This window comes from Rosa rugosa, chromosome 2 (genome assembly GCF_958449725.1).
Source record: "Rosa rugosa chromosome 2, drRosRugo1.1, whole genome shotgun sequence".
In the NCBI taxonomy this organism is placed as follows: Eukaryota; Viridiplantae; Streptophyta; class Magnoliopsida; order Rosales; family Rosaceae; genus Rosa; species Rosa rugosa.
The window spans coordinates 29,091,778-29,162,988 of record NC_084821.1 but is presented as its reverse complement, the minus strand read 5'-3'; the positions used below and the strand labels follow the sequence as shown (position 1 = coordinate 29,162,988).

General features: G+C 39.2%; 6 protein-coding genes, 1 long non-coding RNA gene and 1 pseudogene across 8 annotated transcripts; 1 reads left to right on the top strand and 7 right to left on the bottom strand.

The window, feature by feature from the left end:
• Nucleotides 1-18,018: 18,018 nt before the first annotated feature.
• Nucleotides 18,019-19,823, bottom strand: LOC133732599 (uncharacterized). The gene is made up of 2 exons (XM_062160181.1): nt 19,683-19,823; nt 18,019-19,106 (listed from the first exon to the last, which is right to left on the bottom strand). Exon 2 carries the CDS (start codon nt 18,745-18,747, stop codon nt 18,133-18,135), a length of 615 nt encoding a protein of 204 aa, XP_062016165.1. The 5' UTR covers nt 18,748-19,106; nt 19,683-19,823; the 3' UTR covers nt 18,019-18,132.
• A 7,325-nt stretch (nt 19,824-27,148) lies between these two features.
• On the bottom strand, nt 27,149-30,053 carry LOC133730620 (uncharacterized). Its single transcript, XM_062158174.1, has 6 exons — nt 29,862-30,053; nt 29,703-29,744; nt 28,249-28,767; nt 28,048-28,113; nt 27,748-27,867; nt 27,149-27,385 (listed from the first exon to the last, which is right to left on the bottom strand). Exons 1-6 carry the CDS (start codon nt 30,051-30,053, stop codon nt 27,287-27,289), a joined length of 1,038 nt encoding a protein of 345 aa, XP_062014158.1. The 3' UTR covers nt 27,149-27,286.
• Nucleotides 30,054-33,595: 3,542 nt separating this feature from the next.
• LOC133733656 (non-specific phospholipase C2) lies at nt 33,596-37,920 on the top strand. The gene is made up of 4 exons (XM_062161304.1): nt 33,596-34,188; nt 35,522-36,126; nt 37,175-37,354; nt 37,466-37,920. Exons 1-4 carry the CDS (start codon nt 33,713-33,715, stop codon nt 37,774-37,776), a joined length of 1,572 nt encoding a protein of 523 aa, XP_062017288.1. The 5' UTR covers nt 33,596-33,712; the 3' UTR covers nt 37,777-37,920.
• A 2,957-nt stretch (nt 37,921-40,877) lies between these two features.
• Nucleotides 40,878-42,235, bottom strand: LOC133732433 (uncharacterized). The gene is made up of 2 exons (XR_009857127.1): nt 41,176-42,235; nt 40,878-41,077 (listed from the first exon to the last, which is right to left on the bottom strand). It is a non-coding gene; the product is annotated as an uncharacterized LOC133732433 (long non-coding RNA).
• Nucleotides 42,236-45,970: 3,735 nt separating this feature from the next.
• LOC133734124 (hydroxyproline O-arabinosyltransferase NOD3-like) lies at nt 45,971-51,532 on the bottom strand. Of its 2 annotated transcripts, none has more exons than XM_062161761.1 (9): nt 51,378-51,532; nt 50,301-50,850; nt 48,771-48,838; nt 48,479-48,680; nt 47,944-48,041; nt 47,768-47,837; nt 47,595-47,666; nt 47,247-47,360; nt 45,971-46,249 (listed from the first exon to the last, which is right to left on the bottom strand). In XM_062161761.1, exons 2-9 carry the CDS (start codon nt 50,718-50,720, stop codon nt 46,187-46,189), a joined length of 1,107 nt encoding a protein of 368 aa, XP_062017745.1. In that variant the 5' UTR covers nt 50,721-50,850; nt 51,378-51,532; the 3' UTR covers nt 45,971-46,186. The 2 variants fall into 2 exon arrangements, with proteins under 2 accessions (XP_062017745.1, XP_062017747.1); XM_062161763.1 differs by having other exon boundaries at nt 51,395-51,531.
• Nucleotides 51,533-57,213: 5,681 nt separating this feature from the next.
• Nucleotides 57,214-58,212, bottom strand: LOC133730619 (uncharacterized). Its single transcript, XM_062158173.1, has one exon. The coding sequence runs from the start codon at nt 58,210-58,212 to the stop codon at nt 57,214-57,216; it is 999 nt and encodes a 332-aa protein (XP_062014157.1).
• A 3,869-nt stretch (nt 58,213-62,081) lies between these two features.
• LOC133730617 (uncharacterized) lies at nt 62,082-64,467 on the bottom strand (annotated as a pseudogene).
• A 1,433-nt stretch (nt 64,468-65,900) lies between these two features.
• On the bottom strand, nt 65,901-67,229 carry LOC133733156 (AT-hook motif nuclear-localized protein 23-like). Its single transcript, XM_062160767.1, has one exon. It carries the CDS (start codon nt 67,099-67,101, stop codon nt 66,082-66,084), a length of 1,020 nt encoding a protein of 339 aa, XP_062016751.1. The 5' UTR covers nt 67,102-67,229; the 3' UTR covers nt 65,901-66,081.
• Nucleotides 67,230-71,211: the final 3,982 nt, after the last annotated feature.

Here is a 71,211-nt window from a genome sequence, read left to right as displayed (position 1 = left end):
TAATACCTTCTTTATGAGTTCATAGAGATGCTGAAGAGTGGAGATTGAGTAAACTGTCTCTGCCATTAAAATATATAATATCATATTCTGCATCTGGACTTTGCCCTGAACTAACATTAACATCCTTCTCATTGTTTTGTGCATAGGGAAGAAGGTTATGGACTTCACGCCAGTCCGCAGTAAAAAAACAAATTTCCACCCCCTTACCACACTATGTCTCTTGCAATGTTAGGGGTTGGAAGCTTGGAACATTTGCATTTACATTGGGTATTGTGAGACATTGCAGGACCTCAGCATTGAAGTCCTAGAAATGAATAGCAGCTGCACCCTGATGCAACATCAGAGGCTTAAGGAATATAATCTAAGATGCTAAATTTACAAGCTTAAGAGACAAAACCTAACCTCAAGGCAGGCAAAGATACCAGGAAGTCCATGGCCACAGCCAAGCTGGAAAATTAATCAAGGAGCACAGTAAGGCATACAGAGGAACGGGTTAGAGGAGATAAGTGACGCTAAATTGTTAAGAATAGAAGCCTTAGTCTCATCAATACTATTTCTTTATCAATTGCAGATTCACCACAAAAAAATTAACACATATCTCAGACCTTAAAAACACTACAGCCCAACAAAAGCAACTGCACAATATCAATTATCCAAATTGAAGCAACCCCCAAATATTGGTCTATTGCAAGACTCATGAGAATCAATGCTAAAGATGTGCACGAGGCAGCCATCATCAAGATTGTTTATAAGAAGAAGAAGAAGAAGAAGAAGATGATGATGATGACGACTTTGATAAGCTGATTCTCTTTTGAACAATTCTCTTCCACTTTGTTTGCCTCATCTCTTCTCCCACCCCCATAGCTTTCTCTGCTGCAAAAGATCAAATTATCCCTAAATTTGAACCAAATCTAAACCAGTTATATCCTTTCTGATAAAATGAAACCCAACACAACCAAGCTCTCAATCCTTTCATGAAATAGATATCAGGTGGTAAAGCATTACCCAATCACCACTAAGCTTCTCAAATTTCACACAACCAACAAAATATTCCAGATTTGCTTGATTTATAATATCCTACCTTCAAAATTAGTATAAAACATCATCCACATCTTTTTAATATCAATCAAATCATTAAACCTTAAGAGCACCAAATAGAAAAATCCATGAGACCCGTCCGCAATTGAAAATAGCAAACAACACAAATTCATACTATCATATTATCAATACATAAAGAAGGCCATTAGATAAATCAAACTCATACAAGAATCGTTAGATGAACGAATACAACCGAGCCATTCAAACAAAAATTCACATACAAAAAAAAAAATCGATGAAGAACAAACCCTAACCTCGAGCTATGAGACGAATGCGATAAAGGTATTGGAGTCGAAGGTGGAAAAAGGTTGGGTCTTGGACGAGGATTGGACCTATATCAAAGTTGAATGGAGTCGTCGTCACTCAATTACAGAGTCTCACCGGGACCTCTAGTCAACCAGCTCCGGCGTCACCAGAGACTTATCTAGATGAGTCATGGAGAGAGACAGCAAGGGATGATTAGGGATCTGAGGGATGGGTTTCAGTGGAGAGAGGGTGAATTCCACTGGGTTTACACTTAGGTGTGGAGCTGGGCGCGCTTCGATTGGATGAGGGATTTTCTTTTGAGTTGGACGCGAAGGTTGGCTATGGATGAAGAGGAAGGTATCTGTGTTTCGGGGAGAGAAGGAGACTGATGAAGAAATTGTGTTTTCATGGTGTTTTGTATGGCGTTGGAAATAAATGAAGTAGGAGACACAAGTTGATAGCCCGAACTTAAGTCGTCAAACACCGGGCAGTTGGCTCTTTTTATTTTGTATTCATGAATCACACAACACATAAATGAAGTTATGTTGTCTGATTCTGCACATTTAAGTTTGAGCTGAGGCAGCAAAGAGGGGAAGTTCCCGCTTTATGCAATCAAAGTTTCAATTTTAAGGGGGGAATGAGTGGTTTTTCGAGGCACATCCAAACCTCCCAATATATCTTCCTTGATCAGACAATACAAAAACAAAAATTGTTGTATGACATTTTGCAAGCTACACTCATACAAAAGATATAACGATTCTGTTGTACAATATAGTACAAATTTAAGGCCAAATCTGAGTCATGGTTGGGGGGAAATCTGCCGCTCATTTTTTTTTCATTCACACAACGAATCGTTTTTGTAAGTGTGGTGCAATTACCTTCTTGCTAAATTTTTTTGAATTTTAATAGCCTTATACAACGCAAGTTTTTTAAACGTGTTGTATTATTCACTTTCTCTCATCACACAATGAATTTTTTTTTTTCGTTGTGCAAAAAGTGTTGTGTGTTTAAGTTATTGGTGTAGTGTTTGGGTCTAGAAATCAACAATGTAGCATCATGAACTTTCTTTTCATGCATAGCCATGAGGAGAGGTTATAAGTGACAAGTATAACTGGCCAACAAGAATATTTACTACTCAAAGAGCTGTGGGGATTAAAGGCATCAGATGAGAGTGCGAGTCTATGGTTCCTAGGATCATTACCAAATTCTGGCCATTTTTGGTCTACTAACTTCCATTTTTGGTATAAATCTGAAAAAGGACAGCTCAAGGTAGGAAAGGGACAAATGGTCTACATGAGGAGTGTAATGCAACCAGATAACATGTATAAACTTACGGGTTCTACGGTGGTAGGTGGAGATGCAGTTTGTACAGAGCAAGACAAGACTAGGCTTTGGCATAGACGGTTAGGGCACATGAGTCAGAGAGGGTTGCAAGAATTACACAAAAGGGATCAATTGGAAGGTGTAATGAGCTGCAAACTTGAATTTTGCAAGTATTGAGAACAAATCCAAATGAGTATTGGACTATATTCACACAGATGTTTGGGGGCCTACACCAACAAAATCAAAGGGTGGAGCCAGATATTTTGTCTCTTTCATAGATGATTTTTCGAGGAAGGTTTGGGTATACTTTATGAAAACTAAAGACCAGGTTTTCACTTTCAAGGAGTGGAAAGCTGAAGTTGAAAACCAAACAGGCAGAAAAATCAAGTGTTTGAGAAGCGACAATGGAGGTGAATATAGAGATAATAAGTTCTTACAGCTGTGCAAGGATGCAGGCATCACAAGACACTTTACTGTTAAGAAGACTCCTCAACAAAACGGTGTTGCAGAAAGGATGAACAGAACTCTCATGGAGAGAGAAAGAAGCATGAGACTTCATGCGGGGTTGCCTGAAACTTTTTGGGTAGAAGCGGTTAATCATGCATGTTATTTGATTAATCGATCACCTTTTAGGGCTATTAACTTCAAGTGTGCAGAGGAGGTATGGTCAGGAAAGCCAGTTGATTATTCCAACTTGAGAGTGTTTGGTTGCAGTGCTTATGCACATATTCCCAGCGATGAAAGAACCAAACTGAAACCAAAGTCCCATGAGTGCTTGTTCATTGGCTTTGAGAAAGGGGTGAAAGGTTATAAGTTGTGGGATATAGTCAACGACAAAAGAGTGATCAGCAGGAATGTAATCTTTGATGAGAAGACTATGTCGTTAAATGAGGAGATTAATAGCAAGACGGAGAAGATGGTTGTTGTTGAAAAAGAAGCAATCAAGATTTCATTAGCAAAACCATCAGATGAAGATTCCCAAGCTCAGGTGGAGCAAATTGAGCAAGTAGGGAATGATCAAGGAGCTATTGAAGAAACAGAGCAGCAACAACAGTCACCAGTTAGGGCTCAGGTGGAGCAATCCCCACAAAGGGGTCGAAATTCCCCTATCCCACAAGCACCTGAGTCATTTAAGAGATGCACAGCACTTGACAAACCTAAGAGGAATCCAAGAAAGATACAAAGATTTGGGTTCGAACAGGAAGAAGATGTGATTCATGCTCTGAGTATAAGTCAAGGAGATCCAACTACTTATCAAGATGCCATAGAAAGCGAAGAATGGGCAGGTTGGATTGGTTCTATGACAGAAGAGATGGAATCTTTGCATAAGAATTCCGTGTGGGAGTTGGTTCCTAAACCCAAAGAAAGAAAACTTGTTGGCTGCAAGTGGGTGTTTAGGAAGAAAGAAGGAATACATGGTGCTGATGCCATAAAGTACAAAGCACGTTTGGCGGCAAAAGAGTATTCGCAGAAAGAGGGAGTGGATTATGACGAGATTTTCTCTCTGGTCGTCAAACACACTTGAATTCGGTTATTGTTATCCATAGCAGCTCAGTATCATATGGAGATTGAGCAGATGGATGTGAAAACTGCATTTCTGCATGGGGGCCTCGAAGAAGACATTTATATGTCGCAGCCAGAGGGTTTTGTCGAAACAGGAAAAGAGGATCTGGTTTGTCGGTTAAAGAAGTCCCTATATGGACTTAAGCAATCACCAAGGAAGTGGTATAAACGTTTCGACACATACATGCTGAAAATAGGCTACACAAGGTGTCTATATGACTGCTGCGTTTACTACCATGTATTTGAAGATGGGGAGATTATTCTACTACTTTTGTATGTAGATGACATGCTAATTACATGCACGGATATGTCGAAAATTGAAGAGCTTAAGAAGAAATTGGGAGCTAAATTCGACATGAAGGATCTAGGAGCTGCACAAAAGATCCTTGGAATTGAAATAAGGCGGGATAGAAAAGCTGGTAAAATTTGGCTGTCACAAGAAAAGTACATTCTGAGGGTACTTGAATGCTTCAACATGGATGCAGCTAAGGTTGTTTCTATCCCATTAGCTGCACATTATCAGTTAAGTGCAAAGCAAAGGCCATCAAGTCAAAAAGAGATTGATGCGATGAAGGATGTCCCATATGCAAGCACAGTAGGGTGTCTCATGTATGCGATGATTTGCACAAGACCAGATTTAGCTCAAGCATTGAGCGTTGTCTCTAAGTACATGTCAAATCCGGGTAAGCCCCACTGGGAAGCAGTGAAGTTGATTTTGAGGTATTTAAAAGGGACTAGGCAGCTTGGAATCATGTTTGAGAGAAAACAAGAAGTAGCATGTGTGGGTGGTTTTGTGGATGCAGATTATGCAGGAGACTTAGATAGAAGGAGGTCCACAACAGGTTATGTTTTTACTTATGGAGGAGGACCTGTGAGCTGGAAATCAACTTTTCAAGCAGTCACAGCTCTATCTACTACTGAGGCAGAATATATGGCATTAACAAAAGCTTCAAAGGAAGCTATTTGGTTGAATGGGCTGGCAAGTGAATTTGGAATTCACCAAGAAGGCGTGGTAGTGAAGTGTGACAGTCAAAGTACCATTCATTTGGCAAAGAATCAAGTGTTTCATGCAAGGACAAAACACATTCATGTTCGCTATCACAGGATCAGAGATTAGGGTAGAATCTGGAAATATTATTGTGGAGATAGTTCACATAGATGACAATGCTGCTGATTGTCTTACCAAGCCCGTTGCTGTAAAGAAGTTAAAGCATTGCTTGAACTTGCTCAGTGTCACAACATGCTGATTTGTGGTGGAGCACCTCCTCACTTGAGGTGCGTTGAGGCAAGAAGAGTCTTGCCAAGGTGAAGGTTCTTGAAGGTTTGTTCGGGATTACTTCAAGAAGTTCAAGACATCCTGAAGGTTGCAGCAATCGTTTTTGGTATCAACTCACCAAGGTGGAGATTGTTGTGTTTTTGGCTCGTTGATACAATCTAAAAAATTATGATGCAGGATTCAAATCCAAGTCTAGAAAGGAAAGAGGTTTGCGCGCAACTTTTCTATAAGTTCTAGGAAAGTTAGTCTTTCAAGTTCTATTAGGATTTGTATTATAGGCTTTGAAAAGCTTAGTCTATTAGGGTTAGGAATCTTAATCCCATGTTGTATCAGCAGCTTCTATGTCCTATAAATAGGAGATGCTGGGGGTTTTCTGAAAACGGAAGATAGAGAGTGCAGAAAACTGAGAGTCAAGGTGATAGAGAGATAAGAACTAGTCAGGAAGGTTTGAGGGATCTATAATAAGTACTTGTAAACACTTAAATTCTTCATAGTGCTAGTGAATCTCTCAAGAGAGATCACGAAGTGGACGTAGGCTAAAGTTTTGGCTGAACCACTCTAAAATCTGCTGTGTTGTTTATGTTTCAGTTCATCTATTATTCTGATTTTGCTTAGGTAGTAAGACACAACGATCCTAAGTGGGCTTACACAATAAATAGAAAGCCCGAGTTCCAAGTAGTGGATGCCTTTAACTTTATCTATGCTTTTCTTGCATATACTATATTTTATATGAGGCCTCTTGCATGGTTTTGAAAATTATCTGTTTTACACTTGAAATGGTTTGCGTGGTTGGATTGATGTGTTGGCAATTGATGGGGATGTAAGGAGATGTTTGTTCCTCCTTGAGCCACCGGTGGTGGGCAGTGTGCACCATGCCCTTGTTATTGAATTATCCCCTTTGTCTCTAGCCTTGTGATAATTGAATTTCCGGAAAGTGATTGGCTAGATGGACGGTTATGATGGAAGTTGTGGAAGGAGATCAATTGTCGTGGAATTGTAATTACGTGGTGACGATCACGTGGAATCGCAAACCGGTTTTTATCTATTACTTTTTCTCAAAACGATAACTCATGTTCTTAAACTTAGATATGGGGGCGGGCATGGGCAATGACTGGATGTAGGAGTGTGAGATCCCAAATTTTGAAGTTAGTCAAATTTTTTTTTTGAGGTTGGATATGGAAAGTAGACATCGCCACGAGTTCGCAACATTTTTCAGTGAATTTTTCTGGTTCCCGAGCTATTTTTAAGGAATTTTTGAAGTTTGGATGCAAAACAAATTAGGTGACGACGTGGCGACTCATTATTGGCTGAAAGCATGACTTGGTGGCCAAGGAGTAGCAGCCATACGTGCCACTTACAATTACAACAGTCATGGGACACATGTCATTTGTTTAGACAAAGTTTGCTATATGTTTGACAAGTGGCATAAGAAGGATGGTGAATAATTTAAGTGTTGACACATGGTTGTTTCTTATTAGTCATTTCTCCCTATATATAGGATTCAGCCATTTCTTCTTCCGTACCCATTTTTTTCGGAGAGAGCTTCTCTCTCTAGCTTCTCGATCTCTCTATTTTCTCTCTCTAAAATTTGTTTTAGGCATAACTTTTGAACCGTAAGTCCGATTTAGGATCCGTTTTTGCCTACGGATTCGTCTTGACGAGCTCTTTCTATTGATGGAAAGAAAATTCAGATTTGGTGAAACTATTTTTTGACGACCTAGGAGGCTTGATTTTATTTTGTATTGTTCACGATTATCGGAAATAAGGTAGGGGGATCTCGGGGAAACTTTTTATGATTGGATGTTGATTTTATGTGCTTCGTGTATATATTATTCTTGTTAATATTATTTTTATGATTTGTTTGATAATATTTGAATTACATGTACTGAATGTACGTTGATCGATGTAACTATGCATGTTTCATGGAGGTGGTTATTCATCAACTGTAAAGGTATTGGGGGAAAATTATGATTATTTGGTGTTGTGGGAAGTTATCTTTTGTGTAGTTGAGTCTAAACATTGTAGGGATCAAGCTCAGGCGAGCTCGTGTGCATATTTAGGTTTAGAATATCGGCGGTATAATTGTCGATATATTTGGGTGATTTGGGCTTGGAGATCAATGTTTCGGACAAGATGACTAACAAAAGGGGGTTTGGGGAATTTGATTGAGTCAGGGGATTAATTTATATGTTTGGATATTCAAGTCACAGTTGCAAAACTGTAAAATACACGGTATGGGACGTGTAGGCTTGCGTATTCTGGTATATGAATTAACGGGTATATAAATGGAGTTGGATTGCATCATTGTTTGATATGCATGTTATAATTGAAATATATGATGGTATTATCTTTGGTCAATTATCCATGAGGAAGTTTTATGTCCCTACTGAGCCACTGGTTGAGCTCACCCCTTAACAGATTTTGCAGGTATGGAATCAAGATACTAGGGCAAGAAGTTCTGATATGTATATAATGTCAATGGGTTGTGAAACTTGTGTTTCCGTTATGTTTGTTTGGAATAAAAAATGAGTACTAGTGTACTATGTGATAAGGAATATGTAATATATGCTTCCGCTGGAATTTTGAGATCTTGTTATCTAGTTTTAGTTCACGATTTATTTATTTTTTTTGTCACATTTTGGTTATAGAAATATTAGTTCTATAATTAAGATGTGATTCACACCTTAACTCGAGATTAGAAAATTAGCTCGAGTCGGGGCGTGACAAGGAGCCTAACCCCTACTTTAGTTTGTTTTCCAGGCTGTTGTTGTCAAAGCTTGGGTACGGAGGATAATCCTTGGAAGCCACAATTTGTTTTATTTAAAGTTTATTTTTATTTGACATGTTCGATCTCATTAAATTTTTGTAACGATATGTATGGTTGATGATGCATGAGATTGCTTACCACCAAAGTGGAACTCTAGGGTTAGAACCTCCACTTGAGCTTAGGTCCTAGTGGGTAGACCTAGAAGACTCACGTAAATTACCATTCAATGAACCTAATGTAAACTTGGGCTAAGAACTAAAAATGATGTAGGTTCTAAATTCAACACAACACCACCTTCCTTTCCTCTTCCTCGCCTAGTTCGTAATCTTGTGGTTACAAGCCAAGCCCACTATGCAAGCCTAAGAATTTCGGGCTTATAGATTTCTTGTTCTCCAACCTAAAGGCCATGTCTCTTTGAGGAATTCTAGGCCCAAAGGACTTACTCCCTAAGTGTCGCGGATCTAGGGTTCCTTGGGGAGGCGGCGCTGTGGTAATCCGGTCTCCGGGTCGCCACAATAACCAATCCGCAATATCAATCATAATCACCATATTTGTTATCACCACCTTGGTTATACTATATGAAACCACACACATTTATAAGAAAATCTCAATCACAACCCATACCAATTCCACACCAAAGCTCCATTCTTCATAACATAAACGCATCATTTAATTTATATAAATATGTAGTCATCTACTCAGGAATGCCACTAATACGAACTATAGTTCACAATCACAAAACTCGAGAAACTCATTTTTATGCTTAAAAACTCATTTTCCATACCTGTGAACCGCAGTCATATGAACCGTAGTTGATCGAGTTCATATCATTTAAAACAAATATTCATTTCCTAAAACGATTTACAATTTATCAATTAATTCATAAAAATAAGTAAATCCATTATTAAATGAACCACGTGAGATTTACTTACCTAAAATCCAGCTGCGTCTTCAACAAAACAATATTAATTATAGAACACCCTCTGTCAAGTACATAATAAAATAAGATCACAACTCAGCATACGAATCACAAGCAATTTAAAGTTCGAAACCCCCGTTCGAACAAAAAATACCGATAGTAACGCCAATTAAGGCGAAACCTCATCCGAGACCACCTAAAGTCTCCGGAACACTCCTATGATCAATATGTCAAAGCTACAAATTGATCGAACTACCATGTCCTCACGGATCAATAACCGAGACAATCGAAAATGGTAAAAACCCTAACAATTTGATACGAACTCCGAAAATTACGTATTAAATATCAAAATGCTTGTATCGACGAGTAGATGATAAATAAACCAGAATTTGCTCTTGACATGGCCGGAAACGCCGCCAAGTGCCGTTATAGGTGGTGGCACATTGTCGTCGGACCGAACTCAAAACTACCTAATCGAACCGTCCAAAAATGTACACAATGAAGAGAGGAACAACTTTTATACCTGGTGCTAAGTCAGATTCAGCTCAGATTGTCCTAGATCAAGCTCCCAAGATTGATTAATCGTGGTCGTCTGATCTGCAGAACCGATATGAGCCGTTGATCTTCCAACCTTGATCTTTCGCTCCACACGCAAAATCGTGCTTCAAGGCTAGCACAAGAGTGATCAAGAGGAGAAGAGGAATCCAGAACCGAGAGGATCGGTCAGTGTGATGCCGGAATCAGCAAAATCCGACCGGGTCGGATTCCACAGCTCTGATCCGCCGCTTATGGTGATTGTCGTAGCCGTCGAGCACCAGAGTGAGGACGGGGAGGTAGTGGTGAAGAAGTCTGCGTTAGTGGCTTGGTCGGAGGACGCCGGAAAAAGCCAGAAAATCCGGGTCGGGTCGGCCTGGTTTCGTCGATTCTGAGGAGAGAGAACGGAGAGAAACCGAGGGGAGAAAAATATAAAAAGAAAAATTCTGGGGTTTTATGAAAAATCCCAGAATTTTTCTTAGGATTAATTTCAGTTTACCCCCTGAGGTTTGGAGGTGTCATTATTTCACCCCCTCTACTTTCAATTTTGATTTTTTACCCCCCAAACTTTCCAATTTCAATCAGCCGTGTCCAATTTCTCCTATTCCGTCAAAATTGGACGTTAACTCTGACCTTTGAGAGCTAAAATGGTCATTTCAAGATAAAAAAATATAAAAAATATAAAAATTCCTTTTTTTTTTTTTTTGTCTTCAACCTATACACCACAAGTTATAATAGGTTTATAAAAACAAAAAAAAATACTCTAGGTGGTTGAAAGCCGCTCGCTGGTCTACGATATTTGTGATATATCTCCGATAAAGTGAAGAATTTTAGGATATATCCCCAATGAAGTGAAGAAATATCTGTGTAAAATCATTTTTGGTCTACGATATTTGTGATATATCTCCAATAAAGTGAAGAATTTTAGGATATATCCCTAATAAAGTGAAGAAATATCTGTAAATATTTGTATATCCCCAATAAAGTGAAGAAATATCTGTGTAAAATCATTTTTTACATATATTTATTTACAGATAAAGTGTAAAATTATTTTTTACAGATATTTCTTCACTTTATTGGGGATATATCCTAAAATTCTTCACTTTATCGGAGATATATCACAAATATCGTAGACCAGTGAGCGGCTTTCAACCACCTAGAGTATTTTTTTTGTTTTTATAAACCTATTATAACTTGTGGTGTATAGGTTGAAGACAAAATTTTAAAAAAAAAATTAAAAAAAAAAAAAAGGATTTTTTTATTTTTATTTTTTTTATCTTGAAATGACCATCTTAGCCTTCAAATGTCAGAGTTAATGTCCAATTTGGACGGAATAGGAGAAATTGGACACGGCTGATTGAAATTGGAAAGTTTGGGGGGTAAAAAATCAAAATTGAAAGTAGAGGGGGTGAAATGATGACACCCCCAAACCTCAGGGGGGTACACTAAAATTAATCATTTTTCTTATTTATATAAATTTCCCAATTTTTCAATTGCCCATAACTTTCTCATACGAACTCCAATTTCCGTGATCCACATATCCACGAACTCGTATCGACGCGCTTTACAACTTTTGTGAATGAATTTTTCGTACAATCCCAACGAATAAAATGTCAACCTTTTGACCCCTCAAAAATAAAACGTTTCGAGAATTTATTCGTCCGAAACACTTTCACTCCACCCCTGAACCACGTAACGTAAGAATGACCTATTTAATAATTTCCAGAAAATCATCATAAATTAATAATGAATTTTTGTGGTATTACATAAACAAAGCACTAATTCCTTACAAACAAATAAGAACCAATTCCTCATCCATAAGCCGCTTGAGATACACCAGTCCAACTTGAGATAATTACCAATTCCATGGGAATCATGATCTGAACTAAATTGGCACTTTAGAGACCTTAAAAAGGCCTAAACTGCCCAAACAGGTCAAGCTCTCGGGCCAGGCCAATGCAAAGCACTAAGTAATGGACGAGGGTCTCAAGGCACCCTCTAACCTGGCCCAAATCTGAAGAGAATCAAGACTACTTCAGTAGGCCTAGAGGAGATTGAGCTTACATGACCCCAGGCCCAGACCCAAAGGTCCAAACCCAGGCAAAGTGGCTAGTAGGAACCCTTGCTGGCCCCAAATGCTAATATGCCACCATCACCATCAACACCTCTGGCTGCCAGCCCTACCGAACAAACATGGGCAGAAGCCTTCGACGCTGCAACTTGAAAAATAGCCCAATCTGCTCTAAAAATTGATCTGCAAATCCGCGACCAACGACACTTCTCTGAACCGATATGAAAATCCACCTTCTCGTTGCGCTCGACCTCACTCTGTCTCCCTGACCCTTGAAACATAGATCGTACCAAGCCAACAAACTGCCGTTGATCATTCCACCTCCCCGACACGCTGAAATCCGAGAACTTTCTACACTCTGTGCTTACCGCCCATGCTTCCTCCTCACGCCTAAAAGAAACCCAGAAAAAGGAACACTGTGCCTTGCCAAGGCCGATGCCGGACACTGTCAAACAATGCATCACCTTCTGCTCAAAACCGTAGGGCTAGGTTCGATTTTTTAACATAGTTTGAATAGTTGTTGGGTGCAGCTATTGCCACCCAACCATTTTCTTTGTTCACACTATTTGCTCGTTACACTCTACATTTTAATTTTAGTATTAAATTTACTTATCTAACCCATTCCATTTTCTAGAAATATCCTTATATGACATATCCAATTCTAAAAAAAAATTAAAGAAATCTCTAATTTAATTTATACCAATAAAGGAACTAAAATATATTATATTTTCGTAACAAAATCATAATTTGATTTACTTCCATTTTTTAATTTTCTCTTTAAGTTTCAATGTTCGTCTATTGGAATCCATGTCCGAATATTAGTAAGTTAACAACTATGAGCAATGTGTTCAAGTAAAATGACAATTGGAATTGGTCTACTCATTTCATTTCATAGTCCCTTTATATAGGGATAGAATTACAACGGAAATATCGATTACATTAATGATACTAAATGCTGATTGATCCGTAATTGTGCTGATTGATGGTAATCACTGATTCATTGATTCCCTCTCCGTCAGTTGCTTTGACGAAGGCACACAATATGTTTTTCCTTTAACACTCCCACTTGTGCCAAGTCAAAGCGAAATGGTGCATGAGTTGTTGCCTCACTAAAAACCTTGCCAAGTAACAATAAAAACCCTGTGGGACAAAAAATACGCCTTGGTCGAAGGAAAAGAGCACAACGCACATTTTACATTTGAGGATGACATGTGTGTGTTAGACTCCCCCTGACGTCTACACCTCCCCCTAATACTTACATTAATCAAGGGAGCTTGGAAAGTCTTCACATTCCCATGCTTTTCACATGTTTCTCAAATATGGCCTTAGGCAATGATTTGGTGAACAAATCTGCTATATTCTCCTCAGACCTTACTTGATTCACTTGAATCTTGAGGAGGGCCTGTTGTTGCTGATTGTAGAAAAACTTTAGTGATATGTGTTTTGTATTATCACCCTTGATATGCCCTAGCTTCATCTGTTCGATGCAAGCTGTATTATATCTATTAATGCAAGTAGGCTCTTCAGTGGTAGAACTCAAACCACTAGTCCCTCGAATATGTGTGATGATAGCTCTTAACCATACACACTCACGAACCACCTCATGTAGAGTAATGATCTCTGAGTGGTTCGAGGAGGTAGCCACAAGGGTTTGCTTGGTTGATCTCCAAGATATTGTCGTGTTCCCAATGGTGAATACATAACCGGTTTGGGAACGACCTTTATGTGGGTTAGAGAGGTACCCAGTATCAGCAAAACCAACCAAAACGTCATTTGGCGTTTCGGTGTAGGGAGTGGCGCTTTCGCCATCAACATTTCCTTTAGGGATTGCAGTTCCATCTGCGGTCCCTCTTGTCTCTCTGTAGGGAAAGAACAGTCCCAAGTCAATGGTTCCTTTTCGGTATCGAAAATGTTCTTGATACCATTCCAGTGACGCTGCGTTGGCGCTGAGCTAAATCTAGCTAACAAGTTCACTGAGAATGCAATGTTTGGTCGAGTACATTAGGCTAGGTACAATAATGCGCCTATTGCACATAGATAGGGAATTTCAGCTCCCAACATCTCTTTGTCATCTTCCTTTGGACAAAATGGATCTTTCCTTGCATCCAAGCTTCGACCGATCATGGGAGTGCTAGCAGGATGCGCTTTGTCCATGTTATATCGCCTGACTTTTGGACATACCCAGACTGGTGGATTAGTATTCCACAAACTCGGTGTTCTAGTTCAAGGCCTAGATAGAATCGAGTTTTCCCAAGATCCTTCATCTTAAATTCGGATTTCAAGTAGCTCGCGGTTTCTCTTATTTCATCAAGAGTACCTATTATGTTCATATCATCGACATATACAACTACAATTGCAAATCCGGAACTTGTTTTCTTTATGAATACACAGGGGCATACTTCATCGTTCTTATATCCCTTCCCAATCAAGTAGTCACTTAGACGGGTATACCACGTCCGTCCGGATTGTTTCAATCCTTAAAGTGTGCGTTTCAACTTAATTGCAAACGCACTCTGTGGTTTAGAGTCACTTGACTTGGGTAATGTAAGGCCATCAGGCACTTTCATATATATCTCTGAATCTAGATCCCCATAGAGATATGCAGTAACCACATCCATGAGCTGCATTTCCAGTCCTTCGAAAACTACTAAGCTAACTAAGTAGCGGAACGTTGTAACGTCCATTATGGGAGAGAATGTCTCCTCGTAGTCAATTCCAGGGCGTTGTGAGAAACCTTGCGCCATAAGGTGAGCCTTGTACCTTAGGACTTCATTCTTCTCATTACGCTTTCTGACAAAGGCCCATTTATGTCCTACAGGCTTTACACTTGGTGGGGTTAGCACTACTGGACCAAATACCTGTCTCTTTGTCAGAGAATCTAATTTTGCCTGGATTGCTTCTTTCCATTTAGGCCAATCTGCTCTTTGTTGACATTTTGCAACAGAGCGTGGTTCGATATCATCGTGCTCTATGATTCCTTGAGCAACAGTATATATCATCAATGTGTATGGAAGATCTTTCTATCAACTCATACGCACTCTCATAATCCTCTAAGATTTCTTTGTTCTCTGGAATCATTTTTAACATCGGAGCGTCCTCCAGTATTGATTCATGGACATAACTATAATCAGAGACAATCTCATAAGAGGGATTGTATACATTGATGATTGGTTTGTGCCTTACTCGCCCTCTTCTTCCTTGGGTGAGTGTCAATCGAACCAAGTAGCCTCCCCCTCTTCCTTGGGAAGCCACGGCCTCAACCACACCTCCACTAAGTGTGGTTGCAGTGCCTCTATCTGCGGCACCGTGCCCCTTGTTGGGGACTTCTAACCTTGCAGGCACATTTGCAGCTGGTATATGTGATCTCGTCACTTTTGCGATATCAGTAAACGCATCAGGCATCGAATCTGCTATGTTCTGAAGATCGATTATTCTTTTCACTTCACTTTCACATTGTGAAGTGCGGGGATCAAAATGAGACAGAGTGGGGACAAACCACGATAATTCCTGTCGTTCCCTTGGAAAATCCTTTTTCCTATCTCCCCCTAACGACGGGAAGACTGTCTCATCAAAGTGACAATCCGCAAATCTAGCGGTAAAGAGATCGCCTGTCAAGGGTTCCCAAATAGCGGATAATTGTTGGGGATTCGTATCCAACATAAGTACTTAATCGTCTCTGAGGACCCATTTTGGTGCGCTGTGGGGGCGCAATAGGCACATATACTGCGCAACCAAATATGCGTAAGTGTGAAATGTCAGGCTCATATCCAGTTACCAACTGGTACACAGAAAATGGTTGGCTAGCAGTGGGTCTTAAACGAATAAGAAAAGCTGTGTGCAATATTGCATAACCCCATACAGATATAGGCAGGTTGGTGCGCATAACCAATGCCCTAGCCACCATCTGTAGCCTTTTGATGGTGGCTTCTGTGAGACCATTTTGTGTACGCACATGGGGTACAGGATGCTCTACATCGATCCCAATAGACATGCAATAATCATCAAATGCTTTTGATGAAAACTCTCCAGCGTTATCAAGCCTTATAGACTTGATGGGGTGATCAGGGTGGTGAGCCCTTAAGCGTATAATCTGTGCTAGGAGTTTTGCAAATGCAGCATTTCTTGTGGACAATAAAACGACATGTGACCAGCGTGTCGAGGCATCCACCAGAACCATAAAGTAGGGGTGGGCGTCCGGACCCGAAAAACCGAAAGCCCGACCCGAAAAACCGAAAAAAGCCCGATTCGGTTCGGGTTTGATATAGAAATTCTCGGTTCGGTTTAGGACCCGACCCGAATATATTTTGTCGGTTCGGTCTTGGGCTTCACATATTCGGAGACCGAAAGCCCGATCCGGCCCGATTTTCCTCCATCTTGACTATCTCAGCCAACCCGTTCATGGCTTCATCTGCAAATCCAGCATAGCATCCCTTTCTTGATTCAACCCCAGACCTGTTAGCAATTTTGGCTGAAAGCCTGAAACTCCAGACCTGTTACTCCAACTTTGTGCTCCAGCGGTGGTGGTACCCAATCGGCAGCAGAATAATTAGATCCAGTGATCTGGGCACCTATTCACCCAAGTCCTCCGGGTCAACCCAACACTCAGTTCCACGATCAAGACGACAAGATCGAGTCCGTCGTCGTCGAATTGCAGAAGGGAGCGAAGCTAATCGTGAAGGTCTCCAAGCTCCGATCTTGGAGCTATTTCTGGCTGGACGATTACACAGAGAAGCTTCTGGAATTGGATAGGTACTTCAGACATCTGCTGGAGACGAATTGGGTTAGGGACTTTTGGGTTGTGAGGTAGAAAAATAAGGATGTTAACCACCTGATGGATGGGATGCTTCGGAGAACAGAGACGGCGGAGGCGGCGGTGCAGGAGGAGAGGGGGACTGGTGAAGAGGAAGAGGCGGCGCTGGTTGTGAAGAAGAATATATGTATAGAATTGCAGAAGAAGAAGAATAAGAAGTGTCGAAGAAGACTAGAAAAGAAAGGAGAGATTAGAGAGTAAAAGAGGGCAGAGCCTTTTGTTTTGTTTTATTTCTACCACTTAGTTAGGACCAAATAAATACAAACGTTGAACATGATAGACACAGAGCATCTTGTGCTCCAGAGGTTGGGAGCAAGGAGTCCGTCCAAGAGGTCGAGGGTTCGAACCTAGCCTCTCACCCAATTTTGTGTTTATTTTGCATAAAGTTGGAAAACTGGATTTTGGGCCCGAAAAGCCCGAAGACCGAACCGGCCAGTTTGGGTTCGGTTTCTGTCGGTTTCCATTCTTGAAAAAGCCCGAACCGGCCCGGCCCGATTGTTTCGGGCTCGGTCTCGGTCTCACCAAATTTCGGGCCCGACCCGACCCGAGCCCACCCCTACCATAAAGTACTTGAATGGTCCGCATTCTGGATGGATAGGTCCACAGATATCTCCTTGTATCCTTTGTAAGAATGGAATGTTTTGTTTTGTATCTTTAGCATAGGAAGGTCTCGATCCTGTTTTTGCTAAAGAGCAGGCTTTGCAAAATGTGTGATGTGCCTTTGAAATAGTCAATGAGGCATAATGGGGGGGAGGTAGTGCTTCTGGTACTTCAGAAGGCAATGACTGCATTTGAGCAATACTAGGACCGACACCTTGCAGTGTGGCGGATTTTCCTCCCATTTTATTTTTCACTCGAAAGAAGGGATGTCTGTGTGAGTTCTTTAAAATACGGATCATCATGTCACGACCGGGGTGCCCTAGGCGGTCATGCCAAAGCCTGTATGAGTCAGTGTCCCACATTTCATTATGGGTGACAATCTAGGATTCAATGATCCGAATCGTAGTGAGGTATAGTCCACTAGATTGACTCATGAGTTTCTCTAAAATGCGTTTCCTTCCACATTCATTAGAGGTAATATAAAGGTATTCAGTTCCATTCTCACAGTGTGTTTTTACATGATAATCGTTGGCATGAATATCTTTGATACTTAACAAGGTTCGATTAGCTCTTGGTGCATACAGAGCGTATCTCATATTCTTTAGAGTATTTGTATTTATGTAGAATGATAATCTTTTCATCCAAATAATTTTTTCTTTTTCTAGATGTATTGCTTTACATCTTTATAGTGCAATTTCGAACCATATAAATATGTGTAGTAAATAAATTTGAATAAATTCAGTGCTTCAGAATAAAATTCAAAATTTATTAATAAGCCAACGATAATCAAATCAAGGTCTTTGTTCATAAATCTAATTCATCAAACCATTATTGAAATAAACTTTAAGACCAAGTAATAGTCTAATTAAAAATGAGGCATTATGCCTTCACAACTGTTTTTGGAAAATAAAATAAATAAAGCAGATCAGTCAAGATTGAGAGCATCCATTGACTTAGCAAGTTCCTCTTTGCCATTGAAGTCTGCAATTGTAAGGTTGACGTCTAGGTCATGACCTCCTTCTTCCATATAGTGAGCCTCTTGTTCTTTAGACTCTCTATACCTCTTGTAATTGGCTGCTACTCTGTTACTTGCTTGGCAGTTCTTGTACCAATGCCCAATGAATCCACACCTATAGCATGGTTCATTGTCAACTCTTTCCTTTTGCATCTTGTTTCCACGATCCCCATGTCCCTTTCCACGTGGTGCATTGTTGCCACGTGGGTAAGGATCAGTACGTCTAAACCCCTTTGCATTGGAGTTCTTACCACCTTTCATTTTTCCATAATTAGCCTCGGGAATGTTCTTTGTCCCAGTGGGCCTGACATTGTTGTTCAAGAGAACCTCTTTATGTCTCTCAGCCACTTGCAGTAGGCTGATCAGCTTATTGAATGTTGTGATTCTTTTGTTGTCATACTCCAGCCTATACTGGTCCGCTAGTATAAGCGTTGAAGTAGGAAAGGTGGAAAGAGTCTTGTAGATCATATCATCTTCTGTGATTTCCCTTCCACAGAAATTGAGACGTGCCTTTAGGCGCAACATGTCCTTGTTGAAGTCATTGACCCTTTTGTAGTCAAGCAAGCAGATTCCATTCCACTGAACAGCCAGTTCTGGGAGCAAAGTGTCATGAATGTTTCCAAAACGTCCCTTAAGGGCATCCCACAGTTCTTTGGGTGTCTTCAACTGAAGGTACTCCTATCGTAGGCTAGGATCAATATGTCGCCTAAGAAACATTAAGGCATTTGCTTTCACCTTGTTAGATAGTTCATCATCTTTGGGGTCGGTAATGGTGGCAGTGTAGTCTTTTGCCACAAAGGCAGTTTCCATATCGGAAACCCAACGGTGGTACTCAAGTCCTTCTGAGTCCAAGATGTCAAATTCAGGTCGAGTTGGATCAGCATCTACATAAACAAGAGAGAAGAAATAAATTACGCAGTCATAAAGACATCCACGTGAATTATTTTCCAAACGTATGAATTAGATTTCAAGACCAAGATTCATAATGGTCACATTTTTTTTTTTTTTCGATGCTATGTGAAAATACTTTATCACAGTAAGTGTGTATGGATAATGCGCATGAATTTTCATTATCATGGCAAAACGGATTTTATATGTTGCATTCTAAAAATTAATCATAGCATATTTAAACATAGTATATATAAAAATAAACTACATGGCATGCTCAAATTTCACAAATATACAACAAATTATATACTACACATAGTAATAGCAAGAATATATCATGCATAAAATAAAATGTAAACAATAGCATAATACAAAGCATGCGTAGGCATAATTTATATAAACATGCTCAAAATTTCATAATAAAATATAAACAATAAAATATAAAGCATGCATAAACATAATTATAAATCATGCGTAAATATAATCATATAAAACATAAATAATAAGGCATGCTCAATAATCCTAATTAAATATACCATAGTATGAAATTAAATAAATAAAAGAAAACATACTTGATTTTGAGTAAATAAAACGATCCTAGCGCACGCGCGTGTTGATGCAGGCGTGAGTAGCGATGTTTTTGGGCTTGGGCCACTTCCTCTTTTTTCAGCAATGGACCACGGGCCTTGTTGTTTGTTTTTCTTTTGCTTGGCCTGCTAAAGTTTTCTTTTTTCTGTGGGCCGTAGGGCCTGTTTCTTGTTTTTTTTTTTTCGAGCCTGCTCTTTTTTTCTGGGCCTGTTTTTTTTCTCTGGGCCGGTCCTTTTCTTTGGGCCGGATCACCCTTTTTTTTTTTTTTTTCTTTTTTTTCTCTTTTTCTCTCTTCGCGTCTTCTTCTGTTGGTTTATTTTTTCTCTGCAGACGCTGGATCTGCTTCTTCTCCTTCTGGTTTTCGATGTTCAGGTGCTTCCCTCGTCGCCGGTCTGGCCGAAGTGTGAGGAGCAGGTGCAGATCGCCGAAATCTTGTGCTGCAGGCGGTCTGTGTCCGGTGGAGGAGAGCAGGTGAGGCTTCGGCAGCGACTGTGCGAGTGGATTCGTGGAGATGGGCTGCTGGTCGCGGTCTTGGCTGTGGCTGCTAGGATCTGCGCAGGCGGGGCCGCGTGGGGCTGTGCGTGAGAGGGGAAGGCTGCGCTGGTGCGCGGGCTGGGCTTGATCGGAGGCGAGGTGCTGCTGCAAGGTGGGCTGCTGCAGGCCGGTTGTGCGCAGGGGAAGAGGCCGGTTTGGGTTGCTAGGCTCGGTGTGGGATCTGCGCTGGTGGTTTGTGAGGCCGGTTTGCAGACCGGGGGTGTAATGGTGCTGTGACTTGGCTGCTGGGCTCGGCCGGAGAGGCCGAGGGTGGAGGTTGCTGCACAGGATTTTTTTTTTTTTTTTTTTTTTTTTGTTTAGGGTGGCGGCAGAATAAGAAGAAAAAGTTTTTTTTCTTCTAGGGTTTTGGTTTTTTGTTTTCGACGGAGAGAAGAAATAAACTAGAAAATTGGTTTTTTTTTTTTCTTTGGCTATTGGCTCTGAGCGTGCTGATAACGTGTTCAAGTAAAATGACAATTGGAATTGGTCTACTCATTTCATTTCATAGTCCCTTTATATAGGGATAGAATTACAACGGAAATATCAATTACATTAATGATACTAAATGCTGATTGATCCGTAATTGTGCTGATTGATGGTAATCACTGATTCCTTGATTCCCTCTCCGTCAGTTGCTTTGACGAATGCACACAATATGTTTTTCCTTTAACACAATGAAGAATATAATGAATTTTTTTTTTTGTGTGTGTTATAAATCTTTACTTTTGGTGTTCACAAAGGATATTGCAAAAAAGAAAAAAATCAGAGAGAGAGTGCTAAAAAAGAGAAACAGAGAGAAATCCCCTCCTGTCCTTCGGCATGCCCCTACGCCGTCGTCGGACGGGCTATTGTCGACTCCACGTGAGTTGGGTGTGAGGCCGGATCCATCAATCAACGTTTCGATTGGGGAGATCACAGTGGATGTCAGTGAGGGGAGGAAGATCACATCTGTTGGCTGGATCGGGTTCCCTCTTCGATGGCCTAATCGTCGGTCCAGATCAACGTTTCGGCGGAGGCCAAGCGGTGCGGCGTGGTCAGGGTATATTCAGAGCGTCCCGATCTGGGTTGGATCGTCCGATCCTGATTCGGGTGGGCGACGACGATGGCTTCTCCCTGGTTCAACGAGGACGGCCTTTTTGCAGGGCTTGGCTCCGATCTGGAATGACAGGATTCCTTGGTGCGTCGGAGATGCCAGATCATTAACATCGTTCCGGCGAAGGTGGCGGGGCGGCGCTGTGCAGGTCCCGACAGTGGCGGCTGTGGGGGAGTTGGGCCAGGCCCGGCTGGCAGTTGATGGGCTTCCTCTTCCTTGGATTGTTGCTTGGGTTTGGGCTCCCTTCTTGGGCCTGGCTTGGGCTAAATATGTTATTTGTGTTTTTCATTTTATTTATGCTGGTTTACTGTTTATAATAAGTCACTGCTATAGGTTGGTAGGACTAGATGGGCTTCGTGCCGGTGGATGCACTTGGTGTGCCTTGTCTGTTCTAGGTAGGCGGCGGGTTCCTTGCGTTAGCAAATGGTCGCAACCTCCTAGTGACAGTAACGTGACTGCTCTAGGTAGGCGACGAGTTTCTTGCTTTGTCAAATGGTCGCTGCCTCCTAGTGGTAGGGTGAAACTACGTGTCACTGGATATATGTTCCAGTGGCAACATGATGGGAAAGCTGTGTGTATGGACATTATGCTATGCTGTAGTCGAGTTGCAGATCAAGTTATCTTTCCGTTGTGTCACCGCTGTGAAGCAAATAGAGTCGCCAGTAGAGCGCTCTTTGCTAGTTGGTGCTTTGTTGAATACAGTTGTTTAGTAGAGACTCATGATAGTATGTCAGGATGTTCTCTAGATGCTTATTGTAATCAGGGGTTTTGGCTCAATGTCCCCCCCTTGTATTCGACAGTTTCTCTAATCAAGGCTTGAGGGCAGCCGCACCGCCCTTTATTCAAAAAAAAAAAAAAAAAAAAAAGGATATTGCAAATATTTTGATGAAGTTAACACTAATGATTTTGTGAAATGAATAACGAATTTAACAATAAGGAGGGAACAAAAAGACAAAAAGTAATGAATTTAGATTTGGGTGGAGAAGATGAAGATTAATGTTATCCAATGAGAATTTAAGAAGCCTTTTTTTTATAAAGGAAATTTCATTGAACTAGCGATATAAATTGCTTAAGAGGGCATCCCTTATGAAATCGGGAGCATACATAAACCATGAATGAGATAAATTGGACAATAAAGCCAACTTGGCTAGCTTATGTGCAATCGAGTTAGCTTGACGATTGACATGAGGGAGCTTAAAAAGAGGCTGCTACTGAGACAAGAACCGCACCTCCTCCATGGCATTCCCAACCACAGAGTTGTCTTCTTCCTGGGAGTTAATTGCTTGGACCAAATGTAAACAATCACACTCAAATAGTACCTTGTTATAATGCACAGAGATTGCAAACTGTATCGCGTTCTTGACGGCCAGGAGTTAGACTTAGAACGTTGATGACGCCAGCCCCACTGGTCGAGCAGTACTGGCCATAAAACTGCCATTCCGGTCTCTAATTACACAACTAGCTCCACCTCCCAAGCTAGCATGATCAAAGCTGCCATCCACATTACATTTGACAAAACCATCCTGAGGACACATCCACCTGTGCCCCATTCTGACATTAGGAATAGATGATACATGGACGAGTTTATACTCCTCAAACCAACTTAATGTGATAATAGCAATATCAGCCGGCAACTTGGGCTTGTCTTCCCACAAGTTAGCATTCCTATTCTTTCATAAAGCCCACAAGAGCATCATGAACTTCTCAAACTGTTCCAAGGTAGTCTTCCTCACACATTCCAGCAACCACTCTTTAAATATGAACACCAGCGACACCAGTACCATGAGGCATGAGCTGCAAGGATACCGTGCACAAAACTTCCTTAGCCACGGGGCAAGCGGCCAGCCCAACACACTCCGTAGGATCATTACACAATAAGCATGAAGTCTCACCTTCGTACCCTTTTGTAAGTAATCGCTCTCGAGATGGCAGAATATTCTGGCAAGCTTTCCAAACACTGATAGCCACCTTTCTAGGTACTTTTACCTTCCAAATTGTTTTCCACAAACTTTGAGATTCATTAGCAATAGGAGGGTGACTCACCTGATTTAAAGAGATGTCTCAAGCAACATAATATGCACTGTTGGTGGTGAAGAGGCCTTTCTTGTGAGGGTGCCAAACAATCTTGTCTTGAGGGAAGCGCTGACAAAGAAGAATAGAGAGTATAAGCTCTACCTCACGCTGGGAGAAGAGCCTATGCTGTAAAGGAATGTTCCATGCAGCAGTGTCTAAGTTAATCAATTCAAACACAAAACGCGGACCATCTTCTGGAGGAGCTGACCAAGGTTTGACTACATATCGCTCCATAGGCAATCATTTATGTTTCTAGATTTCAATCTAGGCACCATTACCAACCATCCATTGTGATCCCACATCAAGGACACCCCTAGCCTCCCAAACACTCCACCATGGAAAGGAGGGTTGCAAACCCAACTCTGCCTCTCAGAAAAAACGATCAGGAAAGTACAAAGACTTGTACAACCAAGCTATCAACGAATTCGAGTTCTTTAACAATCTCCATCCCTTCTTAGCAAGCATGGCTAGGTTAAAAATATGCAAATCTTTAAAACTCATCCCTCCTTCATTCTTTGGAATACGTAGACGCTCCCATGATTGCCAATGAATTTTCTTCTTATCATTCTCATCACCCCACCAAAATTGTGCACACAACTGATGCAAATCATAGCAAAATCCTCTAGGTAACAAGTAGCAATTCATCACGTACATTGGCACTGCTTTAACGACAGCTTTAATAAGAATTTCTTTTCCACCTCCACTAAGCAGTTTGGATTAATTGCTAGCTAATTACTTTCTTTGACAACTTCTCTTCAGATAATCAAATGCTTCCGCTTTTGACCTACCCACATGAGTTGGAAGATCTAAATATCTTTCATGCTTGTCTACTTGTTGTACACCCAATACTATAGCTAACTGCTCCTGTGTCTGCATCTGAACATTCTTGGAAAAAGCAACACTGCTTTTATCAAGGTTAACTCTTTGACTAGAATTAAGCAATCTCATAAGTGTACAAAATGTTCCTGATTTGCTGGCATTCTTCCAGGGATGCCTTCCCATATAAAAAGTTGTAATCAGCGAAGAGCAAGTGATGTAGTTTGGGGGCCGTAAGAGCTAAACTCACTCCTTATAGCCAACCCTGCTGAACAAAGTGAGTTATTAAGGAGGAAAGGCCTTCCGCACAGAGGATGAACAAATAGGGAGAAAATGGATCTCCTTGTTTGATACCCTCAGATGGAATAACAAAGCCTCTTGGCTCACCATTGAGATTAAAAGAGTACCTCACTATTGTCAGACATGACATTATAAGCTCTACCCATCTGCTATCAACCCCTAGCCTCAATAGCATCTGTCATAAAAAATCCCATTCCAACCTGTCATAAGCCTTGCTGCTATCCAGTTTCAAAGCAAAAGTTTCATCACCGATTCTTTTGTTTATGTGCATCTGATGAGCTACTTCATTGGCCACCAGTGTATCATTGGATATTAACCTGCCCGGAACAAAGGCACTTTGAAGCGGAGAGACAACTTCAGTAAGCACTTTCTTTAACCTGTTGGCCAATACTTTAGAACAAATTTTGTAAATAATATTACACAAAGTTATTAGCCTAAGCTGTGTCAGATCAGTAGGCGTCTCCACCTTAGGGATTAGAGTCACATGAGTGTAATTAATCTCTCGCATTAAAGAACCAGATTTGAGTACTTCCTTTACTGCAAAACAATCATCAGGGCCTACCGTGTTCCAGTACTTTTGATAAAAGAATGGAGGCATACTATCCGAGCCTGGCGACGTAGAAGGGTGCATTTGGAAGAGTGCTCTGCGCACTTCGTCATCAGTGTACAGAGCCAACAACTTCCCGTTCATTATGCCGGAAACACGTTGTGGAACAACCCTCAGTATAGTCTGCAATGCCTCTTCATTGACCCCCTGTGAAGTGAATAAATTGGCATAATAACTTGTGACAATAATCTCCACCCCTACCGGAGAAGTAACCCACTGAGCTGCCTCATTGTTTAAGCCATGGATTGCATTCTCTCTTTTCTAACAGAAGCACGACGGTGGAAAAAAGCGGTGTTCTGGTCTTAGTCCTTCAACCAATCTGATTTACTCCTCTGTCTCCAGTACGTTTCCTCCATTGATTGTAACTCCTGATACCGGGCTGTTAGTCTTTTATTTTCCTCCACCTGAGCCGGTAAGAACTGTTGACTGATCAAAGAGTCAAGCCTCCGTTCCACGGCCGTCATCTCTTCACGTCTATGGTGAAACACATTTCTTTGCCAACCTTGAAGGAGTTTACTAGTGGAGGCCAACTTCATGCATACTTGACGCATAGGATCATCAGTTACCGGTAAAGCCCACCCTTTAGTGATCACATCACCGCACTCCCCATGGCATGCCCAGTATTCTTCAAACCTAAAAGGCCTCCTACACCTTTTCCTTATCTGCAACGGTGTCGCCCCCAACAGCGGCAGATGATTAGAATCGCCACGTTTAAGATGGACAGTACGGGAATGGGGGAAGAGAGCCTGCAAAGACGGCGTCCACAAACTCCTATCCAGCCTCTCCTTAGTTTGATGATCCCACCACGTATATGGGCTTCCGTGAAACCCCATATCCACCATACCACAGTCATCAACTGCCGTCTGGAACATGCATCTGTGAAAACCTACGTGAAGCTCCCCCCGTCTTCTCATTGGAACTAAGAATCTCATTAAAGTCCTCAGCTATCAGCCACGGTAAGTTGGATTCAGAATGGAGATATCGCATCAAGTTCCAAGTGATATCCCTCCTAGCCTGAATAGCATAGCCGTAAATGCGCGTAAACTACCACCGGTCCAGTGCACCTATCCAGGCATCAATATGGCGAGTTGAGAAGTGATGTAGGTGAACCTGGACATCATTCATCCAAAATAGGGCTAGCCCCTGACTAAACTTCCCTTTCTCCTTTGCTACAACGTTGTCAAAACCAATCTTAACACGAAGTGTATCAATCTGTTTCTCATCACAGAGAGCTTTCGAAAGAAATACAAGCCTAGGCCTTTCCTTTCTCACCACGTCGAGGAGGTTTCGACACGTAACGTTGTTGACTATACCATTGCAATTCCAAACAAGAATCCGATGTGTCATGCTGAAAAACGCAGGGCGATGGCTAGGGTTCAAGCGGAGGCTAGAGTTCAGGCGGTGGCCAGATCCGCCGGAAACACGCAGGGCGGTGGCTAGGGTTCAGGCGGAGGCTAGAGTGCGAAGGGCTCTGCTAGGGTTTTTTTTATTAAAAAAAAAAAAATTAAAGTTTAATTAATTTTTTATATATTTATTTTTCTTTACAAATTTAAATTTTAGAAAATTAGTGTGCGTATTAGTAATTTTGCACTTGGGTAATATCGTCTTTCAATAATTCAAATGTTTGTAGGGTGAATTAAGAAAAAAACAAATTACCACTAACTACACTTTTTATCCAATATTTACCATTAACAGGCCTTTTTTTTATATTTCCCTTGCGATACTGTTCATGACCCATGTGCAAGGGCCCATATCCCGTGCGGCCATTTTCCTACTAATTTTTTGAATTGTTCTGTTAATGAGAAATTACAAAAATAACCTCAACTGATTTCTAATGGTAGCACTGACCCTCAGTAGTGTACTGATCCTCAGTAGCACTCAACAATAAATATATTTCAGAGATCGCATTATGAAAAAAGAATATCTCTACATTTCATCTTTGTTTTTCTTAGAAACAACTCTTTTATTTAATAATTCCAAAAACTATTTGTACATATTATAATATGAAACTTGGACACTATCATTTATCTCTAGCTTTGCTGCTTCCGCATACAAGCAGTAGTGTACTGAGGATTAGTAGTCTGTCACCCCCAGCAGTATACTAGCCCCAGTAGTATACTGACCCCCCAGTAGTATACTGACCCTCAGTAGTGTACTGATCCGCATTAGTGTACTGATCCGCAGTAGTGTATTGGCCCCCAGTAGTATACTAGCCTGGCCTTCTCGCGTTTGCTCACTTTAGCATTGCTTTCATTAGCTCCATCCTAATCCAATAAGAAAGTACCATAAACACAAAACTAAAGCAATACACAACACCACCAATCCAATAAGAAAGTACTATAAACACAAAACTAAAGCTACTGACCATCAATACTAAACTGAGAATCCACCAAATACAGGGAAAAAAAATTGAAATTCAATTTTATTCAGCACCAATTATTTGGTCATACTTTCAGATCTGGTCCAATTATCTATCCAGTTTTCACATAGTAGGAACACTCTCTTTCACCCTGTATTATTTGAAAAATAATACATTGATGGCAAGACCTTCCCTCAGTCATGAAACAGGAATACTAATATGAAAAACAATTAGAAAAAATTAAAGTTATGATCAAGAAACACAAACCGGTCGTAATGGGTATCCATAGTAATTTAGTGATACAGGGGCCGCAGAGCCTCCTCCCTGCTTAGGATGGTGATACTTACAAGTGGCGCCAAATTTGGACATCCCCGTCCTCATATAGTACTGTAATTAACGAAGCAAAGCACAATCAAACAAGCTAAATTCATAATTTCCCAGCAATAACAAACAAACAAACAAAAGCATGAAATGATCCACATTAGAAATTACTCCACCCAATACATGTGATCTGCCTCATATCACCCTAAACCTCAAGCATCAAATTCAGTTACACAAACCAAATACCTGGCACACAGGCTGGCCCAGTCGCTCGGGGTACTCCACCGCCCCAGCTCTCAGAGCTCCGGTAACCTGAGAAACGTAAATCTGACTAGTAAAATAGAAAACAAAACAACAAATAGGACCAGATCTGAAAATTTTCAACCGGAAAGTAATGAAAGCTACTTTAACAAATAAGGAAAATAAAGGAAAGATTTGGCTAATTACCTCATCCTCGCCCTCGTCGTCGTCGTCATCTCCCTCGCCGTCGTCGTCGTCATCGCCTCCTTCAGCCTCTTCCTCGTCTTCTTCGTCGTCCTCATCGTCTATTGACTGAACCGGAGGGCCACCGGAGGACTGTACGACCTCCTGGACATCGTCGTCGTCATCTTCATCCTCATCGTCTTCATCATCCGCGTCGTTGTCGTCGTCGTCGTCGTCGTCATCCTCGTCTTCGTCGCCGTCCTCTTCCTCGTCTTCGAGGCCGTCGTCGGAGTCAGAGTCGGAGGACTCCGAAATGGACTCGTACTGCTCCAATTCCTCGGCAGTCAAAGGCTTCACTTCTCCGCCTGGATCTCGCGCTTCCTCGCCGGTTTGGCAGCCTTGTTTCGCCGGATTCGCAGCCTCCCTTCGCCGGTTGCTTCGCCTCCTCGATCTGCCAGCTGCTTCGTCCCCTACCTTCGTTGCAGCCCTAGATTGATTTAGGGAGGATTTGGATTTTGGGATGGTTTCAATTTTGGAACCGTTCTGATTTTGGGAGAAATGGGTTATGTGAGTCTCAGTGGCATGTTTCGTAATTTTCTTAATATTTGAGTGTTTTTTCTAAAAATGGGCTGACAGCCTGTTTCAATTATTGACCGCATGGGCTATTGGTTTTGGAGTCTGCTATTAGTAAATAATAGTGTTATTTTGTAGTAAAGCTCTTAAGAAAATAGAAGGGTGACAGTAACCATACTCATAGTTATTCTCTTTGTCTGAGATGTCCTATCCTTGTTTTTTTTTTTTACTTCGTTTCTATTTTTTTTTTTTTTCAATCATTTCCTTCGCAATAGATAACTTAGTTATTAGGGGTTTCTTATTAATTAATGGGGAAATGGTTATAATTAGTCTCTACCCAAACAAGAGATATTGCAGGACCAATCACAATCTCCGGGCCGCATTATGCATCATAGCATATTAGCATTTGTCAAACTCATCATACCTTGCACGGTCGTTCTTGTCCATGTAAGAAAAAATATAGAAATATGACTAGCTAATAATAATTTATTATAATATATATTCCTCATCATTGATGCTATTTTTTTTTTTTGGTCAAAGTGATAATATTCATTAATAAACCCAAAGGGATAAAACCCAAAGAGAGAGCCCAAAGCTTCGAATTACAAGCTAAACAAGAGTAGGAAAATTATACATCTAACCTAATTTCATATGAATCTGGTCATAAGAAGGTAACCCTAAAAATTAAAAAGAAAATATCCTAAATCGATACCACTGCAGCCGCCACCCCAGCCATATTGCACGCCGACGAACTGCCACACAATCATCTACCAAAATGTCGCCAAAAGAGCCCAATTCAAGGGAAATAGTCCGAGAAACCGATGCTAATATAATCCCAGAAAGCAAATCCAATCATACCCAAAATACATGATAATACGGAGGAGGAGCCAATAACATAGACTGACCTTCTCATCTCCACCAGAACCCAACGATCCGGGAGAGAACCACTGCCACCAAAGGGGGACAAAAGTCAGCAACAAAGAAAAAATACAATGGATAATGGGGTGAAACACCCACGCGTGACGGCGTGAGCACCCATACTCCTCTTGATAAGTGATTTTCACTTTATAGAGGTAGCCATGAGAATCTCCATGAAAGTCAGTGGTAGAGGGAGGAGAGTTGGTGTGGGATATTGGGTGGGAGGAATTCTGGGGGCTGATATCATATTTGAAGAATTTCTGAGCTAATTGACAAGAAATTGAAAGAACATAGTGAGAGGAGGAGATAGGCCCTCTAGATCTGGACACAGCCAGCATAATCACCACAAGAGGGTGTATAATCTGGACAAAGCTAGCAAAAACTCCACAAAGGATGCAAAGGATTATAGTTGTGGATGGAGGCAGATGGAGGTGAGTGAGGATGGAGGCAAGGGCGTAGACACACTAGGGCCAGAAGGGTCATTTGACCCTTCTCAGTTTTTTAGAATGCTTCCTGATTGGTTGAATTATTATAGACTTCTCCATAATATTGTATTTTAATGTGTTGTTTGACCCTTCTGACAGAAAAGACAAAAAAATGGTTGAACAGTTTTAACTCTCTTACCAATTATCCACAGCTTGGACAATTGCACAGCTCCACCATTCTTTTAATTTCTTACTATATTTTATTCATTTTTCTTTTTTTGGCAAAATACTATATTTTATTCATTGATCAGTTAATCAATGATTATCCTGTATATGTTTAGATTTTTTTTACTTGTTTTTTCTTTCTCCTAGTCATCTTTCTACGCTTGTATCTATATATGACCAAAGAGTTCATCTTGTCTTTTACTAGAGATTAAGCTTTTGTTTGTAACTTATTAATAACTTCAATTCAAAAAAAAAAAAATCCTTTAATTCTCTGTATAGTTCAGAAATTTTTACAGATTAATAAATTTAATTTATGGGCTAAAGTCTGTTTAGTCCCTGTACTATGCCTCTCTCATCGTTTCAGTCCCTGACATTCCAATTTAATCTAAAAAGTCCCTGAGGTCTCAATTTCCGTCTAATAGGTCCTTTCCGCGGGAAATTAGGAATTGGCCTTGAGTGAAATGTCCAATATACCCCTCAGTTATTTCTTTTTTCTTTTTTTCCTTTTTAATTTATTTTTTTCCTTTTTAATTTCTTTTTTTTCTTTTTTTTTTCCTTTTTTTTATTTTATTTTTTTCCTTTTTCCATTTTAATTTCTTTTTTTTTATTTTTTCTTTTTCCTTTTTAATTTCTTTTTTTTCTTGTTTCTTTTTTCTTTTTCCTTTTTAATTTTTTTTTTCTTTTTCCTTTTATTTTTCTTTTTTTCCTTTTTCCATTTTCATTTTTTTTTTCTTTTTCCTTTTTAATTTCTTTTTTCCTTTTTTTATTTTTCTTTTTTCCTTTTTAATTTCTTTTTTCTTTTTTCTTTTTCCTTTTTAATGACCATCGTATTCTGCTGCATCAGTAGCGCCACGTCGGCGAACCAATCCAGATCGACCCGAAACTCCAATTCTTGTTCTCCACACCAGCGGCCATTTTTCTTTTCCATCACTATTCTTCTTCTTCACTTCTGGTTTTTGTCAACTTGGCCATCAAAAACCACCATTTCAACCAAACCCAAAATCCAAATCACCATTTTGAGCAAGACCCAAAAACCTCAGAGTTTGAAAAAATGGTAGTTTTCAGTAAAAAGTTAAAAAATGGTAATTTTCAGTGAAAAGTTTCCAAATTGAGGCTTGATGTGGACAGAGAAAGTGGGATTTGAGTGGGAGAGAGAGAAGTAGACTGTGAAAACAAGAGGGGAGTGGTTTAGCGATGAATTTCCGAGCTGATTGGGAAACAGATGGGTTGTGGAGTTTGATCGGAATGGGACTGGTGGGTTGAGGAAGTAGAAAGTAGGCAAAACGAAAAAGAAAAAAGAACTTAAAAAGGAAAAAAAATTAAAAATGAACAAGAAAAAAAGAAGAAATAGCAAAAAAGAAATTAAAAAGCAAAAAAGAAATGAAAAAGAAAAAAGAAAAATGGAAAAAAAGAAATTAAAAAGGAAAAAAAAAATTAAAAAGGAAAAATGAAAAAAGAAAAAAAAATAAATTAAAATGGAAAAAGGAAAAAAATAAAAATAAAAAAAGGAAAAATGAAATTAAAAAGGAAAAAGGAAAAAGAAAAAAGAAAAAAGAAAAAAAAGAAATTAAAAAGGAAAAAGAAAAAAAAGGAAAAAAAAAAGAAAAAAAAATAACTGAGGGGTATATTGGACATTTCACCCAATGCCAATTTCTAATTTTTCGTGGAAAGGACCTATTAGACTGAAATTGAGACATCAGGGACTTTTCAGATTAAATTGGAATGTCAGGGACTGAAACGATGAGAGAGACATAGTACAGGGACTAAACAGACTTTAGCCCTTAATTTATTCTACCATAAAAATTATAAAAGGTGATTTGCCAAACCGAACGTGAGATGTGTGGATTAATGACAGCTGATTACATATATTGAGAAAGATATGTTTGATTGTATTGATAATAAAACCCCATCAATATATACTAAAATAAGAGCAATCGTTGTGAACAATTATAATTGGTTTGAAGGAATCTATTATATTTGAGTATTGTAATGATTTATGATTTTTCTTTTATTAGAAGAATGTTATATATAAACTAATATATGCAATTTTATGTTATTTGATGAAATTTTATTTTTGTTTAATCATTGTTATCTGAATTTTGACCCTCCTAGTTCATGTTTCTGGCTACGCCATTGGATGGAGGGATGCTTGGACGGTTGACTCTCAATGGGATGGATGGGGAGAAAAATCTAGAGGCGAGGAGCCTCTCTCTCTAGAATTTTCAGATGTAAGTTAGAGTCCTCCATGAATTGATCATTGAAACTATCTTAGACAAAAAAGAAAGAAAGAAAATCACAATTTGATTTATATTTTTCAATAGTAAAAACCGAATCTTTGTCCAAAATATTTAAAAGAAAAAATCCATGATATTAAAAAGAGCTTAGTCGGACAAAAGCCTCACCATTCCACAATTGGGTCTATTATGGAAATGTAAGAGGTTGGTGCAAATTGGTGTTTTCTTGTGTAGCTTAATTGGTTACAAGCGAAATTACCCATCACAAGAATTTACAGTTTAAGGAAGTTTCACCTTAATGTTTTTGTGGAGATATCATGGGTAACGGTAATACTAAATGAATAGATGACATTTGATCCAGAGTTGTAGAAAATTATAGATATAATGGTGCTCAATTGATATGAAAAAAATGTTTAAATTCCATCATCCATCTTCCATCTTCCATCATGCTGTTGTCCTCTTGTATTGACTTTTGCATGTTGCCATGTTGGGGATGATTACCTTCTACTTTTGAAAAACTCATTGCCAGTGTTTTCTTCGCCATTGAAGAAAACTGTTGTTTTCTTTGAGGGTTAGGTCCCTCAACTGATTGTGGAAGGTGCATATGTCTTTGATTATATATGCCTATCACCAAATAATTGGTGATGCTGAGCTCTTTTGACCTTTAAGATAAGAGAGTGATCTATTTTTAATTTTGCTTTGTCCTTTGATGTCTAGTATTGATAAATCTATAAATGGATCAGATTTTGATCCGTATCCGAAGCATGGATCCGTGGATACTGAACGAATTTAGATTGAAAATTTAACTAAATCCATGAGCAAGAATAAAAAGCATAACTTTATGTAAAAGAATTAATGTTATGAATGAATCTCGATTCAAATTAATGAAAAAGAGAAAAAAAAAAACATAAAACTATATCCACATATATAATCATTTACATAATTAAGCCCAGTACTGTCCCACCCACCATCCTATAAAAATTGACTCCTCACTCCTCACGGGATTCAACTGAAAATAATTGCAAGAACCACAAGTCACTCTCTCATCCATCAATCCATGCAACACTAGAATCATATCCAATATTCCATATTTGGTATTCAATTCTTGAGTTAATGGGTGTCCGTGGAAGCTCCATTTTCATCACATTTCTGCTTCTTCTTCTTGGCTTGCATGGGGGCGGCAGCAGCCCCATCAAGACCATCGTGGTGCTGGTGATGGAGAACAGGTCGTTCGACCACATGATCGGGTGGATGAAGAGACTCAACCCTGAAATAAACGGCGTGGATGGCTCCGAGTCCAACCCTCTCAACACCAGTGACCCAAACTCGAAGCGCATCTTCTTCAAGAACGAGTCTCACTACGTCGACCCGGACCCGGGTCACTCGTTCCAAGCCATTAGAGAGCAGATATTCGGGTCCGACGCCGGCAACACCTCGTCGGGAAACCCACCTCCGATGAACGGGTTTGCTCAGCAGGCTTACTCCATGGACAACACCACCACCATGTCCCAGGATGTCATGAATGGCTTCAATCCCGACATCGTCGCCGTCTACAAAGCTCTTGTTTCTGAATTCGCAGTTGTTGACAGGTACTCATAATCCATTAATTACTTCTTTTTCTCCTACCTTAATTAATTACCTTATCTATCTCTTCCATTCATTTTATTTTCCTTTCCATAAAATCTTGTGATTGTGCACAAAGCTACAAACCTTTTTCGTTTTCTTTCTGCTGGTACAGTAGAAAGGAAGTCACAAGCCCTTTTGATGTTCACTGTTTCTCATCAATTACTAAGACATTGTAATACTCATGAGAGAGACAGCTGACTGGGAGAGACACAAAGGAATCAAAACACATTAGAATTTAAGAAAAAAACAAACGCAAAGATCAAGCTAGCCTAGCTAGCTTTATATAGGGTAGGGTGGTTTCATTGGTTTTGTCCGTAAACTTTACACGTTCAGACGGTTCAGTCGACAATGGAGAAAATACTCCATAAAACTGTGTGTCCCATAGTAAACTACTAGTAATGACAGACGGAAACTATAAATACAAACAATCTAATTGGCGGTTAACTCTTGGAAGAAAAATACAAGAATAAACTATTATGGGCTAAGAAAGTACAGAAATACAGAATAATCATTTAATTCTAGAAAAATAAATCCAATTTTTTTTTTCATACCTATTTATACTATTATTAAGAGAACAAAATGGGTGTGAAATAACATATATATCCTTAGACAATAGGCCGGATAATTTAAAACAGTTTTTTATATATGAAGTTAAACTACAAAATAATAAATGAAAATAAAAATTCAGAGGAAATTATATCCGGAGATAGTGAGATTGGAAAGTTATATATTTGTGAAGAATGTGGAATAAATTCTTATACGCTATACATATAACTTCCGACTTTTTTTCCTGCAAAACGTAAAAAATAAAACTGTTTCACACATGCGATGCATGTGTCAATAAAGATTAGTATCATTTATTTTTCAAGGTTAGACTTAGAACCAAATGTAAAAGACTATAAATTTCTATGTCAGAAAAATGTTTATTGTGGAATCGCAAACTGTTATTGACGGTCAGTGAAGTGTTTCTTGAAAATCAATAATCATTTTATTGAGGGTCAATAAAATATCGAAAAATAAATTTTTATACTATCTGACCGATAGGAAAAATAAAAACAGAAAAAAACTTGGGAAATACAAAATTTTACTTTTGCCTTTTTGGTCAAGAACATATGAGAGAAATACCAATATTAGACTAGACCATAGTTGATGAGAGTGATGCTATTCTTTTCGACCATATATAGAATTAATCACCCACAAGTGGTGAAATTATCAAACGGAATCCATTTCGGTTGTTTATCTATTCAACTTGTAAGCAATAATAACCATGTTAAAAAAACTTGGCTCTGCATGCAGGTGGTTTGCCTCGGTGCCATCCTCAACACAGCCGAATCGCCTCTTTGTTCATTCGGGGACATCTGCTGGTGCAACAAGCAACATTGCGTCACTTCTGGCCAAGGGTTACCCACAAAGAACCATCTTCGAGAACCTTGACGATGAAGGAATATCCTTTGGAATATACTACCAAAACATTCCGACCACATTGTTCTACCGTAATTTGAGGAAGCTCAAGTACTTGGGCAACTTCCACCTATATGACGCCTTCAAGGCCCATGCAAAGCAAGGGAAGCTGCCATCCTACACTGTTGTGGAGCAGAGATACTTTGATCTCAAGTTCGCACCCGCAAACGATGACCATCCATCGCATGATGTGTACCACGGCCAAATGTTCGTCAAGGAGGTCTACGAGATACTGAGGGCGAGTCCGCAATGGAACCAGACCTTGTTGGTCATCACATATGATGAACATGGTGGGTTCTACGATCATGTGCCTACTCCCGTTGATGGGGTTCCCAGCCCGGATGGGATTGTAGGGCCGGAGCCTTTCTTGTTTCAGTTCAATCGGTTGGGAGTTAGGGTTCCGACCATCTTGGTGTCACCCTGGATAGAAAAGGGTACCGGTAAGTACCAGTACTATACATCTTTAAACTAGTTTTTGTTATTTCTTTTGTTGGTACTGTGCTCATGGCTGCAGCAACAGGATTGTCTACAGTACATTAATGTACTAATACATTGAATAGACTAGTTTGATACAGAGTTTGAGATTAAATCAAGCTAGTCTACTTATGCATGGAGTCAGTCCACCTCTATATATCAAATCTAGTCTATTTGATATATTGGTAAATTAATGTACCGTAGAACTTTCCACCGGCAGTGCCCTCTTGCTGAGGTTTAGGAATAAAAATCTAGAAACAAAAGCATATGCCCCTAAAAAAAAAAATAGAAGTCTAAAAGCAGAAGCATTAATATAGAACCTATTGCGTGCATTATACTTCATGGATAACTAAAGGAAAGGGAACTGATGTGATGGTCTTCTTCTTCTTTTTTTTCCTTCATTTGAGTCTTTGTTTCTAGGTTACGTATCATGTTGAGGGGAACAAATCAATGTCTCATTAGATACGAGTGTGAAATAATGAAAATCATGGCATCACTTTCACATAAATAAATGAAAGATAGCGGGGTTGATAGCCTTAGTTAAGTATACATAACTATTTAGCTGCTGGTTTCACTCAGGTAGTCGTTATCAGTCATTGAGTTAGATAATCATTCATTTGGTACAACTTGTCAATTACAATACTTGAAAAGACACTGGGTTGGCTTCTGGGTATAAACACAGCTAGCATATACTTGTATGGATTCTCTCTATTTTCAAATGCACAAGCTTTCCAACACGCAATGTTTCAGTTACATAAAACAGTACGTACGCCATGATTTAATACGATTCCAACTGACACAATCTTTATTACTATTGGCATCATAATTTCTTGGTACTGCCAATGAATTTTGGTTCTATAGGCTACTTCACATAGAGAGGAAGGGGTTTTACTTTTCTTAATTAACTGATTGATTCTATACATCTGTGGCTGAATATCAACACGCAACAAGAATAAAGAAATTATCTTTGGAATTGTTAACTCTGAGTATGACAATGATGAATGATGCATGCAGTTGTTCATGGGCCTAACGGATCACCATTTCCGAATTCGGAATTTGAACACTCGTCAATTCCAGCAACTGTTAAGAAGGTGTTCAACCTGTCTGCACCATTCCTAACAAAGAGGGATGAATGGGCTGGTACCTTTGAAGGCATTGTGCAAACAAGGACAGAACCCAGAACTGATTGTCCAGGTTAGTCACATCGACTTCATTACTAGCTAACCAACTAGAAAAAGACCATTTGTAAAGTGCATGGCTCCTAATGTTTGATTGTTTATTGCCTGCAATGTTAAATTTGAGTAGAGCAACTACCTGAACCAGTCCCAACCAGAAACAGCACGGCAAAGGAAGACGCCAAGCTTAGTGAATTTCAGCAGGAGGTACTGCAACTTGCAGCCGTGCTAAAAGGAGATAACCTATTTACAAGTTACCCAGAAAAGACGGGGAAGAAGATGACTGTCAAGGAAGGGAAGGAATACACTGAAGATGCACTTAAACAATTCTTCGAGGCAGGGCTTTATGCTAAGAGAATGGGAGTTAATGAAGAACAAATTGTCCAGATGAGACCCTCCCTTACAACAAGATCATCCAAAACTTCACCAGAACACCCATAGTTAACCAGACAGAACAGATAAATGAGATAAAGCTGTTACTGGATCCTACGTGCAAATGTAAGGGAGCAGTCATATGTTTCTAGATCCATACAGATATAAGGAAAGAAATTATTCTAATAAAGTATCATAATGTTTATAGCCATACATATCTGAGTCTATCTATTACATGCATCTTTGATTAAACAAAGCCTAAATGAGCAAAGCAGCATTAGTAAGTGCAATTCCTTGGAACCACATTACATTCCTATAAGCTCTTTTTTTTTTTTTTTTTTCTCAGAAGAATTCCCATAAGCCCTTAGACCATGAGTAAGCCCCAGCCCCAGCCCCTAAACCCTAAAGGTCCTTTTGCGTCTCAATTTAGTAAGTCAAGGCTAATTATACTGATTTCAGAGTTCCCATTAATCTCATTGGGTTTAAAACAACTCAAAGTGCACGTCATATTCCAACGAGTAAAACCCACCACTAGGGTCAAAACTTTCTTGCACCGGACAAAATGATACCTAACTTTCAAAAGTGATCAAAATGATACCTAAATTTTTAAAAGTGATCAAAATGATACCTAAATTTTTAAAAACAAATCTGTGGTGACCCGAGAGGGGGGTCCCACAGCGCCGCGACTCCGAGCCAATGAGGAACCGACATGTCACGAATGACATCCCGATAACTCATCAACCCGAAATCACAAGGCCTTTTGGGTTCAGACTGTTGGTTTACAAAACACTTTCTTGGACAAATCACTCTAGCAACCGAACAACATATTTTTAAAGGCGGAATTTAAAGTGTGCTAAAGGATTTGGGCCTACAATAGGAGCCCAATTTGGGAAATAACAAATCACTAAGTAGATACAAATATGGGAGACGCGCCCCAGGGTTACGGGTCTCCCGGAATTTTTGTAAATAAGCGAATACGAAACAAATAAATAAATAAATAAGTTACTTTAAAATCCGATAAAGGACCAAAACCTTCTTTTAACAAAGTCAAAGAGAAATACGCCAAGCCAGGTCATGTGCCTCCCCTGTACGCTTCCCGACCACATGCTCGAACCTGCACACTATAGTAGGGGTGAGCTTTCGTCCTCGCATGCCCAGTAGGGGCCGACCCAACCATGCTAGGTTTGAAAGATAATATACTTGAAATTATTTACTACATAATATTGTGCACGTTTATCGAAAATACTTTAAAAAGAGGCAACCACAAACATTTATTTCTTTTATAAAGCATATGCAGTATGCTTCACACAATTTGGAGCTCCGAGATAGTTACCTGCCGGCTAAAATAAAACAAATCGGTGACCGACCTGGTTCGTCATCCTTCGAGAACCGGCCAACTACTCTGTAGTACTTCCGACTACAAGTAGCGAAAGTGTCCGTTTCCTGGCCCTGAGTCTCCTATGACTGGTTCACTGTCTGTACTCACTCTTTCTCGACAAACATAGGAGCACGGCCCCCTCCGGAGGTTCACGGTTATCGACACCGTGGGATCCCTAGGAATCTACGCGTCTAGGTCCCATTCACTTTCAGGTCACAAGTACAAACATACAAGGGGTACAATATCTCAACATGCAAGTCTAGCCTCGGTTTTCGCAATCAACAAGTATCAGTTATGAGAACACAGGTATCACGAGGCATCGACTAATGGACAACCAAAAACGTATTTACAGGCAACATACTATTTTACTAGTGCATTCCACACATAGAAAATCCTCTAACAAGGAAGGGACAGCTCACCCTACCTGGATATGGAGTGCTCGTCCACATTCGGGTTCGATCCCGACTTTCGATCTTTTATCCGAATCCAAGTGCACACGCTCGAGTCCTTTGAAATAAAATTAAATCAATGAGTACATTGACATCATTATAACTCAACTAACCGAGCAACCAAAGCATTTACTTAATTTCCTTATAGTCCATTGGATTATCCTTTAATCGAACAATGATCTAGAACTTGTGTTTGTAGAGATCTTCCTTTAATAGATAAATTCTATTACCCATTCCCAAATAATCCAAATGACTACTGTAGCATTTGAATCATTCGAGATATGGCGATTATTAGGGCTGGGCTCGGGTCGGGCCGGGCCCGAAAATTAGTGAGACCGAGACCGAACCCGAAAATGTCGGTTCGGGCCGGTTCGGTCTTTTTGTAAACTGAAAACCGACAGAAACCGAACCCATTCGGGCCGGTTCGGTTTTCGGGCTTTTTCGGTCTTTTTTGGGCCCAAACATTTATTTTCAGTTTTCCACCGAAAAACAAAAACGAAACAATTTTTTTTCCTTTTCTAATGCCCAACACCACATCATTGTATATGTTACATGTGATCAAGATAAAGATTTCATTTAGCTACAAAATCAAAGGTCACCAGCAGCCACGGGGCCCCTGGATGGGTCTCTTTTTGGCAACCTAATATAAGGTGTGTCACTGTGTTGTAATATATAAATTGTAAAGTATCACAAGAATATAACTATCCTAATGGAAACTATAAGGGAACCTTTCTAGGTTGTACATTGGAACGTTTTACAAGTCATCCTGCAAAGAAAAGAGAAAGGAAAACTTATGTAAGGATAACTTTCGGGTCGGTTCGGGCTTTCGGGCCCTGAAAATATGGAACCCGAGACCGAACCGATTACATGAATATGGAACCCGAGACCGAACCGAACCGAAAATTTCTATTCTAAAACCGAACCGAATCGGGCTTTTTTCCTCGGTTCGGGTCGAGTCCTCGGTCTTTCGGGTCCGGACGCCCAGCCCTAGCGATTATACTTGGCACTTTCACCTTCATTTCTTTACCCTTTTTACTTTAAGAAAACAAATGGCAATTTCCATTCCCGAATATTCCACTAAATAAATTTCTTTCAATTTTCGGGACATAGAGAAATTAACAAAGCTATGATCCGAAATTAAATTTTAGGTCAACTCGTTAGACCTTTCTATTTTCTTGGTATACCTTAGCTTCCTTAATTCCCCTTTTTATCACCAAAGTATTTACTAAACGGATTTCCCTTTTTGGTTACTTAACCAAATTATTCCGCAACCAAAACCTACACCAATTACCAAATTTAGCATCCAACTTTCTTTCCATTTTCATTTACCAATCCTGAAGTCATAAAGCTAAAGCGCCGATTACATTCTTGTACAACATTTCATTTGTCACATTTACTAACTTTGCACATTCTCAACAAACCAAAACTGCAGCAGAAACAACTCTAACAAGACTTAAACCTTAATAATTTTTCCTCGTCCTTACCAAAAGGATTTGATTCCAAAACAGAGGCATCCTTCACGATTCCAAGCCTTCGATCATTCCTTAACAAAGTTAATACCGATAAAACGTATCAATAAACACTTTGGATACATTAGCAACTTCAAAACGAGAATTCCAATAGAGTATTCATGTTTCTTACCCAAATCTCTTCAAATACAAGTCGACTCTAGCACTCTCATAAGGCAGTTCCATCACCCTCAGTTGTCTGGCTACCACAATAGTGAAACTGACCAAGCAGCTCCCCTTCTCCAAAATCTCAGAATTTCACAACCTCCATAACGTACTGCTTCTTGCAGTCCTTCTGGATTCTTCACCATCCCATTAAAACTGAAATCAATACCAAGACCAGAAGCTCCCCTCTCATTTCAATTCCCATCCTCCAAGTCCCGAATTCAAGAACATCAACCAAAAGAATTGAACATCAGCAATCCACTACTTTGGAACTGAAACTCAACCAAATAACGAAAGGGGGCTTCGAAAACGGCTTACCAGAACAATAGGACTACGCCGGCAAAGTTCACGGTGGCATCAAGGTTTCTCACACGCCAGCGGCGGCGGCACGTGTGGCGGCTCTGGTTGGAATCGGAGGTCGGGTGTTTGGACTATTGGAAAACGTGAGACGCTGATTCCAACCATGGAGGTGGTTTAGCTCAATTCGCGCTAGAGATTGGAGAACGAAGGCATGCAGAGCTATAGTTTCCAGCGAGCTTGTGCGGCGTTTTCTAGCGTTGGAGTTTGAGGCCAAGGTTCTGGTTCTACTTTATAGGACATGCTGCTTCGATTCATGGTAGTGAGGGTTTGAATCGATGGCTGGAAATCAGGGGATTAAGGTGGCAGCAGCGTCGCTGCTTTGGTGGTCGCGGGTGGAGGCCGGAGGCGGTGCATGTCGACGGCAAGCCTCGGGTTAGGGTCGGTTTTGGGCGCTGCATCGATTGGTGGAGGCAGTGTGGTGAGATGGTGGCCGGATATGGTGCTTTCCAGTGATGGTAGAGGGAGGAGAACGGAAGAGAGAGGTTGGGGTCGATGCATGGCTTCGATTTCTCTTGGGTTTGGGTCGCATCTTGGTGCTGCATTGATGGGTGGTGGCGGTTTTTCAAGGTGGTGGTCGGAGATACGGTTTTCCGGCGTTTGCAGAGGGAAGAAGAGAGAGTGTGCGAGAAAGAGAGGTCAGGGAGAGAGAGAGAACGCGGCCGAGAGTGAGGGAGAGAAATGATGCTAGGGTTTTCACACTCAAGGTTTTCTATTTATACCCATCTGCGTGAAATGCCCATTTTACCCTTGCTACGAATTACGAAACTCCTCTAGCTAATTTCTTTCGGGTTTTGGGCTCGGGACGTTTCTTTAATTCGTTTTTCGTCGGAACTTCCTAAATTAATTCTTGACTTCGTCCTAGGCCCAAAACTCAACTTTGTTAAAACTAAAAATTCAAATCTTCACTACAACTCAATTCGCCTTCCTTTCAAATTTGCTTCGACGATCTTTTGCTTCAATGAACTTTAGTAACCTTCTAGGCCCAAAACGAAGGACGCTGGCCCAAACTTAAATCATAAGGCCCAATAGGTGGTCTCGACACCAAATTAATCTCCAAAGTCACTTCCTTCACTTAAATCACCTTGCGAAAAATCTTATTGGCAAAATATTACCTTCAAAAATTAAACAAAAATTTTCGGGGGCTCACAAAATCAACTTGATACCCAACTTTCAAAAGTGATCAAAATGATACCTAAAGTTTTAAAAACAAATCAATTTGACACCTCCGTTTAATTTTTTGTAACTTTTTGTTAAAATTGATCATGTGTGGTGCAGTATTTTATGGGGTTATAATAATATTTTACACAAAAAACTATTTTTCAATTATTTTTTATTTTACTTTGTTAATTCTCTTCTTCTTCTTCCTCTATCTCTGCCTCTCTCTCTCTTCCCATTTTTCTTTGTTTCTTTAGAAGTTGGGAAACATCCGAACTTTATTTGGTTCTACGATCGATGGTAGAATTGAAATTGAATGAAAGATTTTTTTTTTAATTCTATAGAAGAAGAAGATTGGGTTATGGATAGGGGCGGGCGGAAACCGAACCAGGAGGTCAAAACCGGCCGAACCGGGCCGAAAATATGGTGGCGGTTACCGAACCAGAAAAAGCAGTGCATAAATCTTCTGCTTTCGAATCGGACCGGATCGAACCGGGTTAATACTTTGAACCGACCCAAAAAAACCGAACCGGCCTGTTTATTATATTTATATATATATTTTTATTAGTTTTCTTATGTGTCAATTTATGACTGGTGGAAATTAGGTTGCACGTAGAACACTCGCACCCGATCACGCCTAACCCTAAGTAACCCTAACCGAGTAAGCGGCCTCTCATTCAGTCTCCACTCTCCACTCTCACACTCGGCCTCCCATCTCATTCTCTCTCTCTCGACTCCACACCGAGTCCGACTGCACACCGCCGCAACGACCGCCACAACGCTTCACGCCGAGCCCGGCTCCACACCGCCGCAACGACCACCACAACGCTTCACGCCGAGCCCGATCTTGCTGCAGAACGTTGCTTGCTGCCCAACCACGTCGATCTTCACATCGATATGCAGTTTTGTCGCCTCTCTGATATGGACTCGGTAATTCGCTTCTCTGTTTTCACTTTGATCTTCATGGACTCTCTATTGTGATAGGTTTTCTGTAAAACTTGTGAGGATTCAGATTTAACTTGTGAAACTTTGGATTTTAGGGTTCGGGTTCAAATCTTCATTTGTTCTTGATTTTATTTAAACTTTCAGAGACCTTCACTGTCTCGAGTCTCTGGACTCTCTCCTTCTGTTCAATTTTGATGCAAATCAAATTAGGATTTTGATTTAGGGTTTCGGCAAATCAAATTAGGGTTTTAATTTGGGGTTTCTGGAAATCAAATTAGGGTTTCTCGTTAACTTTTTGTTAGCTTGGAGTCTGTTGTTAACTTGTTTATTGGAGTCTGTTGTTAACTTGGAGTTTGTTGTTAACTTGTTTATTGGGACTTTGTCTATCTGTTTGTTTTTATTTTGTAGATTGGTGAAGGGACGTCACAGACTCCAATTGATTCTAGCATCGGAACTACACCAAGTGGATGTGTCTGTAGAAGAGTGAATGATGCTTTAAAGTAGAGAGATGCATGCTATGCTGCTGACTTGCTGCTATTTTGGTGTTGGCTGCAGATTTGCATATCTGCCTGTTTATGTTTTCATGAACTGTGTTTAAGTTTGAAACTCCTTGTTAGTTAAATTTGGGTCTGTAATTAACTAATGGACTAACTATCTGTTTCTGGACTTGTGGTTGACTGGTTGTTATGAACTTTGCTCTATGGTTTATGACTTTTAAGTTTGTCGGATTTTTCTCCCTTTCTTCCTTTTTGGACTTTATGAAACTGTGTATTGAACTGCATTTTTTCCTCTTTATCCTTGTTGTATTGAACATTTCATGGGCAGGTTGAGTTTTGCATATTTATGCTTGCTGCAAATTATTTGGGCCAATTGGGCCCTAAATATTAGTTTTGCTTTAACTTAATATTTGTGTATTAATATTTGTAATTGGGCCGTGAATAAATAAAAAGAAGCCCATTTAGAACTGAACCCGAACCGGGCAGAACTGAAAATTCGGGTCACCGAATATTTCGGCCCAGCCCATTTAGAAACAGTTGTCGGTCCAAATTTAGGCCCAACCGATGACTCTGGGTCGAAGTCAGGTTCGGCCCAAAACCGAGCCGGTTCGATCCACGCCCACCCCTAGTTATAGATGATTGATGGCCCTCTGACCACAAATCACTTCAATTTTTGTGCTTGATTTTGCATTTGATTTAACAAAGAAGTTTAAAAAAAGGGCTAAATACTGACTACTATCCTGTAGTTTGGGTCTAAAATCAATTCAGTCCCTAAACTTCTAATTTCATCAAGAACACCCCTGCACTTTCAATTTTGATCTAATAGGTCCAATTTGTTAGTCTTCCGACAATTGAGTCATTTAACTTGTTGACGTGGCTCATATATGGCCTATGTTTTATGATGTGGTGTTGAGGTGGTCTACATGGTCAATTTTGGAGTGAGTCCCACTATTAGAAATCTATCAAATAAATAGTTTTTCAACAAATAATCCAACTATAACTTGAACTCATAACAGAATATTAATGAATTGGATCTATTAAATCAAAATTGAAAGTACAGGGGTGTTTTTGATGAAATTAGAAGTCCAATAACTGAATTGATTTTGGACTTAAACCATAGGGTAGTATTTAGCCCTAAAAAAAATAAACTGAGGTATCAAATTGATTTGTTTTTAAAACTTTAGATATCATTTTGATCACTTTTGAAAGTTGGGTATCAAGTTGATTTGTTTTTAAAAATTTAGATATCATTTTGATCACTTTAAAAAATTTAGGTATCATTTTTATCACTTTTGAAAGTTAGGTATCATTTTGTCCGGTGCAAGAAAATTTTGACCCTAGTGGTGGATTTTACTCTATTCCAACAAAAAGTTGAATCATTGGAATATAATTTGTTTGGTTTGTAAAAATGGTAAAAGTCAATAACACAATGCTTACGACTGTTCATCTATGGTAGTGGGAAAATACATGGGGAAATGGGAGAATTAAGAAGAGAAAAGAAGGGGGACGGTAGTCGATCTTTATTTTGTTCTAAAGCACGCTATTGTAATTTGTAGGGTAAAATTCTGGAGCTTACAGATGTATGCAACATCTTCAAAATGTATATATAATAATCAGAAGGCATAAGGCTTCAGTACCAGGCATCTTAAACCGTTGACTCACGAACATAAACATGCTGGAAAAATAGCTGCATTCTTTGGTATTCAACAATTAATTCTAATTAGCAAAACCTCCCAAATCTTGTTGGAAAATTATGATATGGAGGTCAAAATGTACGTATTCCCAACAAGTGTAACAAGTGAATGGTATAGATACAAAAGAATTTAATATCCTTCTTCAAGGCTATATTTCAAAGAGCGTCAACAGCAAAAACGTACATACTCTTTGACTCAAGAAATTCCTCATCTAACTATCACAGTACTCTTGCTATGCATAGTTTGTATTGGCAGACTCTGTAATCCTTTGAACTATCAGTAAACAAGAAAAGAATCGATTTGCATATCTTACTTTTCATCACAACCACTAGTCAATGTCCCACCCAGGAATGTTGGCAGTTGCCTCATTAACCATCTTCACAAGCCTTACCTGCAAACAAGACGGAAGCTCTATTAACCAGATATAGATGAATTTCATATTGCATGTTTGAATAATCAATGACCAGTAAAGACATGAATATTTTAATAAAACATAAACATGTTGATACCAGTTATCAGAATGAAAAACAAACATCAGAACCAGCAGCTAGAATAACAGTAAACTCTTTTATGTGTAAGCGTACATTAGTTAATGTATGGGTGTGCGTGTGTTTTAGTTTTATTTAGTTCCTCTTCCCTTCTCACGTTGGTAGAAGGGAGGTCAGGAGAAGATAACAAAATATGTGTACTTTTCACCCTTACTAAATTGGCTTGCAAAAGTCAAATTTCAGAACTTTTTCGGGAGAGCCATTTGCCATCCACCAATACAATCTATACTGGAGTCATCGAACTTGGCAGTCCTGGAGGGTCTTCTCTCTATTTTTGTTTCTCCTCTACTCTTCCTTGTGGCTACTAAACAACAAGCACCCCATCATTCCCTCCCCTTTACCTCGCTCTTTCCACAATTTCACTGTTCCTTCCTACCATGCATAGTGTAGAGTGTTTGCTGGTGTTACATATTGCACCTGCATTAAATGTACCTGAATACTACAGTTATACAAAGTCAAGTTCTATCTCCTCACAACAGAATTATCTGCTACTACTCTTTGGTTAGCTCTAAACTTATACATATAAATCTAGTATAAGATCTTCTCAAAGGACACCTTTAAATAAACCTGAATGCTAGAGTAAATTAAAGTTGAGTTTCTATGTCTCTCGACAAACATATCTGCTACTGCTCCCCTGTTATATATAATTCTGTTATAAAACATTATCAGAGAATACTATTAAAGATGCTTACACACGTATAGAGGAACTTAATATACATTAACTTATCAAAGGAACACACAAACAATATCAAATGAAGTTATTATATTTATATCTAAAGTAAAAAAAATATGAACACTTGTAGATATATACTTTAGGGAAGATACTATTAGTGGCCTTACCACACTTTCAGGAACTCCTGGAGGGGGCAAGGAGAGGTTTCTTGGTGGAGGACCACTGAGATATGATCTCTTGTCAAAACGCCATTCTCCAACCTTCCCATAAGTCAGTTCCCCCTAAATAATTATTCAAAAAAAAAAAAAAAACCCTTGAGAAATGAACAATATTAAAGACAGCAAAAATTATTCCCAATGAAGAATAGAAAAAGAAAAGTTAGTGCCACTTGGAAAGAGATGGTGAAACTTACGATTGCAGCTAAACTGCCACTCATGATAAATTAAAAAAAATATATATATATACATACATACAGAGAGAGAGAGAGAGAGAGAGAGAGAGAGAGAGAGAGAGACCTTTAAATTGTAGTCGCATCCATATGTATAATGGATGATGAACCTCTTCCCAACTTCCAAATCCCATGGAGGCTGCAAGTTTAAACTTAAGCATGTAAGATCACTCTGTAACTTGATGCAATAGAGAAAATCAAGTAAAATATTGACAAGATAAATAAAAGTATCATTCAAACCTGCAGCATAAAGTCTTTACGAAGAACATGCTGCACACCATGCAATGCAGATGCTACAGCATATGCATACCTAAGTTCAGCAGGGAAATGACCAAAATCAGATTAAATATCAGCAATTTCATGATACCCACTGCACAAAAGCTAACTAATTTGTGATCTTCTGGATTATTACTCACATCTCAAGCACCCATCCAAAAGCCTTATCAGTCTCTACGTCATCCTTCATTCTCAAAGAAATGTTCACCCATGTGGGAGCAATTTCTTCCAGCAAGGACTAAAGCAAATGACTTGATCAGTACATATTTCAAAGATACTATTTTTAGTGACAGAAAATATTCAGCCAGAGAATAGCATAGCAATATTCGTCATGAGATACGATGATGGTGATAGGAATAATGTTCTATCATTCACAACCACATCATTTTGGAAACGACAATGGCAAAAGTATAGTTATCTTATTATAGTTGAAGGAGAATTGCCAATTTGATCAAAATTAGTCACAGAAGGACTGTTATCCTCAGAATGATTTATAAACTATTTCTTCATTTCAAAAGTATGGTATGGACGTAAGATGGGCAGCGTGATTCATAATGATGAAAAGAGCAATGAACTATATCTACATAACATAGGCATGTGCACACCTCTTGCTATAAATGTTCGATCATTCAGAATCACATTACTCATATTATATTAGCAAATAAATTACTTCACCTTCTTTATGATTACAGGAGAATTGCCAATTGGATCAACATCAGTCACAGGACCTTTTTCCTTGGGATAAAATTTCCTAATTATTCTTGCATTTTCAGCCGGTTTAATGTAGAAAAATGGAAATCCTGCTGGACTATTTCCATGTGCCAAGTTGGGCAAAGGATTTACAAATATATGGTCAGGTTCAGCCATTAGAATGTATCTGCAATGTTCATGATAAACACCCCAACTTTTAATTCATCAATGAGGAGGACAAGTTTTCAAGATATTATGAAGGAAAAAAAAAACTTACTCTTCCTCAATTGTTGCTTTCTCCAGCCATTGCACAAAAGCCCATGGTCTATTTAGGACAATATAGCCCTGGATACAACATCAAAGAAGAAAAAGAAAAATGAAATCAGTTCTGAGGTCAGTTAAAACATCGGTTAAATTTTCTGGTTAGGTGGACACGAATCTGCTAATACGAACAGCGGAGTTGTCTCTGGCAGTTAAAAACAAAGTACAGAGCAAATTATTGCACAACATGTGTTAGTCCTAGTGGTATCAAGTAAGGTAATTTAAATTGTGTACGCAGTTGAATTTGGGACACCCGTTCATCTCATAACAAGGGAAAGTTTTATTTAATTATTATTCCATGTGTGCATATATCATGTTGCGAATTGCATGGCTCGAACAAGTTAGGTTAATTTAAATGATATAAATCTCAAAATTCTTTTAATACATAAAGCATGGTAACAACTATAGATATGACCAGAATAGATTTCAAAGAAAATACCAGAAAGAAAAATAAATATAAAAAAACACTTATATTATCACCTGGATCTATATAGTTTCCCCAATGGAATATACGAGCCCTTTATCATGTAGTGGTACAACAGACAAGCTTCATATATCATAGCTCCCCTACTAGTTAAGATATGTCGGGACACTTCTTACATATGACTGTTTCAATATCTACTTCCTGTCAGCTATTTTTATTAATGATGTTAAGAATAAGTGTGATTTCATCTTGCTATATGCATATTAATCTGCTCCGGAAGGAGGACTGGTATGAGGTATGAAAAGCACTAGTTCTTATTTGTATGCTATTAGTAATCCATAAATGCCTCCGCTTTAGTGAAAAGGATAAAGAGAAAAAGGAAAAAAAAAATAGAAAAGGAAAAAAGCAAATTACAGATGCTAATGCAAAAACACAAGAAAATCAATTTAGATAATGCAAATTGATCCACAACTTACAATTTTCATTGTCACTTAGGTGATCTTCTGTCATTTACGAGATATTTTACTCTATTATTCATGGTCGGGAGTATTAGATTTCATATAGTTTATACATGACTTCTACTTTTGACTATGACAATATGCTTGCAGAAAACCAAATGCAACTACTAAACAGATGCTTTAATGTACTGAAAAGACAGGATATTAATTGATCAGTTCCTTCTTTCATTTACGCTTCATACCAATGATACCTTACGGACAGAAGAGTATTTTCTTGTATATTGAAAATCATATTTTACTTTGAAGTAGTGGAAGAGCCTAATCGCTTTGAATTGAATCACTTCCTCCCATAATTTATGTTTTATGAGATATTAATCGCATGCCTTTCTAGCGAAGATGAACATTAGTAAAGAAAGAAAGTCACTGTCAGACAACAAGATTTGAAGAAAATAAAACTAGCTGACGAGAAAATTTAATATACACCAATAATACAAGTGACAAAGCACAACCCAACTTGCCAGGAAGAATGAATTTAAATAAAATATTTTAGTTTTTTAGCTACAAGAAGTGCAGATAAGAGATTGAACAGTGGAAAAATTCTCACCTGATCCAAGCCTTCTGGGAGTGGATCAACGACAACAGTTGGAATCTCATCCATCAAATTGTCAGCATTTCCGGAATGTAAAACTCGAGTGAAATTTCCCATATCCGATCCAGGCATGCCTTGTACCTTTTTGTACCAGTAATACATAATTCGAGACTGCCATTGGCTATAGGGAGCATCAGTGGCTGTAAGCGCAACATGAAACTTTGAGTTCAAATTTCCTGCTCTCCTTGCGTTTTCGGCCCTCCAAATAACTGGTTCTTTTAATAATTCCGATTCATCTGCCAGCAAAAGCGCCGAGTAGGAAGCTTTGTTGTGTATTACTATGCTTAGCAAGTTATATGTAGCAAAGGAAAACCCAAGTGCCAAAAGCACCAAAAGTATTGGTGATACGCGTCCAATACTTTTTCTCCCGATCATCCCTTTATGTCTCAATAGGAACACCGATACTGAATCCCCCAAAATTTAATTCAATTCCTTTCTGCTGCCAACAAAACTTTTTTAATACAAACCCATTAGGCTTGTTGAAATCCTCAGCTCCACAGCTCAACTACACAATATACGAAAAGCCACACTTACTCCAAACTCATTAATCACTATGTTTTCCTAAACTTCTATCGAGTCAATCACAATGCTAAAAGAGCAACGAACAATTCGGCATCACTTTGACAAGCTAATGTATAAATTTGACATTTAGAAGAGCCACATTTCCAATAAGAAACAAAAGGAGCACATGTCTGAATTCCAAAACCAATAAAACAACAACAAAGAAGTGCAAATTTTCCAACATATCAAAGAATTCAGAACAGCACAAACCCATCAATCAAAACAAAAGCAAAAGCGAGGAACACACTTAAACTTACAACTTACATGATTATGAGCTTACCACACAGATCTAGAGTGAAAACAATCAAGCGGGCACAATTAAAACTCAAACAACACGAGAAGAAAAGAGAGAGAGAGAGAGAGAGAGAGAGAGAGAGAGATGAAGCAATGTATAGTAAGCTAGCAGAAGGCAGTTGATAACTGAACAAACAAGTTAAAAGAGAAATGAATGTCTAAGAAAAAGAGCAAGACCTGTACAAACTGGGCACCTGAGAACTGAACAACTGAGTAATGAGAGACGACGAGAAAGAGTTCGGAGGTTTTTCAACTCCTGCTCTACAAAACGCAAATGTTTTGTTTTTCTTTCAGAAAGTTAGTCAGATGACCCAAGGGACAGTCTGCTGTTTTTTTTTCTTTTGGTCTGAAATAAACTACGGGTTTGAAAAGACGACATGAGGAGTTTTTTTTTTTTTTTTTTTGGTTGAATTTTTTTTTTTTTAAACAAACTTTATGACATTCTCTTGGAAATTTTATCTACAACTTTCTTCCTAAGAGCAAGTCCACCGATGTGAACTTGACTGGTCATAGTCAAGAGAAAGCTGATGTGGTGACCGACTGTGGGAGAAAAGCAGCTCCAGCGGTGGAAGCTTGACCAGGCAAAACCCACCCCTTCTTGACTACAGCCAAGAAAATAGTCAAGTCCATGACTATTTCCATGACCGACCAAGCCCACATGCCAGCTCGGCCCAGCCCACATGCCAGCTCGGCCCAGCCCTGATCGTGGCTGACGTGATATAGCTCAGCAAACGACGACGCACTGAGGGAGGGAAGTGGACGACAGCTTGACGACGCGTGGCGCCGCAAAGAGACTAGGCGTGGAGCCAGTCGCTTGTCGCGTAGCGACAGAGAGAGGGGGTCGGCCTGCCACGTGGAATATAACCGTTGGTCCTATTTGAAATCTGGGCCTAACGGTCAATTAATCCCAGCCCTTCATTTCAATTAAATGGCCAATCCGACGGCTTACAATTAACATGTATATATATGTTTGTAATGTTAATAAACGGTAACAAAAATTTTAAAAAAAAAATTCTAAACATTTCTCTATAAATACCTACCATTTATTTTACATCTCACACCCAAAAAATTATCTTTCATAGTAACCCAATTTTGTGCTTCCTCCTCTTCATATAGCTCTCATCTTCCAAATTTATTTAAATCCAATATGGCTGAACAAAGGGGAAACACACGTCCAGTGGCCGGATAAGAGGGAGATCAAAGTGAAGATGATAATATCCAAGACAAAAGGAGATGGACAGATGAGGAAGATGTTCAATTGTGCAAGTCTTGGAAAATTGTAAGCCAAGATCCGGCTGTGGGCACAAATCAGAAAAAAAACGACCTATGGAGGCGCCTGATGCGACACTTTGACGCAAATTGGCCCCAGAGCCGATCAGCTTCCTCTTTGCAGGGAAGGTGGAAAATTTTGAAGGTTGAACTCTTTGAGTGGCATTGTGCATTAAGGCATGCGAAAAATTGGTACAAGAGCGGTTCGAATGCGGTTGATGAGGTATGTATTTGTTGATAAATAATTTAATTTGTTGATACATTGTAGTAAAATATGTCTTGATAAATAATGTAGTAATTATAATATCGTTTTAATTGTAGTAATTTTTTTTCGTTATAATTAAAATAATTAGTTGATAAATAATGATGTTTACAACGATGTTTATATTTGTACTTATTGATTTTTATTGTAAAACGGTGAGATACTTTCTTATTAAAATTATGACCTTTATATTTGTTGATAAATCATTTAATTTGTTGATACATTATAGTAAAATATGTCTTGATAAATAATGTAGTAATTATAATATCGTTTTAATTGTAGTAATTTTTTTTCGTTATAATTAAAATTATTAGTTGATAAATAATGATGTAATTACAACGATGTTTATATTTGTACTTATTGATTTTTATTGTAAAACGGTGAGATACTTTTTTACAAAAATTATGACCTTTATAATAGATGACCCTTCATAATAGCGTTTATATTTGTACTAATTACATTTTTTATTTTTATTTTTTAATTACGTAGCAAGAGGAAGCACATAAATTGTGGCATGCCGGGATGAAGAGAAAAGGGAAGAAAAGAAGACACAATTTTCAGAGTTTTGATAGTTACGCTGTTGTGGAGGGCTTTGCACAATTTAAAGACATCCCTAGCCATACATCCGGAGGAACATCAAATGTAGGAAGTCAACATACGCACACACAACCAATTGCTGAAAATTCCCCCATCAACTTGGACATGGATGTAGATGAGGTAATTGCAGGTGAAACTGCAGATCCTAATGTGAGGCCTCAAGGAAGGAAGGCTGCGAAAGAAGCAATTCGGAAAGGAAAGAAGCAGCGAAAGATCAAAGTCCCCTGTCAAGCACACTCGAGAGTATAGCGAACAATCAAATAGAGGCAACCGCGGGCAAGAAAAAACTCGATGAGGAATTCGCTCGAAGTCTCCAAGAGGAAAATCAACGAGCATGTATCCTCTTGCAAATCGAAATTCGAAAAGAGCAACTCCTATTACAAGAGAGGGAAGAGCGAATTAAAGAGAGGGAAGACCGAAATAAAGAGAGGGAAGAGCGTATTATGGAGATTGATACAAGTCAAATGACGCCAAATAAAAAACGTTATTGGTCAAGAAAGCAAAAAAAGATAGCGGAGAAAGAAGAACTTGGCGAGCAGACGCCACCTTCTATGGGTGGATACTATCCGCAACCCAATTTTGGTGGTGCATTCCCACAACCAAATTTTGGTGGTGCATACCCACAACCTCCTTACCCCGGTGCATACCCACAACCACCTTACCCCGGTGCATACCCACAACCACCTTGCCCCGATGGATTCCCACAACCTCCCTTCACCGGTGGATTCCCACCACCTCCCTTCACCGGTGGATTCCCACAACCCCCTTAACCCAGTGGATACTATCCGCAACCACCTTACCCCGGGGGATATCCTACACAACCACAATTTTCACCTTTCTCTACGGGTGATTCCACCAACCCTAACCCTAATGATGACCCTTCAAACACAAGTTGAATTCCTAGAGAGCATGAGGATCATGATTTGAATAATTAGGTGATCATGCATGTTGTGTAATTGTATTGTACTTATTCCTAGTTTTTCATTTATGTAAGCATAAATTTTATGAAATAAAAGTTGTATTTGAAAATTCCCCTTATTAAAGCACACACCTTATATTCAAAATTATAGCATATAATAAACATAATACAAGCAAAATTAAAATCACATTGACATAAAAAACATAGACATTAGCCAAATTAAAAGCACACCAACTTCCCAAAACATAATACAATCCAAATTCAAAGCACACAAACATAACAAAACATAGATATTAGCCAATTATTCCAAAAAAACCTATATTATGATCTAGATCTCCATGTTGCCTTGAACGTTCCAGAAATGCTCTATCAGATCTTCTTGAAGGTTTGAGTGACTGTTTGCACTTCTAATGGCATCGTATTGATCTATGAATCCGTTGAAGTAATAACCATCTCTACCAACAGGATCGAAGTCATCACCGGTCGGTCCTTCCCAAACCTGGGCCAACCTGGGCCTCATATTGTTATCCTCTTCTTCATCGGACTCTAAATCCTCATCGCTGTCATCTGGTGATCGGAGTGATATTTTCTATGTTTTTAGTATCATTTCTCTACATTTTACTTAGTTATTCTCTTAACATTATCATTTCTGACTTAGTTTTGTGTTTATATGTACATTTGAGCTTCAAACGCAGGAAATGAGCTAAGAAGAGCTAGAAATGATGGAAATGAAGGCAAGGAGGAAATGAAGCGCAGAAATGGGAAAGAAATGGAGAAATGGAAACTTTCCTAATCTAAACAGAAAATCCCAGTTGAAGTAGGAATCCTAATGCAACTAGGAGTGCGCTCGGAAAATGATGTTCGAAAATGAGAAATGACAGAGTCCCAGTTGAACGAGGAAACCTGATGACACTAGGAGTCCTGGTGTCCTGGTGGTGCTAGGAGATGCTATGGCTTCAAGATGACTCAAGATAGTTCAAGAATGTTCTAGAATGCACAAGGAATTTCGGCAATTGAAGGAATGGGCTTTGAAATTGTCCAATTGAGAAGCCTGGCCCAAATATTGAAGCATATGACTTGCACATGAGTTTCTAGACCCTTCTTGACGTCTTGGAAGAACCCTAAAACAATTCTAGTTGGTTTTTCCGTGCAAAATAAAGAAGATTCAAGAAGATTTCGGAAATCCCAAAAGGGAGAGTTTTTAGGAATCTGCCTGTGCAGATCAGTCAACTTCGACAGATCCCCGAGAACAACTCAGAACTCAGAAAATTGCGATCTATATATGGTTGGAAAGCTACGGATGTCTAGTTTCCAGAGCTTTTTACGGTTTGTCAATATCAGTTTTCTAGAAGACGTTATGGCCGATTTAGTGCACGGAGGTCAGTCTGCCCGGAAATCGGTTTTGTGCAAATAAAGAGAGTTTCGGATGGGAATATCTTTTGGGATGAGTTTGGGAAGGTCTCTACTCTATATTTGATCTGATTTTGAGGATATATTGCAGCTATGATGATGTGGACCAATGAGAAAATTCAAGAAGAAATCTACATCAACACAAAGAAAGGAAGGAGAATCAGAATTGAAGACAGAGAGCTAGGGTTTGACGTCTAGAGCTTCTCTATATATAAACACCTATTTTGGACGTTTTTGATATGGTTCCTTCACTCCGTTCAGCCATCTCTCTCCCTCCATACACGTCCATACACTCCACAACTCAAAAATATCATCAAACCCAGAATCAATTCGCGATTCCTCCCCTTTACTCTCAATATTTCGATACCTCTCCAATTGTTCAAGACTTGAAGCTGTGAAGCAAAGCTCCATCATCCATTCACCATCCTTGCCGTGAGCCTCATCAACATCCACCACCTTTGAAGACCTTCTTGAAGTTTCTTTAAAAGTGTAACCATGACCTCTATTCTTTTGTTTTCGGTTTTATGTTCTTGTAACTTTGTAAACAATTTCACTTGCGTTCTTGGATTTTGTTTTAATTGGATGTTTCGACTTTTTGTTAGAATAAAGAGCATGTCTTGATGTTTAGTTTTCGAATACTATGAAGCATGATAAACGTTTTAGGATTTTCATATATTAATTTGCGATTTCTCTATGTATTATTGATTGTTTGTTGATTTTGTGCTTTAATCCCACCTTTTATGTGTCTATCTTAGTTGGTTCGAAACAATTAGGGTTTGCATGTAATTGAATCAAAAGTAAGATATACTAGCGTTCTAGGTCTTAATTGCTTAAGTGGAAAACCTATAAATCCTTAGGTAAATCAACAAAGAGATTTGCATGCTTGATTAGCGTTCTAACTTGTGTGTTCTTCTTAAATCGATCAAACTTCCACATGTTCTTAATGCATTAATTGTGTTTTGTTGGGGAATTGATCACTCACTAGCTTTGCATGATTAATAGGGTTAATTATGGTGCGTTCATCTAGTTAATCTAATTAAGGGAAGTAATAAGAACTTATGCATGCGTTCATGGTTTGTTCTTGATTGATTTCTTTCTATGACATGTTTGATTCGTGAATTATTATTTGATGTTCTGTTTTCGTGTTAATAGTGGTTGACTACATCATGCATCTTATTCGTCCCCTACTTCTATCTTGATTCATGGATTGATTGATCATTGTATTTAGTAGTTAGATTTAGATTTAGATACAACTTTCGAAATCCCCTATCTTGTAATTTTGTAAATATATACTTTGTTTTATTTTTCTTTTCTACTTTGTGAATAATACTAATTTGTTTAATGTTTTTGACAGGAAGTATACCCCAATCCCCGGTTTAGAACGATACCCTACTTACTCATACTACAATTCGATGCAGGGTTTAAATTGACACTCATTTTGAGCGTATCAATCTGGTCTTTCATCCTCGATTATCATGTTGTGTAATATAATATAAGTCAGCATGATGTATCGAAGGTCTTCTTTATCCCAGCCACGAGCCGCTCCTCGAACAATACTAAAGCGCGACTGTAAAATGCCGAAACATCTTTCCACATCCTTCCTGTTCCCCCTCTTGAGCCTCGGAAAACTTCAGATCCTTGGGTCGTGTAGGCCTTGGAATTGATTTCACGAAAGTCGCCCATTGCGGATAGATACCATCAGCGAGATAGTAGCCTAAATTGTGAATCCTGTTATTCACTTGAAATTGGATTTGAGGGGCTCGACCAGCAGTCAGCTCGTCAAACAACGGGGACTTAGCAAGCAAGTTGAGGTCGTTGCATGATCCAGGCATTCCAAAGAAGGCATGCCATATCCATGTGTCATAAGAAGCGACTGCTTCAAGGATCATAGTGGGCACACGTTTTCGACCGTTGTATTCTCCAGCCCAACCTGTTGGGCAATTCTTCCATTGCCAGTGCATGCAGTCGATGCTTCCAATCATCCCAGGAAAGCCTCTTCTCTCAGCTTTGGCGAGAAGTCTTCTGAGGTCGGCCGAAGTAGGAGCCAGGAGGTATTCTGCCGAGTACAGATTAACGATTCCTCTTGTAAATCGTTTCAGAGCCTCGAATGAGGTAGATTTCGCCATCCGACAATACTCAGCGCATTGATCTGCCCCGGCACCATAAGCAAGCATTCTTAAGGAACATGTCAGCTTCTGCTGGGGAAGTAGTCCGACTTTCTTAGCAGCATCTGATTTTTGGACAAAGTACTGGTCATAGCGACAAAGGTTACTGGAGATGCGGTTGAAAACATTGTGACTCATCCTGTACCGTGTCCGGAATACCTCTTCGCTGAAAACTGGACGCTCCACAAAGTAATCTTCCATCATGTTTTTCCCTCTTGATTCCCTAAATCGCTCCTCATTCAGTGCACGCCCCGGTTGAGAACCCCGTCGTCGTGATCCGAAGGATGCTTCAGCTTTAGTGACTGCTGCTACCACAAGAGCATTATTCGTACACATCTCTTCATGATCTTCATCTCGAGATTGTCGATACTTAGCCCACAATCTCTTCATTGAAATTAGGGAAGGAGAGGAAATGTGTTGGATCTGGAGATATGAAAAAGAAGGAGATTTGTGAAAATATTAGCTTGTGTGTGAATGGTGTGCTGCCTCTTGCTCTATTTATTTACAATTTTCACATAAAACGTGATCAGACTTCGAGGACACGTGTCTACTCATGGTTCGACGTAATCTGATCCGAAATCTTAGATAAGATTACATCAACAATAACCATTAGATTGAATAGTATGCAAATGATCTGGTCCGTTCAAAGATGTCGGTGGTTATTTCAAGCGTTTGCAAAAAAATTGTCGGTGGTACCTTCACTCATTTCAAGATAAATTGTCGGTGGCTCATAATTTGTCCACCGAAAATATTAGAAAAAAAAAAAAGTAAATTGCATAATTATGACATTAATTATCCATAAATCTCCATTATTATCATCCAATATATTTTAATTTTAAAGGCCCAAAAAAAAAAAAAAAATGAACAGTAAAATCCACACAGTGAACCCGCTTAATGAACAGTCTTGACTGGTCAAGAAAAAAAACGGGTGGAAACTCATGTCCAGTGGCAGTGAACAGTAACTTGACTGGTCGAATTCTTGACTTTTCGATCTTGACATTTCTCGACTACATGTGAACTTGCTCTAAAAACATGTTCAGCGGTTTGGTGGTGACCGGCCTCCACCTAGGATTGGTGAGGTGGTGACCATGAAGTCCCAAAATCATGCTTCCACCTAGGCCTCATCAAAAAGCCCGCGGAACAAGTGGGTCGATGGAGGCCGGCCGGCTCGGAGGGCCAAAAGCCCCGCCCGGCCCGTCAAAAAGCCCACCATAGGCTCGGCCCGGTGGGTAGAGGGCCGGGCTTGGTTTAGGGGTTTGAAACCCGGCCCGACCCGCCAAAAGTCTGCTAGGCCCGGCCCGTAAATGCCCGCAAACAAAAAATATTATATAAATAACACAGAAACTGTGTTGTGCAGAACACCTAACTTCGCTGAATTACTGGGAACTGATCGGATGGAATTAGGAGCTGTACCCTATATGCACGGAAAGCCCCATGTGTCTAGTTTCTAAAGAATTTTACGGTTTGCGATTCCGACTTTTCTAGAAGAAGTTATGGCAATTTAAGTGAAGGCAGTTCAGCTTGAACGAGAATCTGCGACACAGAAACTATTGTGCAGAACACCTAACTTCGCTGAATTACTGGGAACTTATCGGATGAAATTAAGATCTGTACCCTATATGCATGGAAAGCCCCATGTGTCTAGTTTTTGAGGAATTTTACGGTTTGCGATTCTAACTTTTCTAGAAGGAGTTATGGCAATTTAAGTGAAGGCAGTTCTGCTTGGACGGGAATCTGCAACATCTTTTACAAGTTCATGTCTAGAACCGAACTTTGCTGAATTCCTGGGAACTGCTCGGATAGAATTAGGAGTTGTACCCTATATGCATGTAAAGCCCCATGTATCTAGTTTCTGAAGAATTTTACGGTTTGTGATTCCGACTTTTCTAGAAGGAGTTATGGCAATTTAAGTGAAAGCAGTTCAACTTGGACGAGAATCTGCAACATCTTTTACAAGTTTATGTCTAGAAGGCCCAGCACATATATTTGGAAATCTACAGTGTGCCACATCATCATTATATGTGTGTGTGTGTCTCTTTACGATGAGTGTGAATTTGTTGTAACTTGGCTTATGGTGAAATTGGACGTTCTCATACTTCTATATAGAATATGTGCATATATATTCTACATATCATGACTACGGTTGACCGATTCGATCGGATTCGAAAATATGGTGAAATTAGCTAAATTTTTTATCACACTGAGAATTTATTATAATAATCTCATCCAATGGTCGGTTTTTCCATTTTATTTGAATTGATAGAGGTTGTCCTTTGGAGTGTATGATATATAAATATAGGTTTATAAGAGTAATTTTTTTTTTTAAAGAGGATCAAAGGATTTCACTCCTACCCCCATGGTGACTCGAACCCAGGACCTGGATCCTAGGTAGTGGGTTTATAAGAGTAATTAAGTTTGACCTAGCTAATCGAATTCCAAACGAGAACCAAATTGGTTGGATTTTCTACAACCATCATAAAACATTACAATCTCTCCATCGAGCGGTTGGTTTCTCCGAATTCATTTTTCATTTCATGGTTATAGATACCTCTACTAGCAAGCTTGTTTTCTATGTCACCAAGCATAAGCAACACCCTCTTAGAGGGGCCCACAAGCCATGGTGGGGCTCAACCGCAACATACATCCTGTAGCCCGACATCCAACCTACCCCGTGGTGGTCTGAGGCGGTTAAGACCTCGCCGGGAAGAAACCTTCCCGGCCTTGCCAATATGCCTTCACAACATGTTTTCTAGTTTCTACACTAGAATAAGGACTTTTAGTCCCACATAGAAGAAAATGTAAAGGAGAGGGGCTCTCTTACCTATAAAAGGGACCCCTCCTCCCACTTAGAGACCATCCCATTACAACTTGTCTTTGTAATAATGTTGGGCCGCAAGGCCCAATACACATAATTAAGGTTTTAAGTGGACGTAGTCGATCTCCTGCTAAGGCGGGAGACGAACCACTATACATCGTGTCTTCTCTCTCTCTTCTCTCTCTTTCTCTAATGTTAATTAGAGCCTTCGGTTTCTAACATTAACATTGGCGCTGTCTGTGGGAAGCCGATACAATAGCTTCGTCACTTACCATGCGTTAAGTCAGCTTAACAAACTCAAAAGAATTTTTTTTTCTTCCTTTGAGTTATCAAAGTTGCTCATTGGCTTCCTCTTCTTTGATTAACACTTTGTCAACCTTTTCGGATCATTTTTGGCTCCCAGTGCAAGGCATCAAGCCCTAAGTCAAGGATGGTCAACGCCCATTAAGGGCTAGTCAACGCTAAGTAAGAGCTGGTCAATGCCAACTCAAAAATGGTTAGCGTAAAAAAAAAAAAAAAAAAATTATTGACGGAGCAAGCATAACGAGCTCCAACACTCAAAATGCAGCTTTGCTTCTTCTTGCTTCTTGTCGCACCGCCAACAAGAACCACCGCCATTCTCCTCTTTGCGCTCAGTTGATTACAACGTCAAGCGCCAACGGCAAGGCTCATCTCCCATCCAGAAATCAATCATCACCTTGGTTCGTCAAGCACGATCCATCAAAGTTAACGTACCATAGTATGACATAAAGTGGTAATATGAGTCTTCAAAGTGATATATATAACATAAAATATGACATGTATGAGAAATGTTAACGTACCATAGTTTTATCTAGTACCAACATACAACACTTTTGCTAAGCCTAACCATTTTTTTGCAATAAGTATGCATCTGGTTAAGATACTAGATTTTGGAATCTGTAAAAGGTACTTTGGTTACTTATATAATCTTTCGAACATTTGTATTTGCTATAGTTAAACATATAACATACCTGCAGCATCGCATGGGGTTGATCTCTATTAATTCTTTATTTTTCTTCTACCAACTTAAAAGATGCTAAAGCTTTGATAGAGTCTTCTACAAACTACCAAATAAATCACTCTTAACCAACTTTTGCATATAAAATTTATTAATTCAATACCATAAAGCCTAACTAAGAAAGCTTATAAATGTTCAACCAATGTAATGGAGTTTAAATTTTCCCATTTAATTGCTAATAACTTGATTCCACCGTAGTATCAATTGTGTCTTGTTGTGCACAGTGGATAGATGACATGTTAGTCAAACAGAACAAAGAGATTGAGAATTTTCTGATGTATTGATCTTCCAAGTATACACAGGGTCGTCCCGTGACAAAGTGAGGCCTAAGGCAAAAGCTAGAGAGGCTTTTCTTCAAAAAAAAAAAAAAGGTAACAATGTCAACAAAAACAAGAAGATAAATTTTCATTTGAAGATCACTCTTCTTGCCTTTTGGGATGCAAAAATGTTGATTAAGTTAGTGTATTTAAACTTTTTGAACAATTTTCTTTCAATAGATAACATGGCTAGTCCATTCAATCTTTCTTGTGACATGGTTGATCGTAAATATGATTTTATTAGTTTCAATTTTGAAAAGCTTCTTTCAGCAGAAGCAACTGTAACAAGAATAGTTAATAGTATTCTATAAGCAATCATGGTATTTGAGAAACAATCACATCTTTGAACAAAGTGCAGAACTTCAATTGGTGTTTCTACTTTTCGATCTGAATCTTTGTTTAGCATTTCAGTTAACAATCTTAATTCTAAATGCATCTCTGAACCATCTATATCAGAAATATTATCATGAGTAAGAAACTCTTCAAGTTTGAGACACTTTACTTTCAAATCAGTATCAACTAATGACTTTAATTGTTTCACATCACATAAAAAACCAAAAACACTTTCATATAATTGAAATTGTTCAAATCTACTGTGAAGGGAAGATATGGCTTGATCTACTATATATAAAAAATACTCAGTCCTAAAAGTATATTCAACAGATAATGTTGGTTCATCATTTGCATTCTCATCAAACTGCTTGATGTTTTCCCTTCATGTTAGAACCATTATCATACCCCTGCCCTCTAGCATCATTAATATCAAGTTCTAGTTTGGCTATAACACTTATAAGTTCATCAAAAAGTCCTTTTCCAGTGGTGTCATCTACTCTTAAAAACTCTAAGAAATATTCCTCTAATTTTGCTGGGGTTTTTGATATATTCACACATCTCAAAATCAAAGTCATTTGTTCTCTTTTACTAATGTCAGGAGTACAATCAAGAATGATAGAAAAATACTTTGCCTCTTTTACTATTCTTAGGATTTCAGTTTTAATTTCAGAAGCTAAGAGATCTATCAATTCATTTTGTATTTTAGGTCCAAGATAATGACTATGAATTTCATCATCTTTTATACGCCGAAGTTGTTCTTTCATTATTGGATCAAACTATCCAATTGTCTCAATAAAACTCAGAAAAATTCCATTGTTGGCCTCACCTATCTTCTCATTTGTTCCCCGAAATGCCAAATTATTTTTAGAAAGACCTTTAACGACAGCAATAATTCTTTTCAATACTTTTCTCCAATGAACTTTTTCTTTGTTAACTTGTTGTTGTAGAGCTCTATCAATCGTCTTATTTTTTAAGAGTCTCTCTTCTAACTCAAACCAACTACACATATTAGTGACATGTTGAATACTTCTTTCATGACCTTTAAGCCTGTCACTAAGATTTTACCAATCTCTAAATCCTTCATTAGCTAACTGACTTCTAATATTCTTTGCATTAAATAACTTGCAACAAAAACAGAATACTCTATCTAGATCTTTTGAATAGACTAGCCATTTTCTTTCACGAATTTCACCATTCGATGATCTGCAAGTATAGTGTTTTGAAGCAAAATGTCTAGACTTTTCATCTTTGGGAAAATCTAAGTCCTTGTGCCTAACATGACCTTTTTCTACTAATAATTTTTTTAAGTTTGCATCAATGTTTTTCCATTGGCTGGGATCAAAAATATTTGTGTTAACATTGTTGAATTGTGGCACCCTTTCTACTAGATTTGGTTCAACACTCTCTGCCAAATTTTCTTCCACACTTGGTTCAACACTCTCTGCTAGATTTCCACTAAATTTGGTTCAACACTCTCTGCTAGATTTTCTACCACACTTGGATTAACACTCTATGCTACATTTACATTTTCAACTACATCTTCTTCTACAATTGGCACTGAATTCTCTACTGGACTTGCTACTGTCTCTTCTACTGATCCTGTAGCATTTTCTTTGACAGTAACATACTTATCTAGTGTTCCTTTTTGGGATTGAATTAGATTTTCTATCCTTCTCTTTTTCTTAAGTTGATCAAATCCACATTCAAACTTCCTAGTAGACATATTCAGTACTAAAACAATTAAACAAATCAAACAGCTATTCAACTATTCAAGTCTTCCAATAAAAAACAAAACGAACAAGCATATCAGATTCCAACCAAAAACAAGCAAATTCAAACCAAAAACAAAGAGAACAATTCAACCTTTCCAAAAAGATAAAGAACAATAGAACCTGGTTTTATTAACCACAAACTTTGTGACTTGAGGCCTCGACAGCTTGTTACAATTGTATCACCTTTCTGATTACAAAATTAGAATAGAGAATGGAATTCAGAAATTGAGAAAGAGAAATATTGCTTCTGTGCATCTATGAGGGTTTGTCAATGGTTTAAATAGACATAAAAGGAAGAAATATTACCGTTTGTCTCTGAAAGAAGCAGAGGGGAATCAGAAATTTCTGAATCAACAGCCAACGTTCCATCTTTGCCCAAATTGGTGAAACTGAGAAGGCTTTTGGTTAACTTCTTTTCTAATCCCAGAATGATGAAGAAAAAGGAAATTTTGGGGTGTTTAACCCAACAACACTTACCAATACAAAAGAAAAGGTGGAAATTTGGAGGCCTCATATAGTCACGGGTCTTTCTTCATCGGTCTCACGCGTCGTCTTCAGTGTAGAAGACTGCGTTATGCGTTTTATTTATTTTGGGTTTTTTTTTTAACTTATATATATATATATATATATATATATATATATATATATATATATATATATATATATATATATAATGAGCATTTGGAGATGAGGCCTTCCCCAAACTGAGGCCCAAGGCCACTGCCTTGTCTGCCTTGGTCATGGGCCGGCCTTGAGTATACACAATCCTAATAGGAAACTAATTACACCGTGACATTCTCCCTCCTTAACTACATAATATTCTCCTTAACTATACAATCCTAATTATACTACAATTATGGAGAGTGACTCACGCCAACAATGTTGTGCATTTTTTCAAAGCAAAAGCAGAGACTGGGAATGCCAAATCCAGCACAGGTTTTCTGAGCTTTTGACAACCAAGACGAAGGTACAACAGTTAATACAGTGTGTGTGGTAAAAAAGATAGAAGTCAATGCAGCTTTTGATTGCTTCAATTCTCTTAAGATTTAGACTCCCGTGAAAATGACTTGGCCAATGCTGCTACAAGGACTGGAGGACTGGGATCTGTGATCCATGTACTTGAATGTTCTGAGTTGCGCGTGCTATCACTTTACAGTGTTTGGCAGGCACCTCCACCACAAAGAACCATGACCATGAGTTCATCACCGTTGCCGTGCCAAGCTCGACATGATGTACTTACTGTGGTAACTCTTTAATTACTACTCACAGTCACATGCATTCAAAAGAATGGATCACAGATTCAGAGGTAGCTAACTGGGTCTGGGTCTGGGTCTGGGTCTGGGTCTGGGTTTGGACTCTGGAAGCTTACGTCTGAAAGGTAATTATTGCATAGTGTGAACTGTGAAGGTCGCATCTCTGAAAGCTCAGTTTGTTCTAAAGGAAGGGTTTGACGGGATACTGTTTACCATAGGCTTTGTATTGTTCTAGGTCAATATTTGTGTACCGAGTAGTGACTAGTCAAGTCAAGGCTTCTACGTTCTGATCAATCAGTTGCAACTTTCAAGAAGACAAGTTTGATGTCGTTGTACGTATCTCTAACCCATGCTTTGCTTTTGCTTTGGACATGGTAAAAATGGTCCCTTCCCGATGTCCTGACATTATTTCACTGCCTTCACAGACAGTAACAACAGCATTGCCCAAGGCTCTCAGCTAGCATTAGCACTAGCACCAACCCAAATTAATCACACTATTAAATTCATACATTGTAAGGGTTAAGGGTAGAAGTTGAACACCATTAATCATGCATAACGCAAGCTAGTCACAAATACGGCTTACCAAATGCTAGTTTCCGAACACAAAAGACTGATCAAGCTATAGACACTCTATAGCTAGGTGATCGATCAGTGATGATGATCATGACATGAAACAACTAAACAACTTGAAGGAGATTGTATATAGATGATATTAGAAAGGGCAGTAATACTAGTAATGAGGAGGAAGAGGAGGGCGAGAGGGAGGACCACCCCAAGGCTGGACTAGTTGATCATGGTGACTATGAGAGACCTGCAGGCAATTCATGGGCTGTGGACTCACACCGCCACCGTAAACACACGTGGAGATGGCCGCCGCAGTAGTAGCACTACTCGAACCAGATCCAGAACCACCACCAAAACCACAGCTAGTAGTCTCATGAGCATGATTTACAACAACACTACCGGTAGCACAGCCACCCAATAACAAGGAAGGCTTAGTATCCTGAGTATCATCATCATCAGATTCATCACCACTAGCAAGGCCAGGGCCAGCCGGCAACTTGTGAAACCTAGGATTGCGAAAAGTGGCAGCCACAACCACAACCAGACTCGCCGCTATGACCTGGCCTCCGACGATCCCTCCAAACACCTGGCCTTGTGATCCTGCCAGAGATATTCCAAAGGAACAAGTAGCGAGAGATTCCATAAACGATCCCGACAGACTGAGCAGGTTAAATGGCCCGTGAAGCGACATAGCCGGCGCCGGCGCGTGGTGGGACTGGAGCAAAGGGCGTCGGAGTGTCACGCTTGAGACCGAGCCACAACCACTGAGCACGGTAATCCCTACCCGTCTTCTACGCGCGTACTGCACCAGGCTTTCCACCACATCCGACCCGGCAGAGATCTCGATCACCACTGACTGCATGCCCGACTCGGACTCCTTGTTGATCACAATCGGAGGTCTCGGCCTGTTCTTCGAACCCGGGGGTCTTCCTCTCGGCTTCCTGCTCGAACTTGCCACCATCATCATCTCCCCAGCTCTACTTGGTGATCCTCTTCCTCTCAACTCCACGCCGCTAAGCTGATGAGGACTTCTGAAAACCGGTTCGAGCTTCACCACCCTGGATGATGATGATGATGATGATTTTCCACCACAAGCGCCGGCCATGCTCTTGGGGCTGTGGTCGGAGTCATCGTCGTCGGAGTTGAGAGCAGAGAAGTTTAGGCCCTGGCCGCCGTAGTCTGCCATTGGAAACTAGCTAGAATGATAAGAGTCCAATGGCACAGAGAGAGATTTAGAGAGAGTTGAAAGACACATGAAAAGCGCTCAAGTTATATGCAGGGTTCAACTCAGGAGGTACTTTCTGACTCTGAGTATGAGCTAGCTAAGCTAGTCAGGTTTCATGAATTGATTGAGAAGTATGGATACTGGCCCCCTCCCCTTGTGGACCCAATTGCACTGCTATTGCTTGGGCTGAGTTACAGTGATGGACGTATGATGCTGGAAGCAGCTACAAGTCTTAGCTACTGTGCTATTGTGCCATTGCGGGACCCACATTCTCTTCAACTTCTCTTCTCTTCTCTATAACTTGCCGAGTTTCTTGTTTTAAAAATTCAAGATGAACAAAAACAAAAATAAATTGATAGGAACCGCTGTTATATATATATATATATATATATATATATATTTTTTTTTTTGAGACAGAAACTCATATTTAGACTAATATGTGAGCGTTAATGTGCTAGCGAATGGTACTGATTCTTTCTAATTTATTTGGCTTCGAATGTGGGACACAAATATATTAAATTATGTATGTACCGTTTTGGCTCTTGAATTAATAAAATCTTCTCTTATTTAAAATAAAATATTTAGACTGAAAATAAATTTAATGTCTGTGTTTTTTTTTTTTTTGAATCCACCCAAAAAAGAGGTGCCAATATATATAGTCGTCACAAGCTAGAATAGGCCGTTACATACCCTTCCGCTGCCATGTACAGACAGACAAGAAGATAGCGGTAGTACCCACAATGGTACATACATAGACCCACTCATTAGACAAGTAAAAAACGTAGACATAGCGAGATCCTCCTTTGGTACTACTCGAGAGGCGTTAGAGGTACATGCTTAGCTTTCCCAATACAAGGAAATTATTGTAAATAGATAAACTAAAAACATAGGGATGGGTCTAGGGCAAAACACCCCAGCCCAAAGTAGAAAGCTTGAAAGCCCCAGAGGGATATGCAGCCAAGGCCCAAACAGTGAAGCCTAGCCCATCATCTCTCCGCAACGCAGAGTCCTTGAGGTCCATGACGCAAACGCCCTCCGACTTTCTCGCCGCCCGACGCCATCGCTGCCTGACGCCAACGCCTCTGATCACGCGCCCAGCCCAGAAGCGAAGTACGATCTGCACCACAGTTCGAATCCACCTGAACCCAACACGGGCCGCCGTTGTCTGGAGCGAAAAACCTAGCCATCGCCGTCAGCGTCATGAACCTCCAGCCCCAAGCTGCCTCGATCCGAATAGGTATAGCTACCACCATCAAAACCATAAGCAAAGATCCCATAGGGCTAGACCATGTGTCGCTCGTCCGGCAGCATCCCCACGACGTCAGGGAGACCGCCGGAGAGCCACCAGACGAGGATTGGAGATGCCTTCGCCACCGCAAGCTTTAGGGTTCTCGAGAGAGTTTTTTTTTTTTTTTTTTTTTTTTTTTTTTTTTTTTTTTAACTCTGATTTTGGTTATTATTTGACCGGCCAGATTTCAGTGATTTGGTTGTTGGTCACTAACCACTAACTAAAAAAATGACATTGATTTTCTATTTTTCTATTTTTCAAAATTAAGCGTAGGCTACACATTTAGTTGAGGTGTTATTATTAATTGTATATTTAAAACTGTTTCTTTCTTTTATAATTTTTTTATGTAATATAATTTTTAATTTTTTTATTTAGATTATTCAAAAGAGTTTGAAACCCTGACTCTCTAACTGACAACAACGGCTCAATTTGAGCTTTCACTTTGTTTGATCGAGGCTGCAATGAACTAATGGATTCCTCACGCTCTATGTCGTCGAATCTATTTTGTTGGTCATGTTGATTTGAAGCAAGTTTAGGCCTTCTGGATTAGCTTGCTTTTTTGGGTTGTGGGGTGAGGATTCACTTGGACTCAATTGGAGTAGCGCACCCAATTGGGTTTAAGCAAAGCTATGAAATATAGCTAGAAAAACTTTAATAATAATTTGACAAGTTTTTAAATTGTTTTTAGTTTTATTTTTAAATAGTGTACGTTTGATATTGGATTTTTTTTTAAGCCTTAATTGATTTTTTTTTTGTGCGGGAATAATGACAATATTTAATTACAATGACCGTTACATGTTAGAGAAAGCTGAAAAAATACTTGTCCATAAATTCGGTCAAAAAAAGATATAAGAAACGGTTATCCACGTGACAATCATGCAATGAATCCGTCGAGCTAAAGAAAACCATTTGTTATATATATATATATAGACACTCTAGCTTGGCCGTTAAACTAAGCTGAACACTATTCCAATTTGGTGTTGACTCTTTAACGATTTTGGTATTGCTTTCCCAAGGTGCTTTTGTGTCCAGTGTTTTTTTTTTTTTTTTTGAGGTAGGGCTAAAACGGCTGCTCTTAAGGCATAACCATTAATGAAACCATAGAATATAAGGGGAGGACATAGTGCCTAAACCTTATATTACAATAAACCATAAAAGAATATCCCTAAATAATATCAAGAGTCTCTACCAATCTTATGTATTCTAACACACACCAATTAGCAAAAAGCGCACGATTGACTACTCTAATTGCTTTACAATTTTGGTGGCATACCGGAAAGATAATGCTCACGCGAAGCCATAATACACTAAAACCAAGTTTCCCACTATATATTTTCTGTAACCAAAAGTATTTTCTGGGTCTAGATTAGGTTGTTTGGTAAAATTCTTAATATCAACCTTTGACCCACTTTAGCTTCTCCCAACTCAGAAATTGAGAAGGTGTTCATTTTTAGCATTTATGACAATTTACCCAACCATAACACTTTTTGATTACAACTTACCAAAAATTCAAAAGTTGCTTTTTCTTCTCACAACACTTGTAAAACAGTTTATCAAACACTTAGGGCCCGTTCGGTATCATTTTGCGATACTGTTTTTTGTTTTACGAATTCAAAAACTTATGTAATTTGCGTTCTGTGCATTAAATTTGAAAAACAAGGAAAACAAATTTTAGGAAACAATTCAAGAACTATGAATAAATATGGGAAATGACTTTTTGATGTTTTCATTGTTTCCTGAAAACAACCTGCCCTGCAATTTAGAGAAAGTGATATATATATATTTTTTACTTTTAAGCACATAGATCCACAAACTCTTCTCCTCTCTTTTGATCTTTCTCTCTTTCTTTCCCACAATTTCCACTGATACTTATCCTCTCTTCTCATGATCTCATCTACTTTATCTGTTGTTTGAACTTTTTTCTTCCCCGTCTTTTTTAATCAATTGAAATTTGCAGAATCATGCAGTAGAGAAGAATGAAGGATTTAGAAAATCCCTCTTTCACCTGTCAGATCTAATTTATACTGATGATTTAGGAAGAAAGCTTCGGTATTTTACGCTTCAATATAATTGGATTATCTCATGGGCAAGAGGAATGAACAACTAAGGTTGAGACATTTGATTGAATTATCTTTTTGAACTAAAGATTCAAGAGCTTGCAACTTCATATGATATATTTTATAAACAAAATTGAGGGATTTGATTCTTCTTGTTCAATCTCCTTCACAATACTCTGTTTCTTTTCTCATAACAACCAATAAAGGATTCATAATCAATACAAACATAATAGTCAATCTTTCATGATTACTGAGGAAAAACAAAATAGTCAATCTTTCAATCTTTCATAATCAATATAGATATGTTTTTTTTTTAAATGATAGATATGTTTTTAATATTTCAAGTTTTGAAATACTTGTACCGAACATGTATTTGCATCTTAAAAACTTATAGTTTAATTCCCCGTTTTCATTCTACAATCCAGTGTTACAAAAATAGTTTCATAAAACGTTACAGGACACACCAGTCTCCTTAGAGCAAAATCAAAAGTGCTTCTTCTCATAGAAAAATTAGTTAGAGGTGCTTGTTCTCACAGCAGACAAATAGAGTCTAAATATTGTTTTTGGTAGATCCCAAACCTTTCGTTGTAGATGACATGTTGCCATTAATTTCATTGTTATATTCCAAATATGACCTGAAATTTTAATGATAACCAAAATTAGTCTCAATTGTATACTATAGTAAAGTTAGAAATAACTTCTTCTTTTTTCCTCCTCAACATTCTT

What these genes read in the sequence shown, in the direction of transcription:
- LOC133730620 (XM_062158174.1), bottom strand. Translation starts at nt 30,053, where the DNA reads ATGCTGGCTGTGTCCAGATCTAGAGGGCCTATCTCCTCCTCTCACTAT. An exon ending in ACGACGAGGGCGAGGATGAG is followed by an intron (nt 28,114 to 28,248) that starts GTAATTAGCCAA and finishes TACGTTTCTCAG; the next exon opens with GTTACCGGAGCTCTGAGAGC. An exon ending in ATGGATACCCATTACGACCG is followed by an intron (nt 27,386 to 27,747) that starts GTTTGTGTTTCT and finishes TTATTGGATTAG; the next exon opens with GATGGAGCTAATGAAAGCAA.
- LOC133733156 (XM_062160767.1), bottom strand. Translation starts at nt 67,101, where the DNA reads ATGGCAGACTACGGCGGCCAGGGCCTAAACTTCTCTGCTCTCAACTCC.
- LOC133732599 (XM_062160181.1), bottom strand. Translation starts at nt 18,747, where the DNA reads ATGTTGCGCCTAAAGGCACGTCTCAATTTCTGTGGAAGGGAAATCACA.
- LOC133733656 (XM_062161304.1), top strand. Translation starts at nt 33,713, where the DNA reads ATGGGTGTCCGTGGAAGCTCCATTTTCATCACATTTCTGCTTCTTCTT. An exon ending in GAATTCGCAGTTGTTGACAG is followed by an intron (nt 34,189 to 35,521) that starts GTACTCATAATC and finishes CTCTGCATGCAG; the next exon opens with GTGGTTTGCCTCGGTGCCAT. An exon ending in ACCCAGAACTGATTGTCCAG is followed by an intron (nt 37,355 to 37,465) that starts GTTAGTCACATC and finishes AAATTTGAGTAG; the next exon opens with AGCAACTACCTGAACCAGTC.
- LOC133734124 (XM_062161761.1), bottom strand. Translation starts at nt 50,720, where the DNA reads ATGATCGGGAGAAAAAGTATTGGACGCGTATCACCAATACTTTTGGTG. An exon ending in TTTGGATGGGTGCTTGAGAT is followed by an intron (nt 47,838 to 47,943) that starts GTGAGTAATAAT and finishes TGCTGAACTTAG; the next exon opens with GTATGCATATGCTGTAGCAT. An exon ending in CAGGAGTTCCTGAAAGTGTG is followed by an intron (nt 46,250 to 47,246) that starts GTAAGGCCACTA and finishes TCTTGTTTGCAG; the next exon opens with GTAAGGCTTGTGAAGATGGT.
- LOC133730619 (XM_062158173.1), bottom strand. Translation starts at nt 58,212, where the DNA reads ATGAAGAGATTGTGGGCTAAGTATCGACAATCTCGAGATGAAGATCAT.